The sequence below is a fragment of the Trachemys scripta genome, chromosome 20 (genome assembly GCF_013100865.1).
Source record: "Trachemys scripta elegans isolate TJP31775 chromosome 20, CAS_Tse_1.0, whole genome shotgun sequence".
Lineage (NCBI taxonomy): Eukaryota > Metazoa > Chordata > Testudines > Emydidae > Trachemys > Trachemys scripta.
The window spans coordinates 1,509,897-1,580,782 of record NC_048317.1 but is presented as its reverse complement, the minus strand read 5'-3'; the positions used below and the strand labels follow the sequence as shown (position 1 = coordinate 1,580,782).

At 50.0% G+C, this 70,886-nt stretch overlaps 1 protein-coding gene across 5 annotated transcripts; it reads right to left on the bottom strand.

The window, feature by feature from the left end:
• Positions 1-11,393: 11,393 nt before the first annotated feature.
• On the bottom strand, positions 11,394-55,070 carry RSPO1 (R-spondin 1). 5 transcript variants are annotated; one of them, XM_034754341.1, is made up of 8 exons: positions 54,900-55,070; positions 54,504-54,551; positions 53,780-54,025; positions 36,293-36,395; positions 19,440-19,631; positions 17,438-17,587; positions 13,777-13,965; positions 11,394-12,100 (listed from the first exon to the last, which is right to left on the bottom strand). In XM_034754341.1, exons 4-8 carry the CDS (start codon positions 36,333-36,335, stop codon positions 11,943-11,945), a joined length of 732 nt encoding a protein of 243 aa, XP_034610232.1. In that variant the 5' UTR covers positions 36,336-36,395; positions 53,780-54,025; positions 54,504-54,551; positions 54,900-55,070; the 3' UTR covers positions 11,394-11,942. The 5 variants fall into 5 exon arrangements, with proteins under 5 accessions (XP_034610232.1, XP_034610233.1, XP_034610231.1 ...); XM_034754342.1 differs by having other exon boundaries at positions 53,780-53,899; XM_034754340.1 differs by lacking the exons at positions 54,504-54,551; positions 54,900-55,070 and having other exon boundaries at positions 53,780-54,303.
• Between the last annotated feature and the right edge of the window lie 15,816 nt (positions 55,071-70,886).

The window sequence follows — 70,886 nt, the reverse complement described above, 5'->3', positions numbered from 1 at the left end:
TCTCTAAGTGCCTTTTACTCTGTTGTTTAGGCATGGTGGCATTTTATGGTCCTCTCACTCTTTTTTGTATTACAGGTCTGTCGCATCTTACGCGCATTTAACATGTGCGAATTCAGCTTTACGTGGGTGGCAAAAACAAACAAAAAAGAGAAAAATAACAATTTAAATACTGTTCCTATAGCGCGGGCGATTCCGCCCACCATTACACTCAATGTAATTTTGACTATACGCGGTTTTCGCTTTACACGCTGACCGCGGAACGTAACCCCAGCGTAAGATGAGACAGACCTGTAGTTGTACTCCCCTCTCAATATCTACCTATCATCTCTTGTCTTATTCCTGGATTGTAAGGTCTTTGAGGCAGGAGCCCTGAATTGACTTTGTTCTGTGTTTGTACAGTGCTTGGCACAGCGGATCCTGCTCCATGACTGGGGCTCCTAGGTGCTAAAGTAATAATAATAATAAATAATAAAATAAAAATAAAATAATAAAATAATTAATTAATAATAACATTGAATTGCAAAAAGACAGAGGAGTTAAAAGAGTGTCCAGTGCTGGAGATTGGTAAAGACCAATCAAAAAAACAATTGCAAAAATCCATGGAGAGTTCATCCCTTCTTTGAACAGAGGCTAATTTCCTTATGAGTAGAGCTGATGTGAAATCCAGCCAAATCTTTTCATTTTTCCAAATGATATGGTGTATTGTTTCTCTTTCCTTTCAAACTCTCCTGAGCTTGCTGGGTTTATCACCTTCACTTTCTAACTATTTTTAGTTCCAAACAACTGAGCCATTTACTCTTGCTTATTCCAAAGTAGATGTCTACCAGAGCCATTAATCTTCTGATTATACTACATGGAATCAGACAGCCAATCAGATTACTAGATGGCTGATCCTTATTTACTGATCTCAAAACAAATCTTGCAGTCAGCATTTTCCTCCAAGTATTTTTATGAATAACCTGCTTTCTAAACAGACACAGCAAAGGAACAAAACAATCCTCCAAGCCAATTGAAACACAGCGTTTCCTGTAATGTAAAATGAGCACTGACTCCTAATTTGTTACCCTGATTTTGCGATTTCTTCCTTGGGGTAGCCATGTGATGTCCCGGATGTGAAGTCACTTCAAAGGGAGATGGAGTCACTAGATGATGGAATTTATTTGTGAAAATACTTGACTACACAAGATTTCTGTTGCAAAAAGGATGGCTCCATTTTGGGACCATTACCATTCGACAGGGCCCTGGCCCCTATTCCATACTCAGTCCTTGCTTAGGCAAAAATGCTCATTGAAGGTCATGGGAATGGTGCTTGAGTAGCGACTTCAGGATAGGACTGTATACTGGTTTATAGTTCTCTGTGCAAAAGGAAAGGAAAGCCCAAGAATCTACTCCCCCACTAGGGTTGCCAGCTTTCTAACTGCAGAAACCCAAACACCCTTGCCCCCCACCCCTTCCCTGAGGCCAAGCCTCTATCCTGCCCCTTCTCCAAGGCCCCACCCCGCGCACTCCATCCCCCCTCCCTCTGTCATTTGGTCTCCCCCACTTCACTCACTTTCACCAGGCTGGGGCAGGGGGTTGGGGAGTGGGAGAGGGTGTGGGCTCTGAGCTGGGGGGTGGGACCGAGGGGTTCAGAGTTTTGGAGGGGGCTCCGGGCTGGGCTGGGTTGGGGTGCAGGAGGGTGGGTGGGCTCTGGGAGAGGGTTTGGGTGCGGGAGGACGCTCAGGGCTGGGTGCGAGAGAGGGTGAGAGGCACTTACCTCGTGTGGCTCCTGGAAGCTCCTAGGCTCAGGGGCTGCCAGGCAGCTCTGCGTGCTGCCCCTGCCTGCAAGCACCGCCCCTGCAGCTCCCGTTGGTTCCCAGCCAATGGGAGCTGTGTAGCTGGCGCTCAGGTCGGGGGCAGTACACAGAGACCCCCTGGCCGCCCCTGTGCCTAGCCAAACATGCCAGTTGCTTTCAGGAGCCGCGCAGAGTCAGAGTAGGTAGGGAGCCTGCCTTAGCCCCACTGTGCCTCTGACTGGACTTTTAACCACCTATTAAAATCTCCTGGATTGATTGCAGTAGCCACCAGGAGATTGATGTACTTTATTGGTTTTAGAATTGCTGCTAAGGCACTCTCAAAATGAGACTGTTGGGGTTTTTTTATGACTTGCAGCATTTTGCTTTTTGATATTGTATAGTCCCTGTGGTCTGAGGTACTTTTACTTTTTGAAGTGCTCAGAAGTGATTTGGAAGATGATGTTAATAGCCTCTAATTTTCAGTCTGTTTTGGATAAGCCTAGAATTTCTGGTTTTCTCTTAGCGGAATTATCTGTGCCTTAAGCATTTACAAAACACACACTGATGTGGGAATTAAAAAAATTAATTCCAAATTGTGGATAATTGTTTAAGCTATCAGACTGAAGGCTTATGCAGAAGAGTTTTCCCAGGGCTGGTGTGTTTTCTATTAGAGTTGATATCAATCTGTCAAATGATCCTTTTGATTTTCAAACTCTTAGACTAAATAGTTGAGTAATACTTGCCTTCCTTTCCCCCCCTCTTTCCCTCCCTTTTCCTTAGGAAAACACTCTTTTTATTGTTAACTAAAAATCTTGGACTGCTTCCAGAAAATTAATGTTCCTTTCTTTGAAAGAATAGAAAAAGTGAGTTTCATAAATGTAGCGTATGTGATGGAGAACCCCTGATGGATCCTGAGGGCATCTGGATTGGTATGTTGGGGGAATTTCTGCCTTTCAAAGGAGTTGGCACACAGGCCACAAGGCTCTCCCCAGGCTTGAGAATGGGAAGTCCTGTCACTCAAATCCAGATGTACTGAGTGAGCTGCCCACATTTATTCTTCCGTTGAGCAGAAAGGGTGAAATACAGGGAGTTTATTGATATTAATGTGTGTTCCTTCTTTCATCTTCAAAGTGCAACATCTTTAAACACCTTTAGACATTTTTAACTTGCATCCAAGAATTTTAAAAATCTGGCTGAGCAGCACACTGGACCATGAACATTGATTTTTGATAAATCTTAGAGCATTGGGGAGGTTCCAGAAGATTGGAAGGAAGCTAATGTTGTGCCAATTTTTAAAAAGGGTAAACGGGAGACCTGGTTAATTATAGCCCTCTCAACTTGATATTGATCCCGGGCAACATAATGGAGCGGTTGATATGGGACTTGATTAATAAAGGATTAAAAGAGTTAATGTCATTAATGCAAATCAGCATGGGTTTTGGAAAATAGATCCTGCCAAGCCAATGTAATTTTTTTTTAATGAGATTACACGTTTGGTTGATAAAGGCAAAATTGTTGATTTCATAAATGTAGACTTCTGTAAGGTGTTTGACTTGGTACCGCACAACATTTTGATTAAAAAGTTAGAACTATGTAAAATTAACATGGCACACATTAAATGGATTATAAACTGGCTAACTGATAGGTCTCAAAATGTAACTATAAATGGAGAATTTTCATCAAGCTGTTCTATTTCCAGTGGGGTTGCCCGCAGGGATCGGTTCTTGGCCCTACACTATTTAATATTTTTATCAATGATCTGGAAGAAATAATAAAATAATCACTAATAAAATTTGCAGATGACACAAATATTATGGGAGTGGTAAATAATGAAGAGGACAGGTCACTGATTCAGAGTGATCTGGATTGCTTGGTAAGCTTGGTGCAAGCAAACAGTATGCATTTTAATACAGCAAAATATAAATGCATACATTTAGGAACAAGAATATCAGTGTGATCGGGCGCCTGCCCCACACTGGGCTCTAAGAGATTAATAAAACCCTACGTAGGCTGTGTAGGAGGCAAGCAGAGAAGGACTGAAGGGAGGAGCCAATCAGGGTCAAGCATTCCCATATAAAAAGGTAGCTGCAGAGCAGAGGAGGTGAGTTCTTTGCTGGGAGTCCAGGGACGAAGATCTGTGTCTCTGGAAGGCTGAGAGAATTGCCAGCACACTGGATGGAGCAGTGCTGCTAGCAGGGACAGGGGGAGTGAGAGACAGCTCCTGGCTGGCTGCTGGGATTTGCAGGTTGAGGCCCTGAGGGAAGGATGCTGGGGCAACAAGGAAGTGGCCAGACAATTTTCTGCAGTAGCCACTAAGGGAAGTGGCTGAACAGTGGACTGCCGGTCCCCCGGAAGGGGGGAGCACAGTGGGTGGCACGGCCGAAGATTAATGGTGACCAGATACTCAACACTATTAATATTAACAATATGGAGGAAGGAACACAAACCAAAATAGGGAAGGAACATGTTAAAGAATATTTAGATAAGTTGGATTCAAGTTGGCAGGGGTGGATGAAATTCATCCTAGGGTACATAAGGAAGTAGCTGAAGCAATTTTGGAACCATTAGCAATTATCTTTGAGAACTCCTGGAGGACAGATGAGGTTTCAGAGGACTGGTGAAAAACAAATATAGAACTTGTTTTTAAAAAGGGGAACAAAGAGGACCTGGGAAGTTATAGACCAATTAGCCTAACTTTGGTAGCTGGAAAGATACTGGAACAAATTATTAAACCATCAGTTTGTAAGCACCTAACGGACAATAGAACTGTAGGGAAGAGCCAGCATGGATATGTCAGGAACAAATCATGCCAAACCAACCTATTTTCGTTCTTTACTGGCCTAATGGATGGAGAGAAGAAATAGACATGATTTATCTTGATTTTAGTTAGGCTTTTTGACACAGTCCCACATGCCATTCAAACTAGAGAAATGTGGTCTAGACTAAATTACTATAAGGTGGGTGCACAACTGGTTGAAAGACCGTACTCAAAGAGTAGTTATCAATGGTTCACTGTCAAACTGGGTAGGCGTAGCTAGTGGGGTTCCACAGTGGTCAGTTCTGGGTCTGGTATTATTCAATATTTTCATCAATGACTTGGAAAATGGAATGGAGAGTATGCTTATAAAATTTGCAGATGACACCAAGCTGGGAGGGGTTCCAAACAGTTTGGAAGAAAAAGATCTGGGTGTTACGGTGGATCGAAAATTGAATATGAGTCAAAAATGTGATGCAGTTGGAAAAAAGGCTAATATCATTCTGGGGTGTATTAACAGGCGTGTCGTATGTAAGACAGAGGAGGTAATTGTCCTGCTTTACTCAGCACTGATGAGGCCTGAGCTGCTGTATTGGGTCCAGTTCTGGGTGCCACACTTTAGGAAACGTGTAGACAAATTGGAGAGAGTCCAGAGGGAAACAACAAAAAAGATAAAAGATTTAGAAAAACTGGCATATGAGGAAAGGTTAAAAAATGAGCATGTTTATTCTTGAGAAAAGAAGACTGAGGGGGAACCTGGTAACAGTCTTCAACTATGTTAGGGCTGTTATAAAGAGGACAGTGATCAATTTTTCTTCATGTCCACTGAAAGTAGGACAAGAAGTAATGGTTTAATCAGCTGCAAGGAGCTTTTGGTTAGCTATTAGAAATAACTTTCTAACTGTAAGGGTCGTAACGCACTGGAATAAGCTTCCAAGGGAGACTGTGGAGTCACCGTCATTGGCTGTTTTTTAGGTACAGGTTGGACAGTTTATAAGGGAGGGTCTAGGTTTACTTGGTCCTGCCTGAGCACAGGGGACCACCTTGGCGACTTCTCAAGGTTCCTTCCAGCCCTACATTTCTATGATTCTAGAATGTTCTAAGGGGGTTGGTTAAGTTATTCTTACCATATTGTTAGGAACTGGAGTTGTCATTCTTTTTGGCAAGCATCGTCTGCAATAGATCACCTCCATCTTTCTTCAAGTTTTCAATGATCAAGGAGCAGATCAAGGAGGAAGTCTCTTTCTGAGACTTGACTCTATTCAGAGCACTTTTTCAGAGTGGTGTGGAGCTACTGTATTTGTTGTTAGTTTAATGCTGCTAGGATAAGGGCAACACCAGCCCGGAGACTCCATTCACTGCACTGATCCCCACAGAATACCAGGGCAGATTTACATTTCAGTATTAGTCTTCAAGGTCCTCCAAGGTGGCACAAGAGATCTCAGATACTTCACCACAACCTCTCCTGATGACACTGTCCCCCTGATGAAGTTGTCATCCTCTAGGGTGAAGCTTGTGGAGAGAGACAGGGAGATAGGGCTTTCTTGGCACATGGCCCAGGGTTTGGTGATTCCTTAACAGAGGAATAAGAAAGACCCCAGATCTCACTGCTGTTGATTTATCCTTCCCACAGCTGCAACTCAAATCAACAAAGAAAAGAGAGCAGGAGGAAGAGGAGAGGGAAAAAGGAGGTGACGGTAAGAAAACAGGGAGAAGGAAGAGAATGAGCAGTGATTGACTTTAATGGCACCCGTGGGTGCTCAATATCTGCAGGATTGAGTCCTCTGAGAGCAGGGTGCTTGTCTGACTCAACCCCCTGCAGTTCTCTTAGATTGATAGGGCCTGACTGACCACTGCGTCATTCCGTTGAAGGCCATGGAGTTATGGCAGCGTTGTGAATCAGGCCAATGATCTCTATCAGATGTATAAAGTATTTATTAGGAATCTGGAATATAAAGCATTTACACATAAATATTCTCTCTGAAAATAAAGTAAGACAGGGAGATTTTGAGATCAGAATTTATTAGGCATAAAATGTGATTTATTCTCCAGAAAGCGGTGCATATCATGTGCTGCATTTTAGCTTCTAGCAGTCCGTGTCCAGTGATTTTGCATACAATTTGTCCATGTGCAAGATGGATGACACACAAGAATCTAGCCAAGCTGCTTTGCACTGGTTGTAAATAATACTATATAATCTGCCTACAACCCCCAGACGACTATTTGTTCTCAGCAGGGCTCCGCTGCTCTTCAGATACCAGTGGGGTGCTGGCAGGCTGTAAGGCCTGAACTGTAGTGTGGTATTCAGCTGGGTACAGTGTATTATCCTGTATATAAATACCATCAGAATGATTTATTTGAGATGACTGGTTGTATAAAGTTGGGATTTCTGTCATTTAAATGGAGATTTAAAAAAAAAAAGAGTTCAGTTTTACCTTCCCTTTCTGTGAGGTCCATTGATTTAATAAAATCTGTCAATATCAGCCAAATCTCCTCTCAGCTCTCCTTCAACAACGTAACCCAAATAATAGCTTCAAAGAGCACCTAGGCCACCATCCGAATATCCTTCCTTTAATCAAAGCCAGGACCTCTTCTGAGTGAAAAATCATTTTAATGTAAACATGAACTAAAACATGTATACATTCCCTCCATTTCTATGGGAGTAGAAGGTTAGTAAATTATTATTTGAGGATTCTGTGTGTGCACATTTTAAACCTAACTGTGGCAGGTGAAAAACTGGATTTATATTAAACATGGAGGGTGAAAGCATAATACTTACAACCAGTCTGTGTTTGGTGAGATGGGTCTGTCTCGGCGCCTAAATCTCAGCAAATGAGCTAGAAATTAAACAATTTCAAAACTGAGGGTTGTAGAGTGGTGATATTTTGTTCCTTCTCCGTTGCTCTAGTTCCATCAGAACTGGGAAAAATTACCCAAATGCTAAGCAAAATATCTGGAAGCTATGCATGCAGATTTTGAAAAGAAAACTAGCATTGACTTGACGTGAGTAAAAGTGTTTTTGTCTCACTAATTTAAACCAAGACATCTCTGTCCAAAGGAGCTTTCAACAACGTCCATGAATCAATCTAATCTATCTGTCTATAGCACAGAACCCTCCTCCAATTCCATAAAAGATTGGGTGGAGGTGTGGGACATGAATTCACGCAGCTGTAGAATCCAGAGGTAATAGTGTTGCCTTACAGGTAGCCATACAGATACCTGAAACATTAATCTGCCTGGAATTGTGGAGAATGAACTGCTTCATAAGAGATGTTTTGTCCTTTCTGTAAATATTTTTGAACCACTTGTTTGAGACACACCCTGATTTTTGGGAACGATATGTGAACAAAAATTACCAGCCCCACAGCCTGCTAAGATGCATGTTTTATGGAGATGCCATGTAGAGAACACCACAGCAGATTTTGTATTGCAGAGGGAAAGAAAGCACATAGGTGGCAGACCTAGGGGAGCTGGGGGTGCTGCTGCACCCCCTGACTTGAAGTGGTTTCCAGAATATCCAGGGTTTGCAGTTTGGTTCAATGGCTCTCAGCCCCCCACTCTACAAATGGTTCCAGCACCACTGAGAGAGCATTAACGTGCAACTGAACTGAGGTGAATGAAGCCCTCCTAAAAAATTCCCAAATTGGGACCAGTCGCACCCCCCAGCATTCCCCACGTGTTTGAGCCCAGGCGCCTCTTCTTGGAAACATGTTGGCTAAAGGCAAAATGCTTTTAAATCCCCAAACACAAACCAGCTCTCTGGGGGTGTCAATGAACATGCAAAACACATGGGGGGAAATCATGAACATTTTCAAAACTTGTAGAAAAAAATTTCCTGTCAAAGTTTTCTAAAAGAATGGATTTAAAAAAAACACATTTTTTTTTTACTGAAAAATTTCAAAACTAAATGTTTGTGTTTTGTGTTTTTCCATTTTGCTGCTGAAACAGGGAGAGAGAGAGGAAAAAAGCTAAAAAAACCCCAAAATGAACTTCTTTTGCAACATTTTCAGTTTAAAAAAAAAGCCATTGAAGAATTTCGACAAGCTCTAAGTGGATCCAAACCAAACCTCAGGTGGCGACGTTGCCTAGACGCACCTGGCACTAATGGTGACCCCCCCCTGCACTAGCTATGGAGCAGACAGATCCTCGTGACATTTGTGTCGAAAGTTTTGAGGGTCAGACACCTCTATTGAAGTAGTGCTTTGACAGGAAAAAACGCCATTTCCAACCCAACCCAGCAGAGAGGACTGGAAACCTTTGCCAACAGCCCTCGCTAATGACTGAGGGCCCCACTGCAAGTTAACACATTTGGAGTGAAAATCCTCCCTAGCACAGGTTTCGCACAGGGCCATGCACACTTAAGATGTCAAAACAGGGCTGAGGTGGAACTGAAGTGTTGCCTAGACTGTGCACTCCTCCTCTGAAATAACACGTAACTGACAAACAAACATGACAACAACAGCAAATCAAAGACGCCGCAGCACCACATGTGCCTGGTTGATTTATCTTGATGTGCAGCTGAGTTTTTAAATATGGAGGCTAATATTGGATATTCTGTACTGTAGGGAATCCTGAATGGTAACCGTCAGGAATATAATGATCATTAATCGTTAATGCCCTCTCTCTGCTCTTCAGTCTTTGCTGACGAGTGGATTGGGGCCCTGGGGATGGGGTGGAAATTAGCAAAGTGAGACTCCCGAAAGGGTTACTGGGTATTGCTGATAAGCAGCTGGAGGGAAAAAGGTCCATGTTAGGTACAAAGCCGCAATACAAACAGTCTACTTATCTCACAGCTTGCTGACAACAGAAAATAAAGCGAGATCCAGTCTTTCAACTGGGGAGGTCTCCTCCAGGATTCATCTAAACATGATCTATAAACAGTTGAAAAGACGAGTTTTGAGAACCTCTCGCGCTCTCTGCCTGGTATGCTGCTCATTTATCATTGTGCTGAAATGGAATCCCCTCGAAAAGATCTAACGGCTGCTTGTTTACTTAATACAAAGTGGATGATGGGCCCAAAGGCCCTGCTGTCAGCACGGCAGGCACAGAGAGCTTGGTGCAGTTCTGGAACTGGGACAATTATACGGCTCCCACATTCTGAACCCTGCCAAAACGGCACTAGAGCAGGTGGGCCAAAAAGAGAATTCCAGTAGCGTTTCCTAGAATTGTAACTGCATGGACTTGTGTTTCCGAAATACAACGAGCACTCTTCCCAGCTAGCCGTCAGGACGAGCGTGTGAGGAGATGCAGCCAGTTGCATCAGGTGGCCATGTGGGACCTCGGAAGGCGTCAGCACATTACGTGTCGGGGGCAGTTCTCCCCAAGTACATGTACCCCTGAGAAGCACTGGTTGTTTTCGCACTCTGCCACAGCCAGGAAGCAGAGCAGGAACAAAAGAGGTGTAATATTAATGGTAATAACCAAAAACCTGCTGAGTGCTAGGGATCAGCGGGGTGGAGGGGGACAGGTCAGCTCACCCTGATGCCCCTTGGGGGCAGGACAGCTTGCCCCTGACACCCCCGGGAGGGTGGGCAGTTTTCCCAGGATACTGCCCTGTGGGGCAGGGCAGCTCGCCTGGGCCCATCCCTCGGGAGCAGTGATTTGGGCTGGATCTTAAAGGGATGAAGAAGGGTCTGCAAATATCTACACCAAGGGATGCACACTTTGAAAGATAAGACCTGTGGGGCAAGTAGAATTCATTTCTTACCGGTATGCTGCACCAGCTAAAGGGGGGCATGTGACCTCCCCATGTGACCCCCCACGTGACTCCTCACATGACCACCATCCCCCGCCCCCAGCCTGGGGCCCCGCGCTCTCCCCTTCCCCTCCACATGCTTCATCCCACGTTACCTGGGGGACGCTCTGTCCTCCTCCCGCTGCGCCGGAGACTTCTGAACTGCAGGGCTCTCTGGAACCGCAGGGCTGAAAGGTGCAGAACGTGAGGCGGCCCCATACCGGCAGCTCCTCCGGCGTGGCTGTACCGCCCCCAGCCCTGTCCTCCGGCGGGGCTGCCTACAGACCCCAGACAGGAGACGCTAGACGCAGCTGTGTGGAAGGGCTAGGGGCAGTACAGCCGCGCTGGAGGAGCTGCCGGTGTGGGGCCGCCGTTCTGCTCCTCCTGTGTCCTTCCAGTACGGCGGACCGGCTATAAATAGCTTACTGGTACGGCGTACCGGACCGGACCTCCCTACTTGCACCGCTGGATAAGACTGAGTACTATGCAGCCTCATTACAGTGCTTTGGGTAAAATCCACCCTGGACACAGCGGCTGCACAGAGTGTGGCTGCTTCAGTCTCTGGGAAGCCCTGTGCTGCACAGTGATGAATTTCACCCTGGGGATTAAATCTTTGCTAAGAAGTGAGGAGACCTAGAGAGTGCTGGTGCTAATTCTAAGCCAGTCCAACTGGTGACATGCAGATGAATGGTTTTCTAATGGATGTAAAGGTTCTGCACCCTTTTCCACCTGCAGAGACTGAAGTGCACGGCTTTTCTCCATGAGGTTTGGGAGGAGTCTGGACAAAGGGACCAGCCCCTTCCTCAGTTCAGCACAGAATCCTTTCAGCTGCGACTGTCGTCAGAATCGCAGCGTCAAACCACCTGTGGTTGGCTGTAACCTCTCATTTTCTCAACTTGTTGCATGATGGGAAATTCCCGCCAGGGCTTACTGAGCACAGACAGGGATTGTGAAAGTGAAGGACAACTGATTTGTGGCTAGGATGCAGCTGGCAACATTTTCTGAGATTTTCTTAAAGCTCTTATGAGTTTTCCGTCTGCAAGCGAGGCCCTGCCCCACGGGCCACCAGCCTCTGCGGGGGCTGAGCCATAAACCACACGCTCGGAAATTTGGTTGTCATTTTGTTGGATTTTTTTTTTAATTTGAAATAAATTTTTGAAGCCATTTCAGGGCAGACATCTCTGACCTCTTCTCACAAAGGTTTAACATATATTCTCTTACAGCTTAAAACACAGAATAAAGGAAGGGGGAATAGAAACAGGCCACTGCCTTTGCGCGATTCCAGATCCTTTGATTTGGAATAGTAGCAAATCAGTTCTAGTCTCTGGCTGAAGCTGCGTTATGCTGGGGTTTACATGGCTGACTTCTATTTGAGACATTTAATCAGGAATATCTGCATCACTGCCCTCCACTCTGGTCACACTTTCTCCCCAGCTTCCCATTGTAAAGTCCTTGGCATTTAAGCTTCACCTCTTATATTTTCTTACTCCTCTTCTTAGAAGTTTGCGCTTTGCAGTCTGTGTTGCGTATGTGTGTGATCTCTGTCAGTCTTTATGTGAATATGTAGTTTCTGTATCTTTCTGATTGTGTACGTTGTGTAGCAGTGCTCCGGTTCGATAAAGCTTTCATATACATAGCAGCAATGAACTCTTGCCATCATGTGACTGTAAAGGGGCAGCTATTGAGCAGGGCTAGCAGGAGTCATGGGGACCACAGTCCCTCTCTGCTGGCCTTTCCTTTTCTTGGTGCCAGATTTGGCATCTTTGGTGTCTTTCTGGTTTCTGTTTCCATTCGTGTTATCTCGCTTTTCTTGCTCTTCCTTTCTCTTCCTTTTTCCTGAAACCAAGCAAAGGAGCAAAATGAGACTATTGAATGGAATGCTGGCTGATCACACTGGCCCCAATGGCTAGTGAGTGCTGCCATTGACTAGTCATTGGCTGGCACGCTGGCCCCAATGGCTAGTGAGTGCTGCCATTGCCTCGTGACCAGCTGGCATGCTGCAGGCCTGTGTTTCTCCTGCTCTCTGAGGAATTAGGGTGGTTGAAGTGCCCTCCCATGAGCTCGGTATTATTTGTGTTCACAGAAGGGGTGAGATGACTGAAATTTGAATTTGGTTTTGTAATTTTCCATCCCTGGCAAGGCATTCAGAGCCGGCACTTCCTGGTGTTACAGGCCAGACTCCTTAGCATGACTGGAAAATTCACTTTGTGCATTTGAGAGCCACTAAACTCAACGCCTGCCTTTTCCCCTCTGCTCCTTACTGTCTTCTGCCTGCACGGTTAGGCACTATCCAGAACTGGGCTCCCCAAAGCAGCCAGCACAAGTGCAGTCCTAATGCAATCGGGAGGGGAATGAACAAGCCACCAGCCTCCATGAGTTCACAAGTCCAGTGACTGTGGACAGTATTTTTCATTGATGGGAAGGAAATAGCCTCGTGTTCAGAGAAAGGGACTCCACTGGGAACAGCAAAGAAAACACAACAATCTGCAAAGGGGACTAGAGAGGAAGAATACCCCAACCATCGCATTGTAAGTTGGCTACGAGCTCCAGCCCTTTGCTGGTCTGTCTTGGCGTGTTCTCTATTTCCAGGGAAGAAGCGAATGGAATAAGAATGCCAACATACAGCAGACATGGCAAGCTGTGTCCAGGGATGACTTTTTAAGCTTGATCCTGTTAGAACTAACCGCTCAGTGGCTCATTCTGTTTTTACAGCCAGGTGTCCTTTCTAGTTGTCGTGTTGCACACCGGCCCCAAAAGGCTTTTGGCAGGGCTGCGTTCCTATGAAAGGCAAACTGGACACACGCTGTAAAGAGCAAGGCTAGACGCTCAGTGCCTCATGACATTGCATGAGACACATCACAGCTGCTCACATCTGTCGGTTCGGGCTGTGGCAAGGCGGATCAGGCAGCACAGACGTGTCTGTCCTGTGGAGGTGCAGCACAAAGCAGGGCCTATTTGGGGGCTGGAAGGCCCAGCCGGTCTCAACCCCGGACCTACAGAGCTGCCAGGCAGTGGGGCATCTCCAGAATGCCACCCAGTCTGCGCTCCACTGCCCATGACCCGCTGAGGACACAGACTAGGGGAAGTCCCTCCTCAAGGGGTCTGACATGGGGCAGCCTGATGGTTCCTGATTGGCTCCCCGCTCTATATAAACCCAAGGAGCATTCCAGGAAGTCCAGGCAACAGCACCATTCCTGCCAGCACCATTGCTGCCCCTGGCTCCTGAGTGCCTGGCCTTGCCCTCAGCTTGATTTGGACTTCGCCTTCGGACTCGGAGCCTGAAACCGGATTCTGACCCTCGGTATCAACCCCAGCCTGGAACCTGACTACAAACTCTTCTGCTACTCCCAGCCCCAGGTTTTCCCCTGCTCTGACCCTGGGTCTCGACTGCCCTTGTCAGGTTCCTGACAGGGCCTTGTTTGTTACACCCTGCAGTGAAATGAAATGTGAATGCCAAGCAAACAGAACGTGTCCCCAAAGGGAGAGGGTGAAATGCCCTGGCATCAGCTCACCTTCAGGGCACTGGTTCTTCTGCACGGTGCATCTCCGGAGCTCTGTCGTGGCAGGACACATGGACACATCTCCAGAGGGAGCCTGCAGAACCTTCCGCGATCGCTCTTCGTTGCCTTTCTTGAAGCCACACAGCTTCCTTTTCTTGGCGCACGGGCCCCAGGGGCCCCACTCGCTCAGTTCACATTGTGCTGCCAGACAGCAAGAGAGTCAGGAGAAAACTACTTTCCCCAGTGCCCCCAACACGTCCCTGGAGTCCTTCCCCTCCCCCGTGCCACCCAGCATCCCAGAGAGATGTCTGTCTCCCCCAGAGCTGCCTCCGGCGAGGTGCAATACTCCCCCACATCCCAGCCCAGCCAGAGCTCTAGGGCGGAGCCTCCGGCATTATTCAGACACTTAAACAATGGGGAAAAATCTATTGTGAAGGGAATTTTCCGGGCCTGTTGCGAGACGCTTGGGGTCCAAAGGCCAGTTCCGGGCTGCACCACGACGGGCTGTGGCAGATGACTGGAAAAAGGCTAATGTAGTGCCCATCTTTAAAAAAGGGAAGAAGGAGGATCCGGGGAACTACAGGCCAGTCAGCCTCACCTCAGTCCCTGGAAAAATTATGGAGCAGGTCCTCAAGGAATCAATTATGAAACATTTAGAGGAGAGGAAAGTGATCAGGAACAGTCAGCATGGATTCACGAAGGGGAAGTCGTGCCTGACTAACCTAATTGCCTTCTATGATGAGATAACTGGCTCTGTGGATGAGGGGAAAGCAGTGGATGTGTTATTCCTTGACTTTAGCAAAGCTTTTGATACGGTCTCCCACAGTATTCTTGCCACCAAGTTAAAGAAGTATGGGCTGGATGAATGGACTGTAAGGTGGATAGAAAGCTGGCTAGATCGTCGGGCTCAACGGGTAGTGATCAATGGCTCCATGTCTAGTTGGCAGCCGGTTTCAAGTGGAGTGCCCCAAGGGTCGGTCCTGGGGCCGGTTTTGTTTAATATCTTTATTAATGATCTGGAGGATGGTGTGGACTGCACTCTCAGCAAGTTTGCAGATGACACTAAACTAGGAGGCGTGGTAGATACACTAGAGGGTAGGGATCGGATACAGAGGGACCTAGACAAATTAGAGGATTGGGCAGAAAAAAACCTGATGAGGTTCAACAAGGACAAGTGCAGAGTCCTGCACTTAGGACGGAAGAATCCCATGCACTGCTACAGACTAGGGACCGAATGGCTAGGTAGCAGTTCTGCTGAAAAGGACCTAGGGGTCACAGTGGACGAGAAGCTGGATATGAGTCAACAGTGTGCTCTTGTTGCCAAGAAGGCTAACGGCATTTTGGGCTGTATAAGTAGGGGCATTGCCAGCAGATCGAGGAACGTGATCGTTCCCCTTTATTCGACATTGGTGAGGCCTCATCTGGAATACTGTGTCCAGTTTTGGGCCCCACACTACAAGAAGGATGTGGAAAAATTGGAAAGAGTCCAGCGGAGGGCAACAAAAATGATTAGGGGGCTGGAGCACATGACTTATGAGGAGAGGCTGAGGGAACTGGGATTGTTTAGTCTCCAGAAGAGAAGAATGAGGGGGGATTTGATAGCAGCCTTCAACTACCTGAAGGGGGGTTCCAAAGAGGATGGAGCTCGGCTGTTCTCAGTGGTGGCAGATGACAGAACAAGGAGCAATGGTCTCAAGTTGCAGTGGGGGAGGTCCAGGTTGGATATCAGGAAAAACTATTTCACTAGGAGGGTGGTGAAACACTGGAATGCGTTACCTAGGGAGGTGGTGGAGTCTCCTTCCTTGGAGGTTTTTAAGGCCCGGCTTGACAAAGCCTTGGCTGGGATGATTTAGCTGGGAATTGGTCCTGCTTTGAGCAGGGGGTTGGACTAGATGACCTCTTGAGGTCCCTTCCAACTCTGATATTCTATGATTCTATGATTCTATGAATCAAGGGCAGGGACTGCGTAACAAGTCAGTGGCTGAGGAGAAGGCTCTGCCTGCACCTCGTCTCAGCCAGACGGCTCAGTGCATCCCTCCCTAGGGGACAGCTCCACAGGCCAGTTCTCTGCTCCACCAGCCCGGCAGGGGAATGGGAAGCCTCGCTTCGACCATGCTGAGCCTGGACCCTCGGAGCGCATCACATCTGCCTCTCCTAGAACAAGTCACCACGGTCCCTTCCTGTTTTTATACTCGCTCGCCTCCTAGACTCACGTGGCCTTTCTCTTTTGGCAACCCCGGACGTGGGTCACTACGGACCTCGCCCACATGAAGCTGGGTGCCAACAACGGGCGCATCTGCACGTTTTGATGTTTGCCTAACCCAAATAACCCCATGGCTCTGGCCTGCATTCTGCCGCACCCCGCACACCTCCCGAACGTCCCTCATTTTGAGGGACCCCACCCCGCCTGGCCCCCAACGTCCCCGCATTGCGCACAAACACGATGCTCCCTCATTTTCACTGCCAAAAATTATTTACTTTACAAACAAAGACTGGCAAGATTGAGGAGCCATTTGCACGAAGGGAGGGGAGCCTGCCGCAGTTTAAGTTTCCTGCACAGATAATTTTTGTGTGTGCTCATTTGGGGACTTTGCCCTGCTAAAGGCCCAGATGTGGGGTGCAGTGGGTGACAGAGGTGTGCTCCCCCTGCCCCTTCCAGAGGCTGTTATATCCTTGAGTCCATCATTTAGCTCGTGAGTCTCAGCAGCAGGTGTTTTCGGAGAAGCAATGAACAAACAATGAAACGGGACAGTGTGCTGTAGGATCCCAGAAGTTGAGTATCTGGCTGTACTTTCACTCACTAGAATGCTGCTACAGCTAGCCTTGTCCCCTGCAGGGTTTATTGACATCTTCCAAACCACAACTATGCTTTAAAGCAACCGACACAGAAAACCAATCACGCATTTTGCAACTAAATATTAAATTGCCAAGGGCGGAGAGCTTCCTGCAGAGTTAAGCCCCTGACCGTTTGTTGTTGTTTTTTGTTTTTTTGCAGATGCAAATATGCAACCACTGAAGAACAAATGAAGAGGCAGATTCTTGTTTGCCTGGCTTTGCACAGCACAGCAGGGATGCGGGCGGGGGAGTTCAGGTGCATGGCTTACAGGGAAAATCTGTCTCCAGGCAGGAAAGGTCACATGTACATTCTGGGTTTCCTGGGAGGAAAGACTATAGCGCCCCCAGATTTACTGGGATGCTCTCATAGGAAAGAGAAAAGCTTTTCAACTACATCAGCTGGAATTTCTTGGCTCTTGCCGAACCCTTCAGATACCTCCAGGTCATCTGTACTGCACCTGCTAAGCTGCTAATTGCTACGTTCACATTCAGGTATATACTTGCTGCGCTGCCCACTCTGACACCCTAGCGTGTCGCTGCTGTTCCTGGGACGTCACTGACATACAGCAGGTGTGATGGAGGAGCAGCAGCGAGAGCAGGCAAGTGTTAATAGGCTGTTGCATACAGACAGGCAGCGAGGGTGACCAGACAGCAAATGTGAAAAATCGGGATGGGGGTGGGGAGTAATAGGAGCCTAAGAAAAAGACCCAAAAATCGGGACTGTCCCTATAAAATCAGGACATCTGGTCACCCTACAGGCAGCCCAAATCTGAGCCTGCAGAATGCTGCAAGACCCGGCAGACAAATCCATCGCTATAACCGCTTTAATGCCACTTACCAGGACTGCTGCACTCCATAGTGCCATTGGCAGCAGAGTAGCCTTCTGGGCAGGTGGAATAACATCTCCCTTTGTGCAAGTACAAACCTTCCTTACATTTTGTGCAAAAGTTTCGGCTGAAACAGGCCTCACAGTTCTCAATTTTGCATTCTGGGGAGGAAAAAGGAAAAAAACAGCCACAGAGTTTGAATTCTACCCCCAGGGCCAAAATCAGCAGACCCATGGATATGATTGAAAAGCAACTCCCGGCAGGCTTCTGTGGCCTTTCCGTACAGAAAGTGGGAAGTGTGTATTGCGGTCAAGTTACATTTCAAGGCGGAGACTGGGCACCATCTGCTGGAGAGGGGAAAGGAAGAGTGGAGCTGTGCAAAGGGGAGGTCTAGATACCCCACTAGAAAGCCCTCCTGGCCCCCTGGAATCTGCAGACAGCCAGTGTATGTCTCTGAGCACTCTGCCAGGCCTGGCTGTGCTACCAAGAAGGAAACTGGTTTCCTTCTGCCATGGCCCCTTCTTGCAAGATAGAGCCGCTCTGCTGAAGTTATCACATAATCAGGTTGGGCTCATGTTCAGTTTGACAATCAGCCAAAATGGAAGAACACAAGGAGTTGAGTCCGGTTTCGGTCACTCCTTACGCAGCTGCGGTGTGGGCTACAGAAGCTGGCAGTGGTGCCAGGTTCTACAAAGGTGATAATGAAATGACCCCAGGATTGTCCGTAGGCCCAACTCACTCACTGGTTTTCAGTTGGCCCAGCCCCTTGCAATAGAAGACAGACAGACCCAGGCCAAAGACCCAATTCATTATGGATGGGCAGACGAAGGAAAAGGTGGCATCTGTGGCACTGGTTCCCCAGATACCGCACAAGATCCTGGAAGTAAGAGCATGCCCACCTCAAGACCCAAATCCAGGTGGGTACCCACGCCTGCAGCTATACCTGGGTTACCTTGCGAGGACAGCTATGGCACCAGTATGTTAGCATCACTTTGACCCGGTGGATAAGCCAGACCATTCACACAACAAAACAAGAAGTCTCTAATTCTTTCTGTTTGACAGTTCACCTCCCCCCCGCCCAGCCTGCCCCATGCCCATCTTATAAAGACCCATGATAGCAACCTGACCCTGGCTGATGGGCCCGTGAGGACATTTTGTCTGTCACTGGCTGAGGCCCTCAGTGGTTTAAGCACATTTGGTTCCCAACATACGTTGGGCCAGACGCTCAGCTGGTGTAACTGGGTGTAGCTCCATTGACTTGAGCAGAGTTGCACCAATTTACACTCTCTTGCAGTGGCTCCGAGCCACATTTCTGCACTTCCCACCTAATTTCTACACTTTCCTGTTCCTAACAAGAATGACTGCAGTCAGCTCCTAACCTAGGTCCCTGGGGACCCTGACTAAAGACAAAGAAGCCAAAACGCAAGTCAGAAGTTGAGAGGAGGGGCTGATGTCCAAGCTAACGGAGGCCAGACAGGCTTTTCAGGCCATCATTAGGTCAATGTCCACTGATTTCTCTCTCTGCAGGACAATCTGTGTGAGCTCTTTCCAGCCTTAGGCAAACTCACTTCACTACTTCCACTGACCCTAGCGTGGCAGGAGTCATTAGGTGGCGCTGGGAAACTTATGGCACAAGCTGCTGCTTCTTAATCTGTTTCAAATCTACCCCGATGGGACATTGCTTTTGTGGGTGGAAACGCAGCCACCTCTGCAGGGGAGAGAATGACCTTCCCATCTCAGGTGCAAAACAGGATAAATCTCTCTTCTGCTCTCATGCCTTACTCAGGGCTGCAAGCAGCAAGTCACAAAGGGATCCCTTTCTGTGGGTATTCTCTGGGCAAGTCACTTTCGCTCTCTGTGCCTTAGTTCCCCCATCCATATAATGGGGATATTACCACCTATCCACCTCCTGGGGGCAGGCAAGGGTTAACTCACTGCGAGCCTTGGATGAGAGGACCTATAAATGCAGAGCATTGTTTCGTATCTTTCCCTCTCCCAGGCCCTGGCACTTACTTATGCACTTGTTCATGTCTGGATTGCGAACACCGAAGTACCCCAGCGGACAGGAGGGCAGGCAGATCCCGATCTGTCGGATGTCATTCCTCTCCAGCAGTATGAAGAGTTTGGGGGAACATTTCAGGCACCCGTTGAACTCAGAGCACAGGTCACAGCCTTTCGCACAGCCATGACTCACCTCGGTACTGACTGAAAAGGCAAGAGAGATACCCGCAGATTAACACACACATCGCAGAGCAGCAAGATTGTCCAGGGGAACTGGTTGCCACAACAGCAGCTTGTTACACGGCCCACTCTCGCGCTGGCTGCGATCTGCTATTCAGGTTTATAAAACATGTTCACGGGGTTAGTGGAATCAGCCCTTATGGCCAAGTGTCTGCAAGACACAATCTACCCCTGCCCGAATCTGGGCCTTTTGTCGGCCTCAGCAGAGAGTCCCTGGGCTGGATCGGCAAGAAGCCTGAGCCCTCCTCCAGGTCAGCACTCCTCTCTCCAGCTGGCAAGGGGCAGCACATGTGGGAAACTGCCCCTTCCCAAGACAAGTAGGGCAGCCCAGCTGGCGTGGAATTCCTGCAGGGTGGGTCTGGCACAGGGTTTGATAATGAACCGATTCTCAAACAAACGATTCGGAATTCTTTGCAAGAAAAATGATCAGGCTTCAAAATGGACGAAATGGCTCAGGCCTGAGATAAGCTGGTCGCTCAAAGCCTAACCTCCCAGCCCCCTTTTCCGGGCCCCCCTTTGTCTCTGTCTCCTATTTCCCCCTCACGTCAACCTTTTCTTTGCAGTTCAGCAGGCCAGGTGTGGCTCCAGAATGAGCATTTCAAACGGGAGTGTTCCCTAGCTCCAGCGTGAGATCTGCCCAGTCTCTGTGGTGAAGCACACGGCAGAGTGACTAGGGCCTTGGCTACACTTGGGAGTTCCCAGCGCTGCCGCGGCAGCGCTGTGAAGTACAAGTGTAGTCGCGCTGCCAGCACTGCGAGAGCTCTCTCGCAACGCTGTAAGTGCTCCACCTCTCCGAGGGGAATAGCTTGCAGCGCTGCGAGCGAGCGTGCAGCGCTGCAGGCTCTGATTACACTGACGCTTTACAGCGTTGTACTCGCTGCGCTCGGGGGGGGGGGCGTTTTCACACCCCTGAGCGCAGCAAGTTGCAGTGCTGTACAGCGCCAGTGTAGCCAAGGCCTAAGTGTGACATCGCACTATGGATGGAGCCTTGGCCGCACCAACATGTGGACAACAGGGGAAACGTAGCAGAATTATGATTAAATGACGGGAGAGGAGGATGTTCCAGTGGGTGTCAGCAGGCACAAATCTGCCCAACACAGGAGTTATCAGAAAGGAGAGATTACAGAAAAACCCTTCGCTATCCGTGTCACTGAGCTAACCCAATCTGTCTTCTGTTTGGTGAAGCCTGCCTTGTATCAGCCTGTCAAGCCACAATCTTTCAACACCCCAAGCCAACCTTCACCAGAGCTGCACCTCCCTGGCCAAATGCAACCCCATACCAGTGAGAATGTAACCTGCAAAGTGCAAGCCCATCAGTAATTTGGTCAGGATTCAATGCTAAACTTCCAATGGATAATAGAGGATGGGACACTCTGGGAGGCAAGAGAAGCCCCCTGAGATGAGGGAATCAGGCAGAGTCCTATTGTCCCATCTATCCTGATGTTCCTTCTAAGCAGACGTTACTGTTGCTGAGTCAGGGATCGGGTGGAGAGGATGGAGTGTGAGCACTGACACGTGCCCGGAGATATACTGGTTTAGGTACATCCCTCTGGAGAACCCAGATTCAAATCCCAGCAGGAGATAAACTGGGTCCACCTCGCTGCAACATTCATGTGTCTGTAGGACAAAACTACTGGCTAATTTGGCCATTTCCACTGACGAGGAGAACCAGGACTCGGCTTAGCAGGAGCTGCTGCAGGTCGGGCTGCTGGTGCATGAGCAGCAGAGCTGGGGCGGAGGGGTGGGGGACATGGGTTTGAACACAGACCATGCTGCCGCTCAGGGTGGAGGTACATCCGCAGAGCCGGACAGGGAACGCTTGGACAGGCTCTCCTCCCTGTTGTAGCTTCTCATTTGAAATTCGCCCCAAAGGCTCCCATTTTAACTGGGACTGACTCTGCCGGGTTCTGTGCTGGACCGTTCTCAGAGTCACGAGACATCCTTCCTGCCAGAAAGGGGCCCAGCTCACGCTGGCTCCAGAAGAACATTTGACATCTCCAATTCCAAAAGCCCCTGTGACGAGAGCTGAGTGTTTCTTGTCAGCAAGCAGCCCTGTGTCTTTGGGCCTAATAGGTCATGCATCATCCCATGGGAGATGGCACTAATGTTCCTGCAGCTTTGAGACGGTTTATTGCGGTGGTGAAATGCTCCCTAGCCTGGCTCTTAGGTAAGAACGGACCCTTTGCTGGCCAATCAGCACCATCATAGAAAAAAATCCCTCTCTCAGGAGACCCGCCATTAATATTTGATGCAAGGAGTGAGCTCATGGCCCAGCTTCAGCGCTGCCCTGAGAAAGTGAGTCAAACCCAGATAAATAATTGATTGCTCCTGTGGCCATTACAAGCACTGTTGTGCTTTGTGGCCAAGGCACATCTGTTCCTGAGGCCCCTTCCAAGCCTGGCCTGTATCTTCCTCAATGGGACACAAGCATCTGTCCACGCAGCAAGACGGAGCAAACTCCTTGAGCTAATGCTGCCCAGCATTCTCGGGAGCCCCGCTGCCCTGGGCAGCGCTGGCCTTCATATGTGCTACTGTGAGAAAAACATATTTGGCCTTGAGACGGTAACGTTTGCAAAACTCCTCTGTGTCCAACTTGCAGCACAAGGGAAAGAGACCTCAAGGATTCCCCGTTCTTGCCCATCCTTCCAACCCAGGAGGGCTGCATGCACAGCTCACACCAGAGCCTATCCCATGATGCTCCAGAACAGGCACCCAGACACCACGTTACTGAGTGCTCGATAAATGCCTGGATTAGATATTCAGAGAGACGGGCTCTCTCCTTCCCTGCCCCCTTCCCCCAGGCTGAGCAGGCTAGAAGAGATGGCCAAGGAGCACGTGATTTGAACTTGCAGCCCGGCATTGCACAGCCACTATTCTCAGCCTCATTTCAGAAGCAACTGCAGCAATATCTGGGACCAGTGCGATTGCTTAATACCCAGAAGAGATGGTATCTCGCACTCTGTCTTGGACCATACTGATGCATAGCTGGATGGAATCACGCGCCCAAATCTACTTGGGTGGGGAGGGAGCGGGGCTGTCGCACACCTGGTCTGGTTGGTTTGGTTGCTCTGAGCATGGAGATAAATATCATGAAAACAACAACAGCAATTTAGCCCAGCGTCCAAAACCTGTAATAAACCCTGAATAAAAATCTCCCTGGCTCCCTCACCAAAGCGCTTCCACCAGCCCCGCCCACCGACTCCATCTCCCGCTCAGAAATAACACCAGGGCTGGCTTTGGCTACCACTCCTAGAGCAGCCGCAGGGGAATGCATCTCTGCAGATCCCTGGTCACGCTCCTGAACTGGTCTGGGAGTATGTGCCTGCAGCGGGCTGAAGTGGGGAGGGTCACAGGCCTGGCTCCACTTACTGCCTGGCTCCTGGAACAACTCACTCAAACTCAGCCCAGAGTCACATGCCCTCATCCGCCTGCAGCCATATACCGTACAGGGAGGTAGCCAGGTCAGCCAAGGACCATCCTCTGTGGTCAGCAGGGTCCTGCCCTAGATAAGCTGGGCTCACATGTCTGCAGACTCCAAAAGGGGAAACCCTGACGTGTCCAGAAAAAGGGAAATCTTCCAAATACCTCTCCACTTTGCTTGGAGCTGGTTCAGATCCCAAACCTCCTATATATGTCAGTTACATCAGGTGACAGGGAGATTTTACTACCCCCCAAACTGAGACCCGTTCTGAGGCCCTAACCTCAGGCCAAGAAAAATGTCCACTTTCATGTTTGAACATCTTCTGCTTCTAATTATCATACAAAACTCTGTTTGTTTTGAAACTAATAACATTTTTTGCAGGCTAGAATGCAGGTTATTTTTATTAGTTAATTATGTAAGCATTGTCTGTGTTTATAAAACGTCTACATCTTTTTGTATTTTAAATACTGCATTTATTATACCTCAAAAGCAAGCACTGGAACGACAGAATCTTTAAATTCCAGGCTAGTAACTGAGCGGCAAGGACTTGGATTCGCAAAGGAAAAGAAAAACCTCGCTCTTGCTTCCAGAGCAATTTGCAAACCCCGTAAATCGCTTCAGTGACTTATCAGAACCACACAGCTGCTGATGGCATTTGTTTTGTTTGGGCTACGGAGGCTGTTCCAAGCACATAAAATGAAACAGAAATCGGAGCAGATTCCTGATTCAACAGAACAAATTCTAATTACTGGTCAGGACTGAATTCTTGCTAACTCTGGGACTTGGCCCCTCCCCGTTTCAGAGACAAGTTCCCCCTTGGATTGGTGCAGGGGCTCGCACTGAACTGCATGAGAGGGAGCCATGGGGGAGCGCATGGAGGCAGAATCTGGCCCCTACCTGCAGAGAGGGGATGCAGCCAATCTCATTCTGTCATTGTTCCTGCTCAGGCAGGACAGGAATTTTGCACTGTTTTGTGAAACTCTCTCCCTGTGGTTATAGCAGCCCCGCTGATCCGTACAGGGGTGGCTGTGCTGACGCATAGGGGCTCCCTTTAAGCAGGGTGACACCTCCCCTCTTGCTTCCCTGCCTCTCAGCAGAGCAGTGGAGCTGCATTGCCCACTCGGGCAGAGAACTACCTTCATTGTGACCCTTTTAGCAACGAGCCCGCCCTCTGCCTTGATGTTCTGAGCCTGTTCCGGAGTGCGGCCAGAGAGCCTGCAGCCCCCGCCTCAGGCACATACGAGCGCCTCTCCCCCCAGTCCCCGCACGCAGTGCTCATTTTTCAGCCCACTTGGAAGTAGCCGGATGATGAGGTTTTTAACGGCTCCTTCTCCCCAAGTCTTGTTTGCTCAGAGCCATGCTCACTATCAGTACGTGTCACCAAGTTGCCTCGCGCCCGAACAGTGAATCACCCACTAGTTTCAACCCGAACACAGCGACTGCTCAATGACCACCGAGCAGAGACACCCAGCTCCACTCCCTGAGTGGAAATCGTACAATGGTTTATATTAACCAGCCCTACGCCACGCACACAGACGGCTTCAATGCAGAGCTACGGCCTGGGGCATCTCATCCCAGGGGGCGTTCCACGGGGCTCTGCTGGAGAATGGAGCTGTTTGAATCAGGGCTTGGGGTATGTTGTGCTAGAATTCGATATCTCTTCTATATCCACGCAGGAAGCACCACTGCAAGCTTCCCAGCCCACCTGCCCACTTCCACTGGGCCTCAGACCTCACCACCAGGGACCAGCTCTGGGGCCAAGAGGGGGATCCCATTTCTTTGTCCGTTATTGCTACTTATTATTATAGCACCTAGAAACCTGAGCCGAGGTTGGGGCCCCGCTGTGCTAGGCCGCTGCTCCCGGACGGTCAGAGGCTGCCCTGAGACTAGACAGGCAAAGAGTCGGGGGTGGAGAAGAGGCACAGAGGGGTCGCGACTTGCCCAGTTCCCCAGCAGGTCCATTTAACCCTCGGTCTCTGTGCTGAGCCTGGCCACGTGCCTTGTCAGGATGGTATGTGCCCGCGAGGCAGAGGACTGAGCTCAGCTCATTGCAGGGGTCACCAAATACTGGTTAGATGGTGGCGGCTGCTGCCCGAGGCCTGGACTGGAATGGGTGACCTTGGGGCAGAAGGTCATGCCCCCATCCCCGGAGCTACCTTCCCCGACTCTCCCTTCCGAGCCACAAGTTTTGCAGCGTCCCACCCAGGTTTCAAACACAGAATTTTACTGTGAAAATGCAATGACATCAGGGTGGAAACAGTCTCATCCCAGGCCCCAGCATGGCTTCTGCACACGGGGTTGTGCATCCTGCACTAGTGAATAACCAACCACTAACAGTTAAAGCCATTGGATCACCATATCAGCAGCCGTGTACCAGGAAAAAATTGATTTCCCATCTCTGGAGTATACTGTCACCCCGACAAGGCTTTGGGTGTAGTGCCCAACTCAGCATGGGTTCAAGAGGGGAGTGGTTTGTACCTGTGATTTCCCCTAACTCTTTTGGTCATTGGGTTTCAGTACCTTGCTATAATATGCAATACATCCAAGGCCTCTGTAACCAGGTATCAGGCTGTAGGACACTGTATGTAACCAGGTATCAGGCTGAAGGAGCCTGTATGTAACCCGGTGTCAGACTGTCAGGTAACCAGGAATCATTCTTGCCTTACGGAACTGTTTCTTAGAGACCCAGGTAAGCTTCTGGAGGGAGGAGGTGAATGAGTCGGGATAGCCCATCCCCTCTGTCTGTGCTGGGTTAGGAACGGAATGGGGACACACCACTGACAGCAAAATCTCTCGTTTGCTGCTTGTCCTTCATGGCTACAGAGTGGTGCTGCTGCTGCACCATGTTCCTCAGAGGAGCTCCCAAGGAGGCAGGAGCATGGGACAACCCGAGGAAGCAGGTGGAATCCCTGGGGGCAGGCGCTGGAGGGTCAGTCTCTAGGATAGGACCCAGAAGGCTGAATGGCAGCACCCGTTCTCTGGCCGCATCGCCCTCTGCGCTGCCCAACTGCGGGTGCTTCAGGAAGCTCAACCTGTCGTTCCCCCAGCTGAGCCGCCTGGCTTAGCGGCTGAAAGGGGAGCTAATTCCCAGCTCGGCTGGCAGCATGGCGACCCTGCCGAGCCCTTCCTGAGCGATTACAGCTTGCATTCAGCCAGATCTCACTCATGCAAGAGAGGCACTGGCACACGGAGCTCCGGGGGCAGTGCCCTGGGCCGTCTCTGCTCCCATGGGATACCGAGTCCCAGGCTCTCTGTAACAGGGAGATCGCTTTCCTGCCCCTTCCCTTCTCGGAGGGGGAAATGCTACTTCTGTCAGAACATGACCAATGCGGAGAAGCACACGGTTCGGACAGACACATCCCTTGGGGAGAGTTTATTAAAGGGGATGCTCTATATTCTAGTAAAGAGGAGAAGATAGAAGTTGATAAAGTACAGGTAGGAACTGAAGAGAAAGAGTCAAAGAAAAAGAGTCCTGTTCAGTCACATCACATGAAGGCAGACAACTAAATATTGACACGTTTTATAACTGCTCGGATACAAATGCAAGAAGTCTAAATACTAAGACGGGTGAATTTGAGTGTCTGGTATTAAATGAGGATGTTGATATAACAGGCATCACAGAATCTTGGTGGAACGATGCTAATCAATGGGACATGGTAATACCCAAGTACAAAAGACACAGGAATGACAGAGTAGGTCGTGCTGGAGGGGCCTGGCATTATATGTGAAGGAAGCATAGAGTCAACTGTAGTAAAAAAAAAAAAAAGAATCAAACTCTACCATAGAATCTTTATGGATAGTAATTCCAAGCTTGAATAATAAGAGTCTAGCAACAGAAATGTACTGTCGACCACCTGACCAGGATGGTGACGGTGATTGTGAAACACTCAGGGAGATTAGAGAGGCTACAAAAACCCATTAATAATGGGGGATTTCAACTATCCCCATATCGTCTGGATACATGTCACCTCAGGACGGAATGCAGAGATAAAATTTCTGGACTCCTTTAACGTCTGCTTCTTGGAGCAGCTAGTCCTGGAACCCAAGAGTAGAGGCAATTCTTGATTTAGTCCTAAGTGGTGCACAGGATCTGGTCCAAGAGGTGAATATAGTCGAACCGCTCAGTAATAGTGACCATAATTTAGTTAAATTTAACACCCTTGTGGGGGGAAAATAACTCAGAAACCCACCACGTAGCATTTAACTTCAAAAAGGGGAACTAGACAAAAAGGAGGAGGCTAATTAAACGGAAATTGAAAGGAACAATCACAAGAGTAAAATGCCTGCAAGCTGCATGGAAATTATTAAAAAATAACATCATAGAGGCTCAAACTATATGTGTACCCCAAATAAATAAAAAAACAGTAAGAGGGCCCCAAAATGCCCCCAGGACTAAACAACAGAGTGAAGGCACGTCTACACTGGCAAAGTTACAGCGCTGGCCGTTACAGCGCTGCTCAGAGAGCGCCGAAGGAAAACCGCTGTTGTGAGTTCACACTGACAGCTGCCTGCGCAATAGTGCGTTCACACTTGCGGCACTTGTGGCGCTATTCGGAGTGGTGCACTCTGGCCAGCTATCCCACAGAGCACTCTTTCTCTTTTGCCACTAAGACTTGTGGGAAGGCGGAAGGGGTCACAGGGCAGCCTGGGTCCTGTCCCAATGCCCTGTGATGCATTGCTTCGCATCCCAGCAATCCCTGTGCTTCCGTCCGCATTTGGCGCCATCTTTCAACGGTTTGTGCACTGCGCGCCCTGCCCTGCCTCTTCTGGCTGCAGGAATGGATCCCGAGCTGTTGACAAGAATGCTGTTCGCACTGACCAACACGTCACGAGAGGCAGTGGAGTTATTCCTTAAAGGCAAGAGGAGTGTGACATTGATCTCTCCACACGTAGGAGCTATGACACGAGAATGCTTGTGGCATTCACGGAGGTGCTGACCACAGTGGAACGCTCCTTTTGGGCTCGGGAAACAAGCACTGAGTGGTGGGATCACATCATGATGCATGTCTGGGATGACGAGAAGTGGCTGCAGAACTTTCTCATGAGGAAAGCCACATTCATGGGACTATGTGATGAGCTTGCCCCAGCCCTGCGGCACAAGGACACGAGAATGAGAGCTGCCCTGCCATTGGAGAAGCACGTGGTGATTGCACTGTGGAAGCTGGCTACTCCAGACTGCTACCGATCAGTCACTAACCAGGTTGTAGTGGGAAAGTCGACCATTGGACTCATGTTGATGCAAGTGTGTAGGGCCATTAATCGCATCCTGCTCCGAAAGACCGTGACTTGGGCAACGTGCGTGAGATTGTGGATGGCTTTGCACAAATGGTTTTCCCTAACTGCGGAGGGGCAAAAGATGGGACGCATATTCCAATTCTGGCACCAGACCACCTAGCCACCGAGTACATTAATCGCAAGAGCTATTTCTCAATGGTTCTCCAGGCGCTTGTGGATCACCGTGGGCATTTCACAGACATTAACGCAGGCTGGTCCGGAAAGGTGCATGATGCACTCATCTTTCGGAACACTGGCCTGTTCAAGAAGCTGCAAGCAGGGACTTTCTTCCTGGACTAGAAGATCACCGTACGGGAAGTCGAAATGCCTATTGTGATCCTCGGAGACCCCGCCTACCCCTTAATGTCATGGCTCATGAAGCCATACACGGGGCAACCTGACAGCAGCAAGGAGCAGTTCAACAACAGGCTGAGCAAGTGCAGAATGGCTGTGGAGTGTGCTTTTGGCCATTTAAAAGCCCGCTGGCGATGCCTGTATGGGAAGCTGGACATGGCCGATGACAATATTCCTATGCTTATAGCCGCGTGCTGTACGCTCCATGATATTTGTGAAGGGAAGGGTGAAAGCTTCACTCAGGGCTGGACCGCAGAGGCTTAGCGCGCAAAGGTGGAGTTTGAACAGCTGGAGTCCAGGGCTATTAGAGGGGCGCAGTGCGGGGCCATAAGGATCAGGGATGCCTTGAGTCAGCAATTTGAAGCTGAAAGCCACTAATATTTGTTGCTATGCTCAGGATTGCAGTGCTTGTAATGCTAGGAGGTGATTGGTGTACATGATGCAAGAAGGGGCCTTAACGTAATTGTATGTTGCTTTGCAGTGCTCTTTTTGCTTTCACTTAATAAAGATTGTTTTCAAGCAAACACAATTATTTTATTGAAAGACAACAATCAGAGGAGAGAGTCAAATGAAAAAATTCATCAGCAGGGAGAGGGATGGGGGAATGGAAGGTCTCAAGAGGAGGAGGGGTCCCAGGACGGCTACAGATTTGTGTATGTCCAGGGATCATACCCAACCTTCTCCTTTGGAGTATGATGCAGCAGGTGCTGTACTTCAGCAGGACCAGACTGCAGAGGGCTGGGTGTTGAGTGCAATGGGTAGTGGGAGGCCACACTGCTGGACTGGGAGGAGGGAGGAGTGGAATGCTGCAGGTAGAGACTGGAGCCAGGAGGTTGATAAGAGTGTGTTGGTAGGGGGGAGGACGGCGCCTGGGAAAGAGTTTTGTAACAGCGGCTGCAGGGGAGGGCGGGCGCGGAGCTGCTTGGTTTGAAGGGCTAGTATCGCCTGGAGCGTGTCCACTTGTCGTTCCATAACTGTTAATAGCCGCTCTGTGGCTTCTTTCTGGTGTGCCGCGTTCTCCTTTCGTTCCCTCTTCTCGCTGTCCCGCCTTCAATTCCTTTTTCTCGGCAGCGGAGTGCATCATAACCTCATGCAAAAAGTCCTCCTTAGTTCTTCTTGGACGCTTTCTAATTATTCACAACCGTTCTGCTGCCAGTAAGAGAGGCTGGCCTCCCAAGGTCATCTCTGTGAAGTTTAAATGCAACATTTTACAGAAGCAGTATTGTTTGCAACACAGACAACACTGTTTCAGTGCTTTAAAACACAGCCAGTACTCACACACCTGAGACTAACTGGCTGACCCCAGGCAAGCACACATGAGCCACAAGACCCCCAAAATGGTGAGTAGTTGCAGGGGCAGGTGAAATCACTATATACTGGGCACATGGCTCTTGGGCACTTGGGCAGAGCCAGCACTATAGGGTGGGTCTGATAATCATTCCTGTCCCCACACTTTCCACAGGAGGGGATCATTATGGAAGATATCTTGCTGCTGAGGGTGAGCAGGGAATCAAGGGAGGGTTTTCCCCAAGCCTGCAGCTTCCTCCCTGGTCCCTATGCGGCTCGCCTGTGTGCAGCTATGGTGCCCCCCCCCCCGCCCCTCCCGTGACAGCAGAGTGGCACAGGAAAGTTACCATTAATGGGGCAAGAAACAAAACAGCTTTGCCAAGGAACCCGCAGGAGCGGATTGCCCCGTATCTGCACGAGAGTTTCCCAGAGATCTCTGAAGGAGATTCCCGTGAAGTGAGGGAGTCAATCAACAGCCTGTTCCGCCGCTCAGACTAGGCATGCGGTGGGAGACCAGCCTGCTTTCTGCAACCCTCCTGCCCCCAACAACTTGCTTCAGTGATTCCCAAAATCAGATTCACTTACCAGGGGCCTCCTCTCCTGTTTGCACTTTGCCAAGATCCGACTGCTGTGACTGGCTAGCCTCCTCCGGGGTAGAAAAGAGCTCCTGGCTGCATGCATCTCTGACCTCCGAGATATCCTCTGCGTCTGGTTCCCTCTTCACATCCTCATCCAAGATTGCCTCCTCCTGGCTTGGTCCACTCTCGACTGACAACGAAGCCACCGAAGCATCCACAGGGACCTTCGCAGTGGAGGTGGGGTCACCACCGAGTATCACGTCCAGCTCTTTGTAGAACCGGCAGCTCATGGGCGCAGCACCAGAGTGGCGGTTTGCCTCCCGCGCCTTGTGGTAGGTGTTCCGCAGCTCCTTCACTTTGACCCTGCACTGCAGTGTGTCCCGGTCATGGCCCCTTTCTCTCATGCATCGTAACATCTGTCCGTAGGTATCATAATTCCTACGGCTGGAGCGCAGCTGGGACTGCACAGCCTCCTCTCCCCAAATGCTGATGAGATCCAGCAGCTCGGCATTGCTCCAAGCGGGAGATCGCCTGGCGTGTGGAGCAGGCATGGCCACCTGGAAAGATGTGCTGAGACCACTGCATGTGTCACTGAGCAAACAGGAAGGGGACTTTCAAATCTGCAAAGGAATGTACGGGGTGGGGCTGCCGTTTGGTCCCCTGAGGGCAGGGCAGTAGAGTTCAAACCGATGGCCAGAGAGGTGAGAACAGGCATTGTGGGACACCTCCCAGAGGCCAGTCGCAGCTCTGTAATCGCCATGATGTCTGCACTGGCACTGCAGGGCTGTAGCCCTGGCGCAGAAAGCTCTACGCCTCTCGTCAGGGTGGTTTTTTTAGAGTGCTGCATCTGCGCAGTTTCTGCGCACTAAGGGGCTTGGCAGTGTGTAACCACGGGAGTTACAGCGCTCAGAGCTGCTTTACTGAGCACAAAGTGTAGACGGGGCCTAAAAGGGGTGGTCAGAGACAAAAAGACATCTTTGAAAAACTGGAAGTCAGATCCTACTGAGGAAAACCAAAAGGAATTTAAACTCTCGCAAGTCAAGTGTAGAAGTATAATTAGCCAGGCCAAGAAAGAATTTGAAGAGCAACTAGCAAAAGACACAAAAACTAGTTGCAAAATATTTTTAAGTACATCAGAATCAGGAAGCCTGCCAGACAATCAGTGGGGCCACTGAACAATCGAGGTGCTACAGGAGCAATCAAGGAAAACAAGGCAGTTGCAGAGAAGCTAAATGAATTCTTAGCATCAGTCTTCACTGGAGAGGATGAGTGGGAGAATTCCATATCTGATCCATTCTTTTTAGGTGACAGATCTGAGGAACTGTCCCAGACTGAAGTGTCAATAGAGGAGGCTTTGGAACACATTGATAAATTATGGCCCTACTGGGTCAGACCAAAGTCTATCTATCTCAGTATCCTGTCTACCGACAGTGGTCAATGCCAGGTGCCCCAGAGGGAATGAACAGAACAGATAATCATCAAGTGATCCAGTAGTAAGTCACTAGGACTACATGGTATTCACCCAAGAGTTCTGAAGGAACTCACATATGAAATTGCAGAACTACTAACTGTGGTATGTAACCTGTCACTTAATCAGTCTCTGGACCAGATGACTGGCGGACAGCTAATGTAATGCCAATTTTTAAAAAAGGCTCCAGAAGCAATTCTGGCAATTACAGGCCAGTAAGCCTGACTTCAGCACCAGACAAATTGGTTGAAACTATAATAAAGAACAAAATTATCAGACATGTAGATGAACATGATATGTTGTGGAAGAGTCAACACAGCTTATACAAATGGAAATTATGCCTCATCGATCTGTTAGAAATCTTTGAGGGTGTCAGACAAACGTGGACCAGGGTGAACCAGTGGATATAGTCTACTTGGACTTTCAGAAAGCGTTTGACAAGGTCCCTCACCAAAGATGCTTAAACAAGGTAGGCAGTCATGGGATAAGAGGGAAGGTTCTCTCATGGATAAATAGCTGGTTAAAGATAGGAAACAAAGGGGTAGGAACAAATGGTCAGTTTTCACAGTGGAGAAAGGTAAATAGCGGTGTCCCCAAGGCTCTGTACTGAGGCCAGTGCTATTTAACATATTTGTAAATGATCTGGAAGAAGGGTGGCAAAGATTGCAGATGATACAAAATTACTCAAGGTAGTTAAGTAAAAAGCTGATTGCAAAGCGTTACAAAGGGATCTCACAAAACTGGGGGACTGGGCAACAAAATGATAGATAAAATTCAATGCTGATAAATGCAACACTGGAAAACATAATTCCAACTATACATATAAAATGACGGGATCTAAATTAGCTGTTACCACTCAGGAAAGAGATCTTTGAGTCATCATGGATAATTCACTGCAAACATCTGCTCGATGTGTAGCAGCAATGAAAAATGCCAAATGAATGTTAGGAACCATTAGGAAAGGGATCGATAATAAGACAGAAAATATCATATTGCCTCTATATAAATCCATGGTACGTCCACACCTTGAACACTGCTTGCAGTTCTGGTTGCCCTATCGCCAAAAGGATAGATTGGGATTGGGAAAAGGGCAACAGAAATGATTAAGGACGTGGAGCAGCTTTCTTATGGGGGGAGATTAAAAAGACTGGCACAGTTCAGCTTAGAAAAGAGACGGCTACGGAGGAGAGGGGATATGATAGATCAGGAATGGTGTGGCGAAAGTCAATAAGGAAGTGCTGTTTATCCCTTCCAGTAATACAAGAACCCATTGAAATTAATAGGCAGCTGGTTCAAAACTTCTTCACGCAATACACAGTCAACCTGTGGAACTCCTTGCCAAGGTTATGTTGTGAAGCCAAAAGTATAATTGGGTTCAAAAAAGAACTAGATAAGTTCATGGAGGATAGGACTGGACGACAGGGGATGGATCACTCGATAAGATGGCTTGTTCTGCTCATTCCCTCTGAAGCACCTGCCATCAGCCACTGTCAGAAGACGGGACACTGGGTTAGATGGGCCACTGGTCTGACCCAGCCTGGCTGTTTGTATTTAACAAGGTAGAATGGGAAGGGCTGTGGTGAGCTCTCGGAGAAGGGGAGCGCACAGCTCCCTGGCTTTCCCACTCCTGGCAGCTTTAACGTCTCAGGAGTGCTCCAGCGTGTCCCACAGTTTCCTCAGTGCTGCCCCGTCAGGGCAGCAACCTCTCTAAGCACCGCCTTTTGCCATATCGCGTCCACACGCAGCAGGAACAGGATCCACACACTGCCCCGATGCAGGGTGGGCTGGCAGCGACCATCAGACGGGAAGGGGTCAGGAGGGCAAGCTTTGGTGTGCAGCTTCCCAAGTGCTTTATGGATTGGCAGGAGGGGCCAGCGAGTGCTAGTCAGGGAGAAAGGAGGTGGGGAGGAGAGAGGAAGACAAGAGGGGGCATTGGGCCAAATTCCTCCTTGCTGTAACTCTACTGATGCCCCTGAAGTTGCACCAGAGATTAATATATTCTGGGGTAAAGTCCTCCAGGCCAGATGGCTTCCCCCCTCAGCTGTACACGCACTGCCCATCACCACGCTTCATGCATTACGTATAGGCACCGGGGGTTGGGGGGGACAATTTTTACAGCGGGAATGCTGCTGATGGAAACCATGTATTTGGTGTTTGGCGGGGGTGGGGTGTGTCAGTCCCCCCGCCAGTCCCCTAGTTCCAGCACCACTGGCAGACACTGCGTGGCTCATTCCAGCGGCACAGGAAGGGTGTTACTGCAATGCCAGGGACGATAGGTTTACTCTGCCCCAGGGCCCACGGGAGTCGCGAGCTCGACACCGTGGCAGATACTGCCTGCTGTGGTGCTGATGGATGGCCCCCTAGCTAAGATTGTAATTGAGACCCATTTGGGACTCGTAATTTATAACATTAACCATGAGAGCACATCTTCCCTGGAGCAAGCGACTGCTGCAGGCCTCCCTTAGGACTCACAGACACACACTAGTTGGACCAGTTTAATGTAAATCAGTTAAAAAGCCAGTGTAGTAAAACTGGTGCAAACCCCTGTGTGGATGCTCTTACATCAGTTTAAAACTGGAGATATCAGTTGACTTGCACCTGCACACTTCCTGATGCTGCTGAAGTGATCTGAGAGTGTCCACACACATCAGTTTAAAATGCACTGTTAGTTAAACCGGAGCAACTCTGTGCAGAGAGATGGCTGTAAAGCAATAACCAACTCCAGCTAAATCAAACAGCAGCCCCTTTCATGCCACGCTGACTTGCACCAAAATAACGAACTGGGGTTTAAGTCACCCCCCTTTGTTATTTCCATGCAAGTTTGTGTACAGAGCCAGCCTTAGCCCCTGTGAGATGCAGGCTCAGCTATTAACCCCCCTTTGAGAGGCAGGATAAGTACTGCTGAGTCACGCTGGCAGGTGGGCCCAATTGACTTTCACCAGGCTCTAAAGAGGGTGCAGCCTGGCTCACTGGGCTTGAGACAAGCAGAGGGTTTTTGCAGGAAGGGCTGAGGGTGAGCTACAGTCGCCAGGATCTGCCAATCTCAGGCAGGAAGTTTAGGCTGAAATGCTCTTATTGCTTTGAGTTACCAGCACAGCCCGTCCTTGGAAAGCTTGGTCACTAGCTCCGAGTCTGTGTGCTTTGTTAAAGAGGGGGCCGGGGCTTGGCCCATTCATAATTCCTGGAGCGGAAACTTCCTTTTTCAGTTTCCTGGGTGCACTCGCCAGCCCTCAGCGCAGTGAATTTTCCTGATTCACTTGCAGCCCCTGTTGCTATTCTACTCCATGCACCTGCCTCTGTTCTCGTCCACACACTCTGTAGCCACCGCGGGCTCTCACGGGCCACACCTGCCTCTCCTGCTCCCTGGCATAGAAGCTGCAGGTTCCTTAATGGAAATCTGGAACAGGGCTGCCAGTTGTTACAAACCCAGAGCCCAGTCGGTCTCCCTTGAGCTACGAGCTGGGGGCCAGCTTTGGGGAACATAAGATCACCGTGTTCCTGCAGAGTCGGAGGAAGCAGTTCCTGCTCTGTGCTCAGTAAGGGACGGGGGAACCATCAGTCCAGCCAGGAGAAAAGCTGGGTGCAGAGGAAGGGAACATTTCTAAGTTTGCTATCTGACAGCAAGAGCAAGGGGCGTATCTTTCCAGCCAGGCTCCTTGTGGGATTTGTTAGGCACTGACCTGGAAAGACACAACAGCCCCAGCCCCTGCCCTGAGGAGCTTACACAGTCAGGGACTGAGCCACATGTCAAACCGTTACCTTATGCCTTGGGCGTGGTAACAATCCCACGTTACCCCCCCCCTTCTGCACTGCTTACCCTGCGCCAGCTTCTCCCTAAACAGCTGCTCCTCCCCTGCCCTTTGGGTGCCTGCGAACAACAGGGGCATGTTACGCACAGACAGTGACATTCTGCATCGCGAGAGGGAGTCAGAGAAGAAAAGCATTTCATACATACTTCGTCTTTGCCTCTTGCCCTTCACCACCTTGCTGCTGCCTGTCAGATCCATCAAGCTTAGAAAAACCACCACCAGAAACAGTCCAAGCTGCATAGTAACTTCCCAGTGCCTAGACTGCAGGGTGATCGAGAGTCCGTTCCACAGCGTGGTGTCTGGGTTTGCTCCTGCTAGTGTGTCTTGGGCTGGATCAGGACTGAAAGTCTGTACACGATGCCTGGTACAGGACCATATCCGCACACCATAATATCAGCCACAGAAAACTTAGGTAGTAGGTAACATGAGTCTACCTTCAACCCCATAAGGAGCACCGGAGCGTGGATCTAGTCCCATCTGGGGGCTCCCACGCCGTGAGCGTTAGCTGCTTGTAGCTTCCAAACACCCCCACACAAACTGGAAGGGAAAAGGAACAGATTAACCTTATGGAATAATCAATGTTATTTTACGTCTCGTGCATACACTGCTCAGCGGGACTCCGCGAGAATTAATATACAAGTGCAGGATGAAATAGCAGGCCGGGAGGAATAACAACATGACAGAACCCTGGAAGGGCAGAAAGGGGCGGGGGGGGGGTGTCAGGCAGCAGATCTGCAGGGAGGAGATTGACAGGTAAAATTACTTCACGGACATATCTGGAAGTTCCTGTTTGCTTAAAAACTAATAGCAACCTATTTCCTTTGAGAACGTTAACATGACTGAGTGTAGTTTTTACATTGAATAAGGGCTGGCCTATTTCTAGCTAGAATGTACTTAGAGTGCTGCCAGTCCCGATCACTGCTCGTCTGACAGCGACCAGCTGTAGGCGTGGCTCTTGTAGGCTGCCAGCTTCAGAGATGTCTCCCGTCGAGTGGCCTCATTGAATGTCTGGTGACTTAAGTAGCTATTGATGTGATTGTAGCTACTGAGATTTCATGCTGTGCGTAGGGACAGTGCTGCTCATCCTCCCTCGCACAGACTAGATACGATTTCCCAGGTCAGAACCACAAGCCAAAATGTCCTGCACAACAAAATTTAAAAAAGCCCCTGGAAATAGCAAAATGACTCTTCTGTCATGTGTCAGTCAGCTTTGCCCAGGACAAGGCACAGGCCCCACGTTTTCCCAGCCTTAAAACATTGTCATCACCTGGAAAGTGTCCTAGATCATCCATCTTTTATAAATCGGAAATACTTGATAAATTCACCAAACCATGCACAGGAGTTGTCATTTTAGGGCTGTCTCCTGCCTTCGCTCTGCTGCTACTGTAGATCCAGCCAGCAGAGGAAGCCCAAGTTAATTAACAAAGACTATTCTCACAGCTGTGCTGACGTCACTGCAATGAACAGTGATGTACCAGTCGGGAAGCAATGGTGGCATGTGCGGATGGACAAATCAGGGCAAGAGCAACTCTGACAAAAAGCAAATTGTTCTGTGCCATTGTTCTAGGGGGGTAAAGAGAAATGAGAGAAAATGTCTGTGTGTAGGGTGACCAGATGTCCCAATTTTATAGGGACAGTCCCGATTTTTGGGTCTTTTTCTTATATAGGTACCTATTATCCCCACCCACGTCCCAATTTTTCACATTTGCTGTCTGGTCAGCCTATCTGTGTGTGTGACAATGTCCCTATAGGAGAAAAGGGTGCCAGCAATGTCTGTAATAGGGGATTGGAAGTCAGGGCCCCTAGGTTCTCATCTGCCTCCGCCACTCATTTGCTGTGTAACCTCTGAACAAATCTCTTACTTCTTTGTGCCCCATTTCTTCTATCTGTAAAATGGACTTAATATATTACTACTTGTATTACAGTGATGCTCAACCAAGTACCGGCCCCCCTTGAGCTACTGCTGCACACACACATTGTAAGAGACAGCCCCTACCCCAAAGACCTCACAACCTAAATAGACAAGGCAGAATTATTATTCCTGTTTTGCAGCTCGGTAATTGAGGCACGGAGCGACTAAGTGACTTGACCAAGGTCACACAGGGGTCTGTGACAATGATGCCTGATGTCCTTGGTCCTGGACCAGTGCCTTAACCACAAGACACCTTTCCACTCCAGTAATACTGACGTGCCCTAGAGCAGATTAATTCATTCATATTTGTAACACTCTCAGGAACATGGGAATTGCCAGACTGGATCAGACTCAGGGTCCATCTAGGCCTGTGTCCTGCCTCTGACAGGGGCCAACACCAGCTGCTTCAGAGGAAGGGATAAGAAACCTGCAGTAGCACGTGTGGGATAATTGGCCCTCATGAAGGTCCCTAACTCCTAATAGTTAGGGATTGGTTTAAGCCCTGAAGCCTGGAGTTTTATCTCCCTTCCAATACCCTTCTTTCAGCACTAACCATAATGACTCTGGACATTCCTGCCCTCCAGGTAAATGCCTAATTGCGCATTGAATCTTGTTAAGTTTCTAGTCTCAGTGGCATCCTGTGGCAGCGAGTTCCAAGGTCTAACTGAAGATCTGGATGACCCTTGAACAAAAGATGTTGAAAAAGAACAACATGTTTTCATGATAAAAGCCGTTTCCTTCCAGCTCTAGCCCGACACTTCCCAGAATGAGCAAGGACGGATAAAAGGGGGAAGCTTCAGGATTTGAGGTGTGATCAACAGCGACAGAGTTTGAAAACAAACCTAGCAACCGCGCAGAACTGGCAGTGTTGGCCTGGACTCCAGACATAAGCGCACTGCCCAGACAGTGCAGCCAAGGGAACAACGTGCTGCTTCGCTTTGGAAATGATCGAGGAGCTGATTTTTCTGTGTATTGTGTGTCTGGGAGGAAGTGAGACATCCCGGCTAAATAGAAAACTCTGACACAGCTCTTCTAGCAATGCAAAACCCCACCAACTGCAGCCATTGTGTGGGAATAAAGGGGACAACATTCATGCTGTGAGGTCAAATGAAACAGAAAATGATTTTAATCCCTTTAAAATAACTCTGCATCGCCGATGCTCCCAGGGCCAGCCTAGATGGGTCTGGAACTCAGTGGGGGCTGCAGTAAGACCCCCACATGTGCTGATTCTAAACCGCTCGGAGCTTGGCACGGAGAGCGTCCCCACCCCCCATGGTACCAGGATCTCTCACACGCTGAAGGGAAGGGGCTTTCCGCAGAGTTTGTACACTAGGAGCCCAGGTGCTTGGTTGGCGTAAAGTGGAGCAGCTCCATTGCCTTCAGTGGAGCCATGGCCGTCTCCACCAGCTGAGGATCTGGCCATAGGCCTCCAAAATGAGTCTGCAAACAGTCCAAGCCACGTGCCATGCTGCTAATCTCAGCTATGCAGCAATCTGCCGGTGCCTCCTACAGTTCAGCGTGGCAGCCTCTCCCTCCCGCCGCGGGTCAGCCGGGAGCAGCCAGTGGGCTGTTTACAGCGCTCAGACTTTGGCTTCAGACCAGCACTTGCAAACCCAGCCTCGAATCCCACTAGCATGCAGGTACCAACCAGCGACAGCCAGCCAGGGGAAGAGGCCTGGGCAGATCTTGCAAACCTGTGCTGGCATTACCTATAGGAGGGGGTCATCGCTCTGGTTCCCCACCCCGGGGACTTCTCCTGGGAACTTGTCTTAGCTTGGAGACACACTGGCTGACGAAGAGGATTCTGATGGTCATTCCTGTCACTGCCTCCCGGCCCATCACCACAGTAGCCAAGAGCTTAGAGAAACTGTATCTCCACTGCACTCCTCTGGGAATTAAACCCACTACTTTAAAGTATCACTTCTTGTGCAATCCTGCTCCCGTTACCCCAGGCCGGCAGAGAATCCACAGCCCTGTTAGTTCCTCTAGGCCAGCCCAGTGCATTGCCTAGTCTTTTGTCCCAGCTAGTGTCCAATGTCCCAGCCCAGGCAATGAAGTTTTCGTCCACGATCTTGAGACCTGAGCCAAAGCCCAGTGCAGTCAGTGGAAGTGCCTCTGGGCCTTTGAGAACAGTTCTGGGCCCGCTGAAGTCCTTTACCCGCCTCTCACTCCCTGTGGCTTAGCCTGCCTCCAGCTGGAAGGAACAGATACACTCTTACGCAGCAGCTGAGGGTGAGAATGTGCTTCAGGGCCAGCGCTGGGGAATATTCAACTCCACTGCTGAATACAGGCCCCATGGCCAAGAGGAATTCTGGGCTAGCTGCTCTGGGCACTCAGCATGAGAGGAAGGAAAGAGGTCTCTGGCGATGCCCAGGACGGGGGAGATCCCCCTTGGCAGAGGGCCAGGGCAGGGCCAGCACTGAACAGAGGAGCTGGATTCAGGAAAGTGTGCCCCTCCCCTGCTCTAACAGCGTAACAACCCTGAGCACTGGCTGGCAGTAGGATTTGAACCCAGCACCAAACTACAGGCCTCTACCACTTGAGCTGAAGGAGTAAGTCCTGTTAGCTGGTGGCGGTAATAGACCATCATCCTCTAATGGACCAGCCGCTAGACAGGGACATGACCCCTATCTTGCCCATGTGTTGCGACAGCACATCTCCGATTGAGGTGTTCATGCTCAAATGGAAAGCTGAGGGCTGCTTTGGTTGCCGCACAATGCTGAGGCCTGGGAACTATTTCTCACACGCCGGGCAAAGGGTCATTGCCCTCCTCCTAGCCTCGTGACTTTGAGCTTCACCACGGCCCTGCTGTGGCCCCCCGAAAGCTGCCCTGGCAGGAGCACAGCGCTTCCCATGTGCTTGTCGTTAGATCCTGCAGCAGCACCCAGAGGGGGTTCAAAGAAATAGTTAGTCACTCGGGGAAACACCAACTTGTGCTGTGCTTTGAAGGCTGTTTGCTGCCGGTTGCTTTATAAACATTGTCAAGTGCTTCAGTGAGGCCGAGGAGTGTTTCCCAACGTGGGGCTGTGTGCGGGGGCGGCGCGATCCCCTTCACCCTGGCCCGGACTGACACACACACGAAGAGAGGGCATGCACGGTCACGTGGCGCAGCGTGGACATCCTGCTCTGGAGCAGAGGATGGTTGTGGCTGAGTTTGGGCCCTTCTGCAGCAAAGTGCACGTCCTATACACTTGTCCTAATCTGCAATCACCTTCCCAGCTGCCTGGGGGTGAACAGCAGCCATCAGCTCCCAACACCTGCAGCCAGGTGCTTCCCAGGCCCAACGCTTTGGACTGGTCCGAGTGTTCTCATTTTACTCCATCGGGCCCAGGCAAGTTCACAGAGCTCATCGGAGAGGCAGAGTTTAGCCTGGATTTGGACCCACCTAGTACCGCACCTCCCCGGGCTCTGCTCTCGCCAGAGGGAGTCACTGAGGCACCGTAGGAGGGAGGCAGAGCTAGCAAAGGCAGCAAAAATATTCTCCTCTAAACAAGTGTCTGCGGCTCCAGGACAGGATCCCATCGGCCATAGGCGGCTCCTGGGGAGCCTCCACCCGCGACACAGTGAGGCCAGGAGCATGGCTACGGGGGGTGGTGGGGACGTAGTCTTCTCTGGACGCACACGGCAGGGTTTGCACTGGAGCAACAGGCAGCCAGGCTCTTATTACAGACTAGACAACACTGACTTGTGAATAGGGCAAGAGCAGCACAATATTGCCTACCGCCCCGTGTTTGTGACTAACGCTAGATGACATTCACTGCAGGGAGCATTTTTGCTCCAATTCCTCGACATCTGCACTGGCTTCCAGCTGCAATTCTGTGCGTTGCCTTTGATCTAGAAAGCCTTGTGTGGCTTGGGACCTGACTGTGAAGCCCACCAATCTCCCCACGTGCACCCCGCTGCTGAGGAGTTCATGGTAACATCTGCAGGCCAGAGACAGGGAATTCGCAGAGAGGGGAGAGGGCTGGACCCTGGGATGCATTTCCCTTGCTGCTCCAACAGACTCTGAGATACAGGAGAAAGGTGAAATGTAGTTTCCAAAACTCACCCTCAGACTACAGCAGGGTGGAGGAGTTGCAACAAACAATGAATCTGGCAAGTCCTGCCTTCTTCTCCCCCTGCAGATGGGGTCCGATTCTCCCAAAGGAACTCCTGGTGCAAAATCAGTCACCGAACAATTTCTGCAGACCATTCTCAGCCCACAAGCCGTTCATTGCAGTGGTTAGTTAATTTGTACCAAGTCAGAGCCCAGCACCTCTAGGCCTGGCAGTTCACAGCCCCGGCACCTCTGGGCCTGGCAGTTCAGAGCCTCTGGGCTTGCCATTTTAGTTATGACAGTAAAAAAATTGCTTGAGCCCTGGCATCTATTTCATTGCAAATAAAGCCCTGGTTCATTGCATGTGTTCAGTATTTGAAATTCCAGCACCATTCCTTTTGATTGGACACACTGGTCACATGGTAGCCTTCCTTTTGCTGATTACAGCAGGTTTCTGGTTCAAATAGTCATGATTATGAATTCAAAATTGGCTTCTGAGAACCATCTCCAGTCCTTCTGCAGAATTCGCTGTCTAGGCAAACATTCCCAGCTGTAAACACAGCTGCTAGAACTTTCACAGAGAAAACTCCCCGCACGCAGAGGGCTGGGCCAGCATCATGTCTGTGCACCACTTACATCCCACTTAAACCCTCCAGTTGGGGCTTCTGCCGTGCAAAGGCCTTGGAGTTTCACATGGAAAGCAACCTCGGAGGGTGCCAACACACTCGAAGCAAATTCCTTTCATGTTCCATGTTCTACCCCAGACAAAACCTCAGAAGCCAGGGGTGGCTGCTGGCCCAGCAGAGCAAGTGAGTTTGTGTCCTAGCTGGAGGTGGGACATGCCGAGATATTTAGCTAAAATTTGCCTTCTCTGCAGACACTCCCGAGATTTTAAAGCTAGAAGGGGGCTAGCCTGACCTCCTGTGTAACTACATCTCAAATGCACAGGAGAAATCAGAAACAACAGATTCCAGTGTTCCCCGAAGGCTTCAGCCTAGACTCCTGAGGTGCTTTCATCTTTCACACAGAGAAAGGGGAAAGTGCATGGATGGGGCAGGAGGACCTGTTCCCAGCTCTTCCTCCCAATCTCGGGCCGTGAAATACGATTCTTCAAGCTATTGAAGACATCAGTCAAGCTCAGGTTGCTGCAAACTATTCCCAGTCTAAATATTAGCAGGGTGGTAAGAGATTTATTCCATTTTCCCTTCGGCGGGGAGAATTTAGGGTAACCTGAATTGCTCTGTGTTCATTTGTGGAGAGACTTGTCCTAGCATCCAAGATGACAGCAAGCCTTCTTGTTTGCAATTCTGTCAGGATAAATTGGTACTTGGGAGCCCCATTCAAACCAAAAAATGTAAACCATCTGGATAATTCACCATTAGCCTCCTCCACATGAGGTGAGATAGACCAACATGATCTGCCTGGAAGACTGCAGAAATAACCCATAATAACCAAATTGCTGATATATTGCTCCTTGCTAAACATATCCAGCTATCCGTAATGTAAACGGGATCTCCTGAAGGTTTACTGAGTCGGGGAGAGAAGGACCAGATGCTTGTGTGAGGACTGGAGACAGGACAAAGGAGATAATATTCCAATGGCAGCGGCGTACGACCCCCTGTGAAGTCCTGCCCGCTCGCAAGCACAAACCCTGCCTGCTGGCTACATGATAAGAATGTTTGGGGGAGGGGAAGCTGGCATCAGGGCTTGGAGCTGGGTGAATAATCTGTCATTTGTAATGCACAATTTATCTGATGAATTTCACCGCGTTAGCTCTTTGCTCAAAGGGCAGATTTCTGGAATTTATTCATTCTTCCGAGTTATTTCCCAAATGGTTTCACTGCCGCTTTGCTGCAGGAATTCAAACGCTGAGCTGTTTTGATTGGGTGTGTAGGTGACACAATATGGCTCTTTTCCGTCTGCACTGCTGTAATGCTTACGGTCAGGTTTGCAGCGTAAATACTCACCATTACACATTCAGAATTTGTTTTCCACTAATATTTTGCAACATTGATTTAAAATTCACTGTTCCGCTGAAAATTCTTGCCTGTACAGCTCACCGGCTGGCCGGGATATTTATAGAAAGGGAACACAGTCCAGGAAAATCAAATGACTATTTGCTAGAAACAATGTGTGAAATTCATCCCATGCAGAGAGGGGCCAGCACGACGCATGTCGGACACATGACAGAGCCGACACCAACCTAGAGCACCAGCCTGCTGAGTGCCCCTTTGCTCACTCTCTACAGCGCCCCAGGCTTTGGGGTTTGAAGTGGGGCGTGGTCCCAGGGCCGGTGCCTCTCCAAGTATTCATTTGATTTTTGTTTTTAAACAAATGTGCTTTGGCCATCGCTACTCCCCACCTCCCCAGCACTGCACAGTTTGCCAGGTGCATGATGGGCTTTTCTGCTTTTCCTCTGAAGCAATAGGCACTGCACTGGCGAAGGCTAGACGCAGGCACCAGACTAGAGAGGCCTGCATGGTGAATCCTATGTTCCTAAGACCTCCTCTACACGTAAACTTGCACCAAAGTTACCAGCTCAGACCTTTGCTGTTTGGGGCCAGGCTGTAGCAGGCTAATGCCTTGGGAGGTGTTTGCTTTGCCATGTGTCTGACAGGACTCTCCACTTTGCGGTCTCGGTCCTGTTTACTTTGCACTCTTCTCACGCCTGCTTGCATTGCTGCCCCCTGGTCCTGACAGCTGGTCAGCCTATTGGAGTAGACCAAACCCACTTCAGCATGTTCAGACGAGCTGTCGCCCGTTGCCTGACACACCCCGATCAGGGCTGCAGGGGAGAATGAGTTCCGATGGGCAGCCAGACAGGTAGGTCGAAGACGGACAGTGATGGAGCTTTCTGCATCATACTGGGTTAAATCCCCGGTTCAGAGCCTTGGCAAAAGGCTGCAGCATGTCTCACAAGTGTCCCAGAGGACAAACCACCAGGGCCCTGTGCTCCAGCCTTGTGCACAGGCGCAGGCAGGATTTGTGCTGTCGTCCTGGTTTGGCAGTGGGGTACCTCACTCACTGTGCACAGCTGTGAATGACACACAAGCCGCTAGGCAGGGGACAGCCTGGCCCATCATTTTCACCCTAAATTTGCCTCCATCCTCTATAGCACAAGTGTCTGTGTCTCCACTTGTGAAGTATTTAGATTGGATGCCTCAGACCATGCTATCAGCCCGTCAGGCTGCAGACTGTGAGCCCCCTGGATTTTCTGTTTCTTTTTACAGCCACTTTTACAATGGGGTCCTGAACTGTGAGTAGGGCCTGGACGTGCTACTGTCAGATACACATAATAATAATGAATGAGGCAGGTGGTCCTACGCTATTGCAACACAAGGACAGTCCCTCACACCTGCAATGCAAAGAACAACACACTTTCCCATGAGACAGACCTGGGTATTATGGGACACGTGGCCCCCATCCCATGATCCAGACCCGCGCTGCAAACCCTGCACGGAAAGCGAGAAGTAGCATGGGATTTGCTGATGAAGCCACGCCATCTTTGGACAGGCTGGCAGCTCTCCCTGGTACAGAACAGCCACTGGTCCCTGCCCACAGCCAACCAACGTCCTGCACAAGCTTTTGGCACATAATAGAATCAAGAATCTAAACACTTGGGAAGCGGATGGGTCTGCAGCTCAGGGCTAGATTAGCGCAACACTGTGCCTGCGCGGAGTCCTGCACCCCTACCAGCTGTGCGGTTGGATACCGGGAGAGCGGCGTTGCCTCCGCAGCCATTCCTGCTCAAGAAAGCAGAGCTTGTCGTTCTTATTTTTATGATGCTTGTCGTCTAACGTTGGCTCCACCTGTCCCCTGCAGCAGCCCTGTTCTATCCGACACGATTTTCCAGCCACCTAGAGGCCAAGCAATAGAGTGAACTCCAGCCAGTTAGCCCAGCCCCGAGGTCAGGGAACTGAGTAATGCTGCTGTGAAGCCGGGGTAGAAGAGAGGAGAACGGGGCCCTCGGAGCCAGCGCCTCGTGGCCCAGGCACTGACAGTTCTGCTCAGAGACTAGAGCTTGTCCCTCTTTGCATGTCGCACGCCAAACCCTCTGCGATGCAGCCACTGTCAGTCACCTTCTGCAGGCATTAGAAGTGACATCTCAGTAACCCAGAAATGATACAAGAACACTGCATCTCTGGGAACTTCACAGCTCTGTTAGCGTCTGTTCTGGGGCCAGACTTTTTATGACCTCCACTCCAGATGGTCTGAATCCATTTGGAAACAAAAGTAGTTGCAGTAGGTTACAGAGAACTAACTGCTGGATGTGCAGCATCTGCCACTCAGGGCCTGTCTGTCTCAGAGGCCCCGGGCCTTCTGCCATCCCTGGCACGCACCCCTTGCTACAGAACCGTGCACCTGGTTGTGAAGAACACTTTCCAAACACGGACCAAGTGTCAAAGGAGGTGGTGGTGTCTGCCTGAGTCTGCAGACTGCCTGAAACACTGGACCAAATTCTCCATTAGTGTAAACTGGCCCATCTTCAAAAGTGCCTCCTCCTACTTTCAGCTTGCTAGGAAATTCTCCTCTGCTCCCACCCACGTGTTAGTCAGGTTCCAGTAACTGACGGCACGTGAGCCTGATGGCTTACTGACACGGGGCCACTTGACCCTGCATAGACCCTGCTTTATTAGCTCAGAGGAGTGGGACCTGTCCCACTCGGTTCAGAAACCTAAAGACAACGGTGTAAATGTTAACGTCGCTGGCTGCTTCGCTGCTCATCCAAGCAGGAAGATCCAGAGAACGTTATGCAGACAGCCCTCAGTACATGAGAGCCACAGATTAGTACAGGCTGCTCCAGCTCTGTCCCATGGGCCTTTCCCAACTCATCCTACAGGGCTGCTCCAACTACACAGGAGAGGAGAGAAGGAGCGAGGTGCAATTCAAATGTTGACATGTTCGTATGTTGTACGGGGATTACGCCATCAAATGTCCATTCTGCATCTGTCTGCAGCAGCTCCGCTGAGAAGACCCACTGTGATGAGATGTGCAGTCCATGGGGCCACAAGGAAAGGGTCTGAACTGTGATGTTACTGGCGCTCGTTCGAATGTTTCAATCGTGGGATGACATTCAAAGGGCGAGGTCATGCACTTAGGGTCTCCCAGTAAGAATTTCTGCTACAAGCTGGGAGCTCATCAGTTGGAAGCGACAGAGGAGGAGGGAGACCTGGGGGTGTGGGTGAAGCACAGGATGAGTGGGAGACACTAAAATGATGTGGCTGTGGCTGTGGCAAAGGTGACCCTAGAATGTATTGGACAAGGCCCTGGTGAGACCTCAGCTGGAGTCCTGTGTGCAGGTTCAAGAAAGATGAATTCAGACTGGAACTGGTGCAGAGTCGGGCTATGAAGCTGATCAGGAGAATGAAGAGCCTGTCTTTGAGAGGAGACTGGAAGAGCTCGGCTTGTTTAGTCTAACATAAAGAAGGCTGAGAGGGGATCTGACTGCTATAAATACATCGGGGATAAATACCAGGGAGGGCGAAGAGCTATTGAAGCTACAGGACAATGCTGGCACAGAACGAATGGGAATAAACTGGCCATGAACAAATTCAGGCTGGAAATTAGAAGGCTTCTAACCACCAGAGTGGTGGAGGTTCTGGAACAGCCTCCGAGCAGGAGTTATGGGGGCAAACAACAATTAGTTTTAAGAGAGAGCTGGACAAATGTCTGTGTGTGATTGTATGACAGGTTGCTTGTGACGGTGGGGACCAGGACTCAGAGGTCCTGGGGCTCACAGTTTACATCTTATGTTCCTAAAAGCTTATGCTTCAGGGTTTCAGGTAGCCAGCTGCAGGGGTCAGGAAGAGATATCCCACCCCTCCCCTCCCCCAGTGTATTTTTCTTTTAACTCCTTTTTCTGATGCATTGGGGTGGCCATGGCTAGAGATGGCACTGAGCATTCTCCCTCTCAGGTGCTTGCCTGGCTGGTTCTTGCTCACATGTTCAGAGTCTCACTCACTGCCACATGTGGGGCTGGGAAGGAATTTCCCCCCAGGTCACGTAGGCAGTGACCTGGGGTGATATTGTGGGTTTTGTTGTTGTTGTCTTCCTCTGCAGCTGGAGTGCGGGTCACTTGCCAGGATTATCTGGGTGTCTCTCACTTAATTGTCTCCCTGCCATTGAGGGGGCCTCGCGCCCTGGTGCACTTCGGTCCCTCCTCATCTCTCCTCAGGGCACAGAACAGTCCAGTCTCCTGAGGGCTGTGATACTTTGGGCTCATTTCAGTAGTTGGCTTTAGTGTGCAGGTGCAGGCTGACACATACAGGAGGTGCGAGTAGCTGATCTGGTCCCATCTGGCCTTAAACTCTATGCCTAGCACAAATGTAGCCCATTGCATTCCCAGGCCCTGATGTGCTTTACAAAGCTGGGTAGCTTCCATTATCCCCATTTTATGGATGGAGAAACAGAGACATACCAACGGCCACCCAGCAAGTTGGTGGCAGAGCTGGAGCTAGAAGTCAGGCCTCCTGCATCTCCCGCTTCTGCTCCATCTCACAGCCAGGGCGGCCTTCCCACCCATACTTGGAGCTGCTTGTGTGATGCTCCCAGCTAGTTACCAGGAGCAGCAAAGCCCAGCTATTACACACTTACAAATCTCGTCGGGAAGGTCAACTAATCATTGGAGAGATTTGGTGTGGACAGGAGAATCTTTTTCTGCTAACGGTGCCTAGTCCTCAGCATCGTTAAATAAACCTACTTCATAAATACAGATTAAAATAAATCTTCACAAGTTAAACAAAGTAAAACGCCAGCCTTGCAGGCAGTGATTCAGTCTATGTTTATATAACACCAGCTCCGTTTTGCTTTGCCTTTCCCTCCCATTAAAAATGTGCAATGACGTTACTTGGAGACAGTGAGGGGTAGCTGTTAGAAGGTTTGCTTGGAGGGGTGGGGTGAGGCAGGTGATCTGGCTTCTAGCTCTGAAGCTGCCACTGAATTGCTAGTTCCCCCCGGGACAAGTCACTTTTCCTCTCTGAGCCTCAGTTTCCCCATCTGGAGAACCAGGTGAGCGCTAACACTCGCGCAAGGGAAGTGCTTTGAGATGCTCCAGTGAAGAGTGCCACGTATGTTCATCGTTGGATCACTTAACCACCAGAGCGTGCCTGGCATGCCTCCGGCCAGCAAGCATCCATCCACATACACACTCAAAGCCACTTTGTTCTGCTTAATCCCTTAGGCAATAAAAATCAGCGGCGTTAAGTCAAATGTCCTAACCAGAAGGCCTTTATTTGATATTATATTTCAGAGCCAAAGTTCTGCCAAAACCATAAACCATCAAGCTAAGCACTGAAAAAAATAAAAAACCTGGCAGCAGAATTCTCCACAGCATTGTTGAGGTTTGAGTCCTTCCGCCGGCTTCTGCAAAGCACTCACATCAGCTCTGCTGGGAGCCTAGCAACAGGGACTGTGTCTAGAACAGACTCCTGCCTGCCAGAGGTCCCACCTGCCCCTTGCCACCGCCTTGCTTGGCTACATTACCACGTCACTTTCACATCCACCCATCATTCTGAGCTGGGCCCCATATTCTCTCTCAAGGCTGTATCCTGCAGCTCATGTTGTCACCACCTATCCGCACTGGGTGGAGATACCATTGCGCTGGTTAGACTGACGAGGAAGAAGGCCCTTGCGGTAAAGGTGTTAGACTGGGCCTCAGTACACCTGGATTCAGTCCTTGATTCTGCCACAGAGTCACCATGTGACCTAGGGCAAGTCACTTATTCTTAGCTGTGAAAAGGGGGTGATAATACTCTATTTCTCTCACCCTCAGTCTGCCTGGTCTATTTAGACTGTAAGCTCTTGAGAGCAGAGACTGTCTCTCACTAGGTGTCTATACAGCCCCTAGTACACAGTATGCCTCTAGGTACTACTAAAATATTAATCAGAGTCATTATTACACGTACCAATGCTCCAGGATCGCCTGTGGTGCAACACATTATAAACCGACACCTAAGGTAGGAAACTTCCTACCCATAGAAGACTCTCATCATCTTCTCAGTTTGCTTCTATGAAAGACACTCTATAGCGAAAGAGGCCACCTCCAAGAGCAAACCCAGCAAGTGCAACAGGTGTTAACCCTCATGGGAATCCAAAAGGGAGCCCTGAAGTTCTGGGCGTGATGACGAGGTCAGGTGCTTGTGTGAGTGAGGGAGAGACACAACACCTGCGTTCCTTCTGCACCTTAGTGTGCCTTCTGGCGTCATTATAAATGCACAGGAGGCATCATGTCAGGCACTGCTACATAAAATGGGATTGGGAGCAGATTAGGAGTGTGTCTGGGGATTTTGTTTGGGACAGGTCCAATGCAAACATTCCTTAATTTCCCCCAGGGCTTTTTTGCAAGGTAGAACTTTACATTGCATTGTCCCTGGGTTCAGTAATGCACTTACAAAATGCAAACTAAAGATGAAAAGCAGAGGTCCAGATGAGGAAGAGAAGACTCAGAAGAGGTGTTTCCAGCTGCGTTTTCAGAGCAAACCAAGGTGGGGCTAAATGTGCGGCTGTTCCCTTAGAAGCACCCTCTGAATATTTCTGCTAACCTCAGTCACTGAAAGCCAGGATTGCCTCCCTCACAAATACTTAACAGAGTTAAAGACAGAGAGACAAGAGAAGAGGCACCTGCCCACACTGCATGAGGACAGAACCCCTCACTCTTCCTCTGTGACCCTCAGAGAACTAGTGCAAAGCCCTAAATAATTCTGAGCAAACTGCCGAAGGCTGCAGGCTGGTCGACACACGAACGAGCGCCTCTTTGGTTAGGCCGCTGCAAGCCCCTGTTCTTTCGGTTTAAGAGCATCCACACAGCAGTTTGCATCTGTTCAATTAAATTGCTTTACATTCACACCAAGCCTCCCTGGCTTAGGCCAGGCGTCCATTCGGAGCATTTTGCCAGTAGACCAACATCCGTATGCTACGCTGGCAGAGCGCTCCTAGTGTGAACACCGCTTATACCCCTTTGCTGGTATAGCTTATTCCACCCCTCCGGCAAAATAAACGAAAAGCGCATCTTTGCTGCTAGAGCTGTGTCTGCATTAGGGCCTTTTGGTAGCACAGCTGTGCTGGTTAAAACTCACATCTCCTCATGCCTCTGACCAACAGAGCTGCCAGGGCTGGCAAAAGTTTGCAGTATAGATCTGCCCCGAGAGAAGCCAGCGTGAGTGAAAAGCTGATGTGCGAATCGCTCTGTGCAGAACAGGGGTGAAACACGGGCTCAGAGTCCCAGGGCAGCATGCAGCGCTGTCTGTGCAGAGGAGGAAGCCCCATGCAAAGGAAGCATCTGCTAAACACAAGATTCCTAAAAGGATTCCCAGCACTCTTGCCGCCCTGTCTAAATGTCACACTGGCTTCAAAATCTGAACCCTGCAGAGCCCCAGAGTCCTGCACTCCCCCTCAGAAGCAGATGGAAAAACAAGACTGGGAAAAATCAAGAGAGACCCCAGCTTTGTTTGGGACAGGAGAAGGAGATTGGGGGGTGGAGGTCTTGTGCTCTCCCTGATCAAGGCGTCCCAGCAAGTTTAGCTGTGAACTAATTTTCAGTCTGTCTTCTTGGGGGAATTCTACTGCTGCCACTTGAACAGAGGGACCCGGGGGACTGGGCTGCGGCTGGGTCAGGGACAGGAGAGATGCCTGGAGGACTCCAGCAGCACAAGCCTGGGGTGTGCCGCCGGGCTGCCCCCAAAACCTGGCACTGCTCAGCTGCTCACACAACCTGCCCGGGTTGGTCTGTAACGCGAGGCTTTCTCCAGCAGACACAGGCCAAGTCCAGCGTGTAAAAGCAACTTGGGGAAGCTAAAATCAGAAGGTGTCATCCCCAGGAGTGTCAGCTGGGGCTGTCTGAACCAGGGATACTTGGCAACACCTGTCTGTTTCTACTACAGGATTCGCCTTAACTGTACCCCAAAGGAGGGCATCTCTCCGGGTCAGGGCTATCTCCAGATCCCTGGCTGAGGGCAGGGAGTCAAGCTGGGAACAGACTTGGCATGGGAGAACCTTGCCCTTCTCAAGAGCATATTTTGCTCCCTGTAGTTTGGTTTTCCTCTTTCTTTGCCCCATCCCTGCTTTCTCCCTGTCTGGTGTTCCTTTTACATCCCCATAGGGGGGTGGGAGTGTCGTGGGGGGGGAGCTGAGGTCTGTCTGAGTGCAAATCTGTGCAGCCTTTTACATGCACTGGTATTTGACACGGAGGCAGGATGGTCCTATGCTCAGGTGTTAGCCTAGGCTGGAGAAGAGGCAGGTTCAGTTCCCTGCTCTGCTGCAGACATCCGATGTGACTTTGGGCAAATCCCTGTCTCTCTGTGGCTCCGTTTCCCCTGCGCTGCCTCACCGGGGTGCTGAGGATAGACCCGGTAAATATTCCGACGTGCTCAGATGCTATGGTGCCAGGTCCCAGATAAATACCTGAGACTGACTGAAATAACGGGAACCCCCCAGGAACCTTCATCTCCCAGTGCAAGCTGGCTGTCTCCCAGGGGTCTCAGCTGTGAACAGTCCCACCCTAGGCACCTGTTGTGGCACCCCTGAGCAGTACGTACTCCTGGGAGTTGTCCCGCTGAGTGCATGGATCCCTAGGCAAGAGACAAAGGTTTCTAGCGTTGCTCAGCTCTGTGCCCAACAGTGCTGGGCAGAAAGAGAACGCCCAGTGCCCGCAGAACCTTCCTCTGCTGGCAGGACAGTACTTTACATGCCTACCTCTCCCAAGTGATGCGTCTCCCTAGGGCACTGCTCTCCATCATGAGGGAGGTGCAAAGGACCCCAGAGCCCTGACTTTGCAGGAGACAACAGGAATCTGCGGGACAGAAAGTCCCCAAACTCCCAGCGTTCTGCGCTCTCCCAGCTATAGGCAGATGGCACCGAGAACGCTTTGTGCCCTGAGGTGCTCCCCACAGAGCAGGCTTTTTTCTCCACAGTCCGACCTTTCATTAAACAAAGCAAACCCAAACATCAGCGGCCAGCCCCTCTGGTTGTGGGAACACCCCCTAGTGCAGAGCCCAGTGCCTCGTTATCCCACCGGTTTGACAGCCAAACAGGGAGACAGCAGCACTTCCCAACGGGTGAACTCCCCCTGCACATCAGCAAGGGGTGTTAACTCGGATGTCTAATTACTACCAGCATCACTTGTAATCGTTTCCACACTGCTACCCCTGTGAGAAACAGCCAGTCAACACACTTACCGGGTGCCGTGCAGGTACCTGCTATGCACAGATGGCCCCTTCGTTTGCAAGGAGGCTGAATTATCATTGGCAATTTAAATATGCAAATAGTTTCCTACTCAGTTAGCTATCCTCCTGATTGTTCAGGTAACCGCAGCGCTTGCTCCTGTCTTTGAAAGTCAGGGTGGAACTGGTAGTGGTGGTACGGCCAGTTACGAAGTACTAGAGTCCTGCGCTGCAGCTGGTGGGGTTTTGTGGCTGGTACAGTAGCAGCAGCTCATTTTAATATCCTAATACAGGGGTTCTCAAACTGGGGGTTGGGACCCCTCAGGGGGTCGCGAGGTTATTACATGGGGTGGTCGCGAGCTGTCACCCTCCACCCCAAATTCCGCTTTGCCTCCAGCATTTATAATGGTGTTAAATATATTAAAAAGTGTTTTTAATATATAAAGGGGGGGTGGCACTCAGAGGCTTGCTGTGTGAAAGGGGTCACCCGTACAAAAATCTGAGAACCCCTGTCCTAATACATATTTCTGAATAACTCTCCTTGTGTCCTACACTAAGATCTGGCAGGTAACATACAAGCAGAGAACAGAAATAACCCACCTTCCCCGTAACACTTCTCCCAGTTTGGTGGTTGGGGCACTGAGGAAATCCCCACTGAGTTTGCTGTAATTCTTCACAGCTTCCCATTGTCCTAATTCATTAGCCATATTGCACGAGGCAAACCCACAAGTCAGAAGCCGACAAGGCTCACACTCCTAGCTAACAGCCTGCATTGCGAAAGCTTAATCTAAACAAACATGCATTGTGAAATCCTTACCTCCGAGTTGTCAGTCACTCATGACGGCTGAAGAGACTCTACTAGTTTCTCAGTTTTAAAATACCGCAAGAACAATCACAAAAATCGTCTCTTCCTCCAGGGAAAGTTACACGCAAGTTTCTGTCAAAAAAACAAACAAACAAAAAACCATCCCTGCCAGCTCACGGGGAAGTCTGGTGCAACAGGGCTTCTGGGGGTTCTTTGGCTGGTTGGTTTTGAGGCAGATTTCGAATAGCCTCACAAACTCTGCGGAGAGAAACAAACCCTTCTGGGATGTGCAGGATTTCAGCTCGTAAAGATTGCCCAGGCTAGTTTTTACTCCATCAGCCCACACTGCTCCCTGTGTATGTGATCATATCAGAGCAATTGGCACATTAATAACGCCTGCTCGCAAGGCCGCAGACTCCATCCCCATTCAAGGAATATGGTTGTGGGTTGTTGTTTTTTTTTAAATTATTATCATTACCAGAGTATCCAGCTTTGTAAAAGCATCCAGTGCAAACTCCAGCATGAGGGAATTCCACCCTACTAGTACCACCTCCTAAGACAATATCCAGCCAAAATATTGTGACTGTTGCAAAACCCGGACTGGAGCTCACCGAAGGACCATCCAATGTAACATCCAGAGCCAACAGGGTCTCAGTAAGTCCCTGCAGGGTGACATAACATAGGGTTCTTTGTAGTCTGTTTGATTTATGACCATTAATTCTGATTCATTACTTACATTTCAGTGGTAACTGGCATATGAAGTCTTTAGCAGTCACTACCGCATCTGTTAATAAACACAACAAATATTAAAAGCAGCTTGTTACCCTCTTGAGGGGAGACGAGACTAAGCAGACTAGCGTTAAAGCCTAGTTATTTTTCAGTCTGTAACTGTGCTGCAGGAGGAAACATTCACGCTTCGGAAGTTAAATAAAGATTTTCGTAGGAAAACAACCTGCTATGGTTGGGAGCTGTGCTCTGATACCTGCTGTCCCTGAATCCTAATCTGCACCAGTCGCTGCCTTTCCTCCAGTCCTGCCCAGTTGCTTTATCCCTTTCCTTTCCTCTCATGAACTTGGACATGTAGAGAAGGTCAATGGCTAACCTCTACTTTGCATCAGGAATTAATTCAAACCTGTTAGGAAACGCAGGAAGCACAAGTGATAGAGGAACCCCCGAGATCACAGACAATCAGCTTTCCCATCCTCTGTTTCTGCATTGCGCATGGGTCTGCTCCCAGCGTAGCCCATGGTAAATGTCCCCTTGGCTTTGATGGCAGCAGGTCATGCCTAAGGTTGTGCCATGGAGTAATGATGTGTCACAGCATGACTGGCAGTCACACCATGCTAGGCTGCATGAGCCCATCAGATCCACAGGGCTGGGCCTGTCTGGCCCAGGAATGGGAGCTCTCCAAGAACACACACACTGGAAGCCCTGGTAATCTGTGCTCATTAAAATTCTCATGTTCGATGTTATCTCCTGGGCCCAGGCCAACTTTCAAATCGGGCAACTGCATTCTGCATCCCTAACGTCTCCGTGCCCTTTCCCTTCGATACAGAATTCTTCTCCGGTACCTCTGCGACACTGCGGTGCTGCGCTGCGACAGACGCTGGGTTCCCACCCAACAAGTGGCTGCGTTTCAGCAGTGGGGAAGTGATCCATCTATCTAGAAAATGTCTGTCGAACACTTTAGGACCCTTTGGGATCAGAGATATTCTTACTGCCATCACTGCTGTCCTGACGCCACACTGTCACGGTGACATGTCAACGTCACATCTCAGCGCAATGTCCCGTATTTGGGGATGCTCTCTGTGTTATACAAAATGACTTAAATGACCCGCCCAGTCTTTAAAAGAAACCCAGCAGCCATAAAGCACCAGCCCTCCCCTCCCACCCCCAGCCAGCAGATTAACATGAGCTGATGAGCTGACAAGCTGGACAGGTTCTTTGTTTCATGCTGACGAAGTGCAGCCTGGAAGCCGCTCCCCGATCCTCTGGCCCTGGTGGCAGTTGGTTAAAACCCCCAGCCTGACCCAGTGCTGCTATTTCTAAACTACACAAAGTTCTACACGAGAACCAGTGCTCATTTGTTCCCCTGGCACCAGCGAGGTGATATGGCCGGCGGAGCTGGGACTCCCCCTGCATGTCCATTCTTCCTTCCCTGCGCCGCACACACAGAGCCCGCCAGCAGCATGAGGCAGGGAGCGTGATTCGGAGTGGAGTCCGATACCTCCAGGAGCTGCAGTGCTGCAAGAAGCGCTGCTCTCGGAGAACAGAGTCCCCCACATCGCAGCCACAAACGTCCTTGCCTGCTTTGTGTACTGCTGAGGACCCCCCCCACCCCCCCGGCAGGACAGTCCCCCTGGCTTTGCAGAGCTGCGGCGCTCTGCCTGCGTTGCACCATTGCAGTCAATGGCATGAAAAGGGAGCAAGGCCCAGGGGAAGCAGCCCTAAGTCTGCTCCAGCAGAGGGCAGCGTCCAGTGACCCACACCTGCTGTATGATGCTCCAGGGACTCACAATACAGCAAAGCTCTTGTGTGGGAATCGTCCCTTTGCAGAGGGCCTAAGGCCTGGGCACCACTTCAGTTCCACTTCAGCCTCAGAGCGTGTCCTGCAACCGCTGCTTACGGCACTGAGCGAAACTGTCCGACTGCTACCTTGTGCCCCACCCACCCCGTCGCTTGCTTGTATCCACCTGCTATTTCTCACCTTACATTAAACTGTCCACTCTTCGGGGCAGGGAGGGTCTGCTGTTCAATGTGTTTGTGCAGCGCCAAGCACAGCAGGGCCCCAATCCCTGACCGCAATACAAATAGCAATAAATAACAGCTACCATGGTCTGCGAGGACAAGACACTGGCGATGGGAGCCATACGAGCCAGAGATTCTAAGGCAAGGGATGGGTCACCAGAGGGTGCTGTTACACATGCTCTTCCAAGTTCTTTTCCTTTGCATGTGAGCAGATGTTCAGACTTGGGAAGACACGTCGCGTTGCTGTTAATTTTTGCTATGCAAGGTTCAGTGTAGAGGGGGGTGAGTTCAGAGGCCGGAGCAGTGCAAGGAGCTAGAGAATTTGTTCTACCTTGATCTCTAACTGGAGCCAATTCCTGAGGTGGAGCAGCTATCTGGGAACCAGGCACTGGTGTTGAGCTGAGTTTCCAGGCAGAAGGGATTCCCTGCATGCTGTTTGTGATCATTACTGTTCCAAGACAGGTGCTTGCAAGGCGCAATGGTCCAGAAACTGTTGTAAACGTGAGTGGCACTTAATGCTGTGTCTGTACCATCCTCCTTTTATCTGCTGCTCCCTTTTCAGTTCTCTCCAATGGGACTGACTGCAAGGAGGTCTTGAGGGCGGGGTATCCATGGAGGAGCCGCCTCCCAGAGGCCTTTGTCCATGTGACTGACTTCCTCCCTAGAACTGCCTGGAGGTAGCACCTCAGCCCTGGTTATCAGCAGCATCAGAGTCACAGATTCATATTCATAGAGTTTAAAGCCAGAAGGGACCTTTAGTTCCTTCAGTCTGAGTCCTATACAGCCCAGGCCAGAACACTTCGCCTATGCTCCCGGGACTGAGCCCAATAACTTGTGTCTGACTAAAGCAAGGGAGGGGAACCTATGGCCCGTGGGCCGGATCCGGCCTCCTACTTCATTTCAACCATCCTGCAGCAAGTCTCCACGCCGCGGGCTGATAGCCCTGAGCCTCGGTGTTCCCCCCCCCCCCCAATGGGGCTGGAGCCACGAGTGCCAGCTCGCCAGGTTTTCAGAAGTCCGGTCGGCTCCAGGCAGCTCCTGGCAGTGACCGGCATGTCCGGCCCCTAGGTGCAGGGGCGATGTGGGAAACTCCATGCGCTGTCCCTGCCCGCAGCGCCAGCTCCGCAGCTCTCATTGGCCAGGAACCGCAGCCAATGGGAGCTGTGGGGGTGGCGTCTGTGGCCACAGGCAGCACGCCCCACGCAGAGCTCCCTGGCCCCTACACCTAGGGGCCGGACATGGCGGCCACTTCTGAGAGCAGTGCGGAGCCCTGGCAGGCAGTCAGCCTGCCTTAGCCCCGCTGTGCCACTGACCAGGCCCCGCCTGAGGTAAGCGCTGCCCTGCCGGAGCCCGCACCCCGAACTCCATGTGCCAGGTCGGAACCCCCTCCCGCACCCTAACTCCCTCCCAGATCCTGCACCCCCACCCCAATGCCCTGCCCCAGGTTGGAACCCCCCACACACCCTAACTCCCTCCCAGACGCCCCACCCCCACCCCAACCCCCAGCCTTCATCTCCTCCCACACCCAGAACCCCCTGCCTCAGGTCAGAACCTCCTCCCGCACCCTAACTCCCTCCCAGACCCCGCACCAGAGCCCACACCCCCAGCCCCAGCCTTCACCTCCTCCCACACCCGGAACCCCTCATTTCTGGCCCCACCCCAGAGCCTAGGGAAAGCCCCGAGCCTCTGTGCCCCACCCCATGGGGCTGTGTGTGGCCCTTGACTGATTTTTTCTGTGGGTCAGTGGCCCCTGATAGAAAAAAGGTTCCCCACCCCTGGACTAAAGCATCATCCAAGACAGCTAGCCTGGATCTGAGGGTACCAATAGATGGGGGATCCACCCCCTTCCTCAGGAGTTTGTCCCTCCATGGCTTAGATTCATTCAGTCACGTTTGTCATTGAAGGGGAAACCCCCCGCAGGGCTGGCCTTACCCTGAGGCAAACAGAGGGGCCGCCTCAGGGGCCAGACTGTGTGTGTGTGGGGGGGGGGCACCACTAGGACCCAGAGTGTTGAAAATGGTGTCTGCTGCGGGTGCATATATATTCTCCCTGCTCCAGTCGCACAGAGATGGTGGAGTGCTGGGCTGGAGGAAGGAGGGCACAAGAGACATCACAGGCAGGCAGGAGAAAAGGGGAGAGGGAATAACAGAAAGCAGCAGGAGCTGCAGGGAGAGAGAGGAGGAGGAGCCTCTTATGTACCTCTCCAGCACCCCCAGGAGCCTGGACTGATTCACACCAGCTTCTCAGGGAGGTTCCTGTTTCCTGCTGCTTCCCTGAACCCACTTGAGGAGAACAGGCAGCCAACTGAAGTAGAAGGAGCCAGTTAGGCCCTTAAGATGCTGGTATCTTCCCTCACTCACGCCCTGCTACCAGCCTGCTTATTTGTCCCCTTCAACTGAGTGTTGAGAGCCACTCTAGCTGGCACAGAACAGCAGTCCTGAGTGAAAGAAGAAAACGCCCCTCTGGGGCAGCATTCAGAAAAAGCAAGCAAGCAATGGAAGCTTTTCTATCTAAGCAGGAAGGAGCTCTCCTGAGATACATAGACACAAATGTTCACGGTGAGCCTTCTGGCCCCAGTGAGGATGGGAGTGGTGAGGAGATGCCTGATCTTCCAGTTAGTCAGAGTGCAGGTGACCTGGCAGCTACTGCAGCATCCATATCTCCATCTCAAATGGGTGTAACAAGGCACATTCCCGAAGAAAAGTGTAGATCAGAGAAGACTGTGGTGGAGGTGCAAGAAATAGCTGCTGCTGAGTTTAGTTCCTTAAGTCTAGATGATCCAGGACTGTGGACCCACTTGAGCAGTAACCTGAGGGACTTCCTTGTACTGCATGGGCCACAGCAAGTGAAAAACTTCATGTTCCCCAAGACAATGAAAATAGAAGTTTCCATCCAACACATTACTGGAGTGAAACAATGGTAACAAAGTGGAGAAGCCATGGCTTATGAACTCAAAAACCCAGAATGCTGTTTTTGTTGCAAACTTTTCCAGTCTAATGTTCCAGCCACATTGGGTTCTACAGGAACAAAGGACTGGAAAAATCTGGCTAGAAATCTGGCATGCCATGAGAAGGCAGCAAATCACCAGAGAGCATTCCATAGGTGGAAACAGCTTGAGATGAGACTATGGTTAAAGGCCACCATAGATGATCAGCATCAAGAGAAGATTGCATCAGAGTCTCTTTACTGGCAAAATGTTCTGAAAAGGCTCATTGCCATTGTGAGAATGCTTGCTACCCAAAACCTAGCACTGCGTGACACTTCAGATCAGCTGTATGTGCCAAATAATGGAAACTTCCTTAAAATTGTGGAGCTGATGGCTGAGTTTGATGCTGTACTCCAGGAGCATCTAAGAAGAGTCACCACCCAAGAAATGTACACACACCACTACCTTGGAAAAACCATTCAAAATGAGATCATACAGTTCCTGGCAACAAAAGTCAAACAGAAGATTGTGGCAGATCTGAAGTCAGCAAGATCTTACTCTGTTATTCTGGACTGCACACCTGACATCAGCCATACGGAACAAATAACCTTAATGGTGCATTTTGTAACAACAACAGAACATAATGAAAATGTCCCTGCAATGGTGACTGTCAGAGAGCATTTTCTAGAATTTATTGACACTGATGATACTACAGGAGCTGGTATGACAAATGTGCTTCTTAAAAAGCTGGAAGATACGGGACTTGCGATAGCTGACACGAGAGGTCAGGGCTACGATAATGGTGCCAACATGTGAAGAAAGAACAGAGGAGTGCAGACACACAGTTAAACCTTCGAGCTTTTCTTGTCCCATGCAGTTCTCATTCATTGAACTTGGTCAGTGATGCAGCATCAGCTTCTAGTGAGGCTGCTGAATTTTTTAATGTAATTCAAAGCATCTATGTATTTTTTTCTGCATCAACTCATCGATGGCAAATTTTGAAGCAACATCTGGGAACATCCTCTCTGACACTGAACCACTGAGTGCCACACGATGGGAAGGTCGAGTGGAGGCGATTAAGCCTATCAAACACCAAATTGGGAAGATAGATGATGCCATTATGGAGGATAATGCTATGACAGGAACTATTCATGGGAGAACAGTGGCAGAGGGAAATGGAATCACCAGGAACATACATAACTTCAGATTTCTGTGTGGCTTAGTGTTGTGGCATGACATACTGTTTGAAATAAATGTTGTAAGCAAGAGACTTCAAGGTGTTGACTTTGATATATCTGGAGTAATGGAACAACTGGACAAAGCAAAGTCATACCTACAGTCTTACCGGTCAGATGAGGGATTTCAAAACATTCTGAAGAGTGCACAAAAGTTGGCAGAGGAACTTCACACTGAAGCTATTTTCCCACCGATTCAAGAATACAAGAGTCACCGAAGAAGAAGACATTTTGATTACGAGGCACGGGATAATCCCATAAAAGACCCCAAACAACAATTCAAAGTTGAATTATTTAACCAGGTGCTAGATTGTCCAATACAGTCAGTTGAAGAACGTTTCATGCAGCTCAAGGAACACAGCAGTATATGTGGGATATTATATGATATTTCAAAACTCCTCACTCTACCTGAAGAAGACCTACACCAGCAATGCAGGGCACTAGAGACAGTGTTGACACATGATGACATGCGCGATATTGATGCAAGTGATTTAGGTGATGAACTGAAAGCCCTTTCAAGATACATTTCAGCAGGATCAACTCCAAAGGCTGTCCTGGAATATATGTGCACAAATAAGATGACCAGCCTCTTTCCAAATGCTTTTGTTGCTCTGCGCATACTTTTAACACCTCCTGTAACGGTTGCCACTGGAGAATGCAGCTTCTCCAAGCTGAAGTTAATAAAAACACATTTACGCTCCACAATGACACAGGAGAGGCTAGTCGGCCTTGCAACCATCTCAGTAGAGCATGAGCTGGCCCAGACTGTGGACCTTCAGGAAGCAGTTCAAATCTTTGCAACCAAGAAGGCACGAAAAGCACCACTTTGATTATTCAAAGAGATAAAAATGCCAGTGTTTACTATGCAGACAAGAAAAGTTACATTTGCTGTTCAGGCGTTTGAAAGTTAAGTGTTACTTAAAATTTTTGAACAAGGCATTTTAAGTTGTTAGTTCTCCATTAGTGGGGTTGGTAGCAGAGCAGTACCATGAGAGGAGTAGAACAGGAAGAAGGCAGAATTGAGACCTTTCAAAGTTTTAGCCCAAGCGAGGGGTCATGAGGGTGTCATTTGAGCTCCCTGCCTCAGGTGCCAAAATGTTGTGGGCCGTCCCTGGCCCCCTGCCATGGGTGTTCACGCCTCAGCAGCAGGAAAAGGGCTTCCCTGCTCCATGCAGTCCCCTTCGCTACCCAGTAGATGTTGGAGAAGCACAGAGCGGCAGCAGTGCAGCACCCTGGCTCCAGGCTTTGACCCTTTGCAGGATGCAGCAGGGACAGGGTGAAATGTCATGGTCCCAAAGCATGTACCGGGGGCAAGGAATCTCTCAGGACTGGCACAGCTTGTTCTCAGGAAAATGGTCCCCAGTGACAGCGGCAGGGAGATGAGATTGCTTTTGTGGGACAGGGTTAATTTGAAGCAGAAGAGTCGCCTTTGTCGAGAGGTCCGTCAGACAGTCCGTGGTAGGCTTCCCAGCCCATCCCCTGCAGCCTGGCCAAGGTTTTCTCCTGTGCTACTCACGTGGGTTGGAGGCGTTTTCACATGCACTGTTAGCATCCCTTCCCTCTTGGTGCTGGGCGGTGATTAGACCCGTTCTCCATTCCATTAGCTGTAATAACGGTTGACTCCAGATGGCTCTGCTCTTCCCAGGGAAGCGAGTTGACATTTTAAGCTGTTTGGACACATTTGAGTATTTATTTTAGGTATAAGATCCACTTAAGCAGAGGCCATAATTCTTCTTTAATGAGCAATGCTCCATCTCCTAGGGATGGTGCAGGCGTCGGTGACATATTATCAGAGCCAAACAGGGTGACTCACCACAGAGCGCTCAGAGAAAGAGGCTGGAAAATAAGAAACAACATTACCCCCATGTGTGTCTATGGGCAGGGCAGCCCTCAGGCCTGCTCACAGCTTCCAGGGTGAGAGCCTGTGGGTGCATCATCTGCTGGAAGTGGGGGAGAAGTGGGGATGGCTGTCTGGTGTGGCCCAGAGGAGAACTGACCCATGCACAGGCACCGACGGGCTAAGTGTCTGGGAGTGAAATGGGAATGTCTTTCCAACACGACCATCCTGATAAAACTCGGACAAGCTGGGAAATTCTGAACCAGGGGTGCAAGGTCCCCTAGCCGCTCTGCTCATTGCATTGCTCCCCGCTGAGCACCAGGGATTTGCAGGACATGGTTTATAAGAGCGAGGCTCAATGGGATGGGCTAGGGCTAGATGTCTAGCCAGACCTTCATGAAGCTCAGTAACTTAGGAACCTGTGGACTCCCGTGAATCCCCCCCACCCCTCTGCCGCCCCAATCCAGAGCAAACCTCCGCTCAAGGTGGCCAACTTTTATGTACAAGTGACACCCTGAACTGGCCTCAGGCTTACCTCAAATGCTGCCAAAACTCATCCCAAACTCAGTTTTGTGCTGAGGGACTTGGTTCCAAGGTTGCCCAAAGCCCAGCCAACAAAACACGGCCTTCGTTTGCCAAAAATGTGTGAGCTGCGGCAAAGCTGGCCCAAGGACCCAAGCCCGGAGCCTTCGGGTTTCATTAGAGGAGTTTCTGCCTGCCCAGTTCTTCCCCTAGTTGTTGAACTGTGTGCCACTGGCTGGCTGAAGCCAAGCCACTAGAAATAACCAGAGCGGGGTGCTTACTGATTCCAAAGTTGTTTTCTACTGTCTAAAAATCTTTTCTTTAAAATACCGGCTCCTGGAAGGGCTGGAGAAGAAACCTCCAAAGCCCCTTTGCAGACCCTGCCTATCAAAGTGTCAATCCAGACCCACAAAAGTCTTGAAATATCTCTCTCCACCGTGCTCATGTGGGTTTAGACATGAAGACAAGGAGACTGATCAAGAGGAATTTGGGGAGAAGGGTCAACCTCTGTGTGGCTTTTCCTTTGCATTATAGTCACTTGGATATACATCAAAACCACTTTTCCAGAGGCAGCCTCATCCAATGGAGTGGCTGAGCAGTAGACATACTGTAGGTGAAAATCACCCCTGCGCAAAGGTACCGACCCAAGTCCTTTTGCTGGCCCTCTGCAGAGGGGTGAAATTCATCCTGAGTTTGAGTCCATCACCTACCCTCTCTAGGCCTCACTTTCCTTAGCTGTAAAAGAGGGTAATAACAGCTACCCCACAGGCAGGTTTGGTAACGTGAAGACAACTGCAAAGATGCCACATGCTCATTGTTATCGTTTTCTGTGTTAGACCGTTTGTCTATTTCTTCACCTATTTAACATTTTATTATATGAAATTCTTAAATGTCCATAAATCCCGCTCTGGGACCAATGGGATGGGATGGGAAATGTTTAAAAGTCTTACTCACTACGTTGCATGAAAATGTCTTGGGTGTTGTTTGTTTTAAAGGTTTAATCTTTTTACACTTGCACAGAAGAGCCAAATCTTTCTTTTCTTTTCTTTTTTTCTGAAAACACTGCCGTTCCCAGCCGACAACTATAGATCAAGTTTCAGCCTGGAGCAAATGTTTACGGCTGAGCAATAAACCCCTGAAGATAGAGCTTGATAATGGAAACTCTGACAATCCAGCCCTAGGAACAGGGCTACTGGACACACCAGGAATTAGCAGTGGAACAGATCCAGCCAGGTCAGAGAGGTGCTCCCTAGACCCCTTGCTATGGGACATATCCTTGCACACGACAGTACATCGCACTAAATGCTGTCTTAGCTCTGGCCGCTATAAATCTAGAATTAAATCCCACATTTCTCCTCTCTCTGATAGGCGGCTAATTTGCTGCTTTGTTTTCCTTCAACTGTGTGAGTGGAGAAGACACAGAGCCAGTTTTGGAGCTGGGCACCAGATTACAAAATTCGATATTGTGACAAAGTTTTTAATTTTGACAAGACAAACAAAAAACTGACAAAAAGCCCCAGACTAATAGGCACTCCTGCCAGCAAAACCCACCAGACTAACAACAGCTGCCCCTGCGGGCTAAATGCTCATTAAAAGGCTTTTGGGTTCTGACCATTGATGGAGCTGCTCCCAATTCTTTGAATTATGAAATTTTGACAAAATTTTGACAACAGAAAATAGCATAAAAATGTCCAGATGTTTTTTCTGTGTTTCCCATCAGCTCGCCCCTTTTTTGTGCTGAACTGAAGGGTTTAGGGCCCATCCTGATCTCCCTTACATCAGCTCTGTCCTGGAGTAATTCTGTTGGCTTCAGCAGAGTTCCTCCCGATGATACACTCCAGTGACACCAAAAGGAGACTTACCCTAGGAATGCCGGAGCTAAGTATCGCCTCGGTCACAAACCTGGCCTTGCTGTTAATGAGTTGCTCAGGTAGTTTATCTGTTTGGTCGTATATTTATAGATTCTAAGGCCATTATGATCGTCACAGGCCAGAGAATCTCACCTCCTGATTTCTGCATCAAACTTGTAGCTTCTGGTTGAGCCTGGGGCATGTTGTTTAGAAAGAGGCGCCCGATCATGATTTAAAGGCTCCAAACAGCGAATACGCCACGTCACCAAGTCAGCTGCCCCAGGGATTAATTCCCCGCCCTGTTAAAAAATTGCACCTTATCTAGCTTCAGCCCCCAGCCACTGGTTCTCGTTCTGAATAGCCCTGTGCTATCAGAAAGCTTCTCCCATGAAGGTGCTTATAGACTGTCATCAAGTCAGCGCCTCATCTTCTCTTCGACTGAGCTTCCTCAGTTTTTCACTGTAATTCAAGGCCAGAAGGGACTGTCTGACTGTCTCGTCTGACCTCCTGCACAGCACAGGCTGTAGAATTCCACCCACAGTTTCCTGCCTTGAACCTAATAAACTTCTGATTGCACTAGAGTGATAGAGCTAGGGCTGGCAAAGGCCCACCAGATCATCTGGTCTATCACAGGTCCACCACTATCACAGGTCCATCTGCACACTACACCCAATAAAGCATATCGTAGTTTGATTTCAACCGGTTGCATACAGGCATGCAGTAGTGCTTGCAGGTCTCTGACTGGCACTCCGTTACTGGCAGAAAAGGTGTATTACCCATCCCCGGCTCCACATCCGCCTTTGATAATATCTCTCAAAATATAAGCCAAAATAACTGTAGAAAAGGAGACCAGAAGGGAAGGAAGAATATGGTCTGAAAGGATGCGCTTGAAAACGGCTGACTCAGTTGGAAACCTAGACTCTTGGATCTGGCATTTCTTGCACGCCTTATAACACAAAGGTTTCCTTTTCAAAATGATTATCTCATGTCGAATGATTGACAGGCTGGGCATTTGTTTTTAATATATCTGAACACCTGCGGTCCACGGTCCCCAGTAATATAGTTATCCTGAATGCCTGACTTATTACATAAACAACGGCTCCAGTTGCAGAAATAACTATCACATTCTTAACACAACCTGCGCAAGCTGCGGTGGAGGCTCATGCACGGGGGGCAAACAGCCTGATGTTTTAGACATGAATATCTGTGAAAAAGAAGACAGGAGATTCGTATCTCTGCCACAGAACCACAGAGGCCGTTTTCTATTTTTCCAGCTCCTTAAGCATCTGAAACAGGTTACTACAAATATGTTTTTTTGCAGCAGAATGTTGCCCATTGGGTTTTGCTGTGAAATGTATCTTGCCTGCAATTTCAAAGTGGATTTTGCCTTGGAGCATTGCACTACTATGTCAATGGGGAATATGCTGTTTTCTTTGCTGAGACTATTGGGCTAAGCTGTTAGTAACAGTGGGATTTTGGACTAGTAAAAACTGCCCCCTAGACAAAAGTCTTTTTTGCAAAACAAAGGGCCAGATCCTCAGCGGGTGCAAATTGGTGTAGCTCCATCGACGTTACACATTGATTTTAAAATGCCCCCACTCTTCAGAAAGCCGTCGGTGTCTGTGTGTCCCCTGCTCCCTGAGGACGCTCTGACCTGGGTTTGGGGAGGTGATACCTCTTTCCTTGTGTAGAACAGCATGGCTTGTTTCCACTGAGAAAGGTTCTATGCCCGTGTATTGATGTAGAGCTGCACATCAGTGCTGAGGGGAGCAGCTCAAGTCTGTGGGCAGTGGGAAAGCTGATGTTGCTCTTTATACCTCAGATGCAATGTAGTGGGTAGGACATGCCGTGTCTTTTGTGGGGGCACATACACTGGGGTACATCCAGCTCAGTGAGGCATTTGCCTACTTGGCTCAGTGCTGCATGTGGCCCGGGGCCTTGCTGACTCTGGTATGGCTGAGGTTGCATTGGGAAACTCTGGTTTTTCATTTGCTCGGAAGGCCTGTCTCCCAGTGTTTGAGGAATACTGTTTGAATTAGCCCTGCGTATTGCAAACAGACCCTTTGTTTTCCTTTCCCAATGCAAAGAGGCTTCTGTTCTCTTTGGCCTGCTGGATTAACTGCGGCCTTGCGCACTGACCTCTCTGTAGCTCAGGGAAGCTAATTTAATCTCAATATTGTTACCAATTGCGGCAGGATGGATATTGCAGATTCCTTGAAGCAAACCAGTACTTTGGCTCTGGGGACCTCCCCAGCTCCACTCCCCAGGGAGCATGCTCTCTCAGGGAGGGCCAGATGGTGACAGCTTGGGGGACCGCCAAGCCAGTTGATTTGGGACCAAAACCCTTCTCTGTCCTGACACCAGAGAGGAGGAACAATACATCTGACAGTGATGCTACCTGTTCACTCTTCCTCTGATGCACCAGCTACTGGGGCTAGAGATTTTAAGTCTGTTAATTGCCTGTGGTTATTCCTGGGCAAAGGAAACCCAATATCCTCTTAGGTACGAAGGGGTGTGTGTAGTGTTGTCGTTGTTATTAATTACTGTGCAATGCGCCGTTCAGTCGCAGACACACGTGCCACTGACCCAGAGTGACCCCGGGCAAGACACTTAACATTCCTTTGCCATCTGTGAAGGGTGGGGTCATAGATTCCCCTGGGCGCAGAGGAGTGGGAAGTGGGTTGTTTATAAAGTGCTATTGGAGGGTTAAGTCTTGTTACCATTGCCGCTCCATTTGCAGGAGAGGCAGCGAGTTAATGGGGGTTATTGGCACATAACGCTGGACTGATGCCATGTTTCCATCCCGGCTAAGGGCCAGGCAAGGGAAGCTGGCGCAAGAATCAGGGTGTTAGCAGTCCTCGTAATCAGGCCAATGGAGTGACAAAGCATTTGCCAGTGAGGAGCCAGGCACCAGCTCCATGCACAGGGGAAGCAGAAGGAGCAGCATTGCTAGTGCCATGAGTTTTGGTGCAGCCTAAAGGATCTTCCAGCACAAATGCAAGTTTCATACTCCCCTGCCTGCTCCATTGCTGGGAAATAAGCACACACTTGGCATCTCTCTGCTTGCCCCCCAGCAGGCTGTAAAGCTGCCAGTGACCTTCGGTGTCCACCTTCCCAGCTCCTCCCCTGAAAATGAAAGTACTTCCCCCCTTGTCCCACGTCTCCTCGGTGTCAGCACAAAGCAGAGACCAGCCCTGGGGACATCCTGTGAAACCAGTGCCAGCTCCTTGCAGGCTGCCTTTGCTCACCTGTGCAGCGCCCTCTTGCAGCTAATTCCATTCCTAGGATATCCCTGAAACGGCCTATTTATAAATAGCAACCCGAAGGGGAGGGTCTGGAGGCGGGGACCATGAGGTGTCTCCCTCCATCTCTCTGCTTCTCCTGCACCCCTGCACTCAGGTCCCAGCACTTACTTACAGTGTTTTTAAAAATGGCTTGCGCTTCCTGCTCGTTCTGCCTCTGAGAGAAGCGTTTTTCTTCCACCCCCTTCCGTTGTTAGGACCGTGATCAACAAACAGAACGAGTCCATTGTCCTTGGCGGGTCCCCACCATGAAAGAACTGGTTGGAAGGGAGAGCTGAAACGTCCCTCGACGAGCCTCGGCGGGGCTCTGGTTTCTTGACGTCTCAGCACATTCGAGTGGGGGTTTTCCCCCTTGGTAGTTTATTTTCATCGCTGTTCGGGGCGGGGTTTTGACTCATGAACGTGATCCTCCAGTAAAGCTTCCTGCAGACAGTGCCGCTGGAAGAGTGCTCTCACTGCAGCGTCTCGGTGCTGACCTGCACCATCCGCAGCAGCCTCACCGGCTGCCACGCACACAGCTCTGCTCACACGCCTCCCTCCTGACCTTCAGCCTGCTGCCCCCCGGCTCGTCCACTGCTGGCCTATGTGGAGTTCTACCAAGCATGCCAAATGGCCTGCAGATTTTAGGCTGGGGAGACCATGAAGCCTGTACTTTAGACCACATTTAACCCCAGAGACAAGGACTCTGCAAATTAACCCTCTGGAGCACCTTCCTCCTCGTTTAGTCTCCTCTTTTCTGCCTTTTAACAGAACTGTTTTGCCTTCTTTCTCCTCTCTGTAATGTCCCAGCTCGTACCTTCAAAGCGTTTCTTTTCATTGGTTCCTCACCGATTCTCTGAGACGTGTTGGCTTCTCGGAAGGCACAGAATAAATTACTGTCAAGAAAAAATGCCCCCAAATCCCTTGTAGAGTATTGTACCATTTCCAAAACTTCTCGGAGGTTGGACCAGAGTCAAGGCCTGATCCTCCCGACAGAAACAAATGGGTTTGTCTGCAGGGTGAGGGTGTGGCATGAAGGGAGGGCAGAGAGCTCAATCCAAGGACCAAGGAAACTCTGACACCATGTTAATATAAACCTGGCTCTGTGCTCATCCATTGCAGAGTGTGGAGAATGCGGATGAGTCTGAATTGCTGTGAAAGTTAGCTTGCACCGCCAGCGTGCTCATGGCTTTGTCCGGAGCCAGAAGCAGAAGGTGCCAATGGCATTGCGGTAAAGGGGGCACAAACTCCTTTCTCCCTCCCAGCCTGCCCTGCTCCAGACACATGAAACATCAGAAGGGGAAAGAGAAGCCAACGTCAGAGCTGCTCTCATGGTCCCTCAAAGGCTTATCCTGCTCCTGCTTATTCCTCTGCAACCCCACTGAAGCTCGGGGGCATGCAGCAGCCTGAGCAGTTTGTCCCATGGAAAGCCAAGTAACGCAGCCCATTCGGCTGCGATCCCAGAGAGACCCTGGTGAGTGCACTGGTATTGTCCCATAGCAGGATTGGTAACCATTGCTCGAGTAGCATGACGGCCTCCATTCTTACCCATTCTCTTCTCAGTCACTCTCGGCAACGTTACTATTTCTGGCTGTCATTTCCCAGGGCAGTGAGAATAGCCACCACAGTAATAATAATTAAAGAAAGAAACTTCTTTCAACATTAAAAAGACACACTAGCTCTAGCCCCTGAAGCGGCTGGGGGTAGTGGAATGGAATTAGTGCTCCCAACCCAACACGTCCCAGATGTGGGAAGACCCCAAATGACGGTTCCGCAGGAAGTGTAAACGGCTGCGGGATCCCATCCTTTGGTGCGAACGACCCTGTCTGTGACCTCAATCTCAGGAGGCCTGACTCGGGCGGTAAAGAGAGAGGGGGCTGCACTCTGGTGTGGACGGGGGTCCGCAGCCCCTGCCCTGCAGCCGGTTAGCTCGGGGCATGCTGGGCTCTGCTGTCTGGGCAGAGGCGGCGCTAACCCAGGCAGCACCACTGCGGGGGGACCTCTACCTCACGTCTCACGAGGTGACATTTATCACCCGCGGTCTACTTAAAATAGATGTGTCACTGTGTGAAGTATTTATACCCGGGTAAAATGCCTGCAGGAGAACAGTGTGAGCAGGGGAATGGGGTTATTCCCGGCCTTAGGCGCAATGACCAGAAGCTACGAAAGGAACTGCTTTGACTAAATCTCAGCCAGTAAGAACAACTGGGCAGTGGCACAGGGGCCAGAAGGAGCCGGCTGAGACACAGTCTCTGCAGCGAGTCAGTGCTAGGTCAGGCTAGGCCCCAGTGGGGAAGAGGCACTGTTGAGGCCTGTGGAGCACAGGGGTTGTGGCTGGAAGAATGAAGGCATTCGTTCTGCATCCTGCTCTCTGAGAAATACATCACAGAACCAGATCCCCTTCCCCCTCCCGCCTCACCAGGGTCTACCTGTGATGCCAGCCCCGCGCAGCTCCTCTTCCCAGCACGCCGTGCGCTCATTCGTGCTGTTATGAATTGGCTACATCACAAGATGTCGGGGCACACCCTACATGAATTCCAGGGCAGGATTTCCAAGCAATGGAAGGGAATAAGGAGCCCAAATCCTGCTGACTTTCAATGGGGTCTGTGTTTCTAGTGCCATTAGATGCTCTGGAAAATCCCACTCGGAATGCCCGACATTAGGACTGGCAGGATGGGGTGGGGGGGACATAATATCTTTTATATAAAATACAGTGCACA

What these genes read in the sequence shown, in the direction of transcription:
- RSPO1 (XM_034754343.1), bottom strand. Translation starts at nt 36,098, where the DNA reads ATGCAGCTTGGACTGTTTCTGGTGGTGGTTTTTCTAAGCTTGATGGAT. An exon ending in AGACATGAACAAGTGCATAA is followed by an intron (nt 17,588 to 19,439) that starts GTAAGTGCCAGG and finishes TTTCCTCCCCAG; the next exon opens with AATGCAAAATTGAGAACTGT. An exon ending in GAAGAACCAGTGCCCTGAAG is followed by an intron (nt 12,101 to 13,776) that starts GTGAGCTGATGC and finishes GCTTGGTTTCAG; the next exon opens with GAAAAAGGAAGAGAAAGGAA.